Source organism: Varanus komodoensis, unplaced genomic scaffold, assembly GCF_004798865.1.
Source record: "Varanus komodoensis strain SLA01 unplaced genomic scaffold, ASM479886v1 scaffold1, whole genome shotgun sequence".
In the NCBI taxonomy this organism is placed as follows: domain Eukaryota; kingdom Metazoa; phylum Chordata; class Lepidosauria; order Squamata; family Varanidae; genus Varanus; species Varanus komodoensis.
In genome coordinates this window covers 44,667,093-44,739,181 of record NW_025335268.1, presented here as the reverse complement: position 1 = coordinate 44,739,181, position 72,089 = coordinate 44,667,093, and the positions used below count along the sequence as shown (strand labels likewise).

Here is a 72,089-nt window from a genome sequence, read left to right as displayed (position 1 = left end):
GGTTCCAAGGAGAGCAACAAAGATGATCAGCGGACTGGAGACAGCCCCGTGCAAGCAGACTAAAGGAACTGGGCATGTTTAGCCTTGAGAAGACTGAGTGGAAAGATGATGGCCCTCATAAAGGACTTGAAAGGGTGTTGCAAAGAGGAAGGCGTTTCAGGAATCCAGATTCCAGCTATATCAGGAAAAACTTCCTGCCTGTTGAACAATATGACAATAGAGCCATTACTGAGCGAGCTTGTGGACTCTCCAACACTGGAGGCATTCAGGATGCATCTGGACAGCTATTGGAGAGGGACTGCAGTCTACCAGCTTGGAATCCTTAGCCAAGAGCATTAACATCCTTTGGAAGTGTATCACAGTGTCTTCAGAGAAAATAATAATAATGGACAAGTTTCCTCAAAAGTCAGTTTGCTTATGACTATTCATTTCCTCCTCCTGAACTACACCGTGGGAGAATGAAAACCCAAAGCACACATTACTTAGCAGTTATATCTCCCGAGCTTATTGTTTGCACTAATGAGAGGTGGGGAACTCCAGGCCTGTGGATCACATCCAGCTCTTTGTGATACCAGCTCCATCCCTTTGGGGTTTTCCAGAAAGCCACACTTCCTTTCCGAGGACCCATCCCTCTTACCAATTGTTTGTTAATGGGTGACTTTCACCCAGCTTTTTCGATTCTGGTTGAAATGCTTTTCCTAAGGCTTTGCTACTGGCAGTAAAGGCTTTGAGTGAAAATCTGCTGGTAGTTTGGACCTGCCCCTTTTGCCTTCAGTCACCAGTGGAATTCAGCCCCTCTAAAACTGAATTTGGCTCCCAGCCCCTGCTCTAGAGGGAGGGCAACTGGGCTTTAACTTTTCCCGGCTCTCTACTGCCACCCTGAATTGGTTTGGCCTCCCAAGCCCACAATATGTATTGCTGAATACTGGTGCATTCACTGGAACAGATCCCTAGTTGTCAAAATAGCTCACGGGTGGCCTCATGCCTCCATTGGGACCACACTGTGTACAGAGAAGAAGGCTAACACACCCCTCTGCCCTGGCCAACACAAACACACTCCAGGGTCCCTATCTAGATTTGGTTGCCTGCACTTAGTCTAGAATAAAAAAAGGAACCAAGATGAAATTGATTAGCTTTGGCATTAACATGCAATTTGATTCTGATTGTGTGGCCTTGTGGAACAGTGGCCCTTGCAATGTTTTGGCTTCCACCGCCCACCAGAGTTACCTAACATAGTCAGGAGAGACAGATGACTTGAACAGCTGGAAGGACAGAGGTTGCCCTAGAATGACTTGGAGGGCCACCCTTGCCCTGAAGAACAGGGGTGGGCAATTAATTTTCCTATGGGGCCACATGAGAAACTTTGACAGTTGTTAAGGGCCGGAGCAATACACTTACAGCTCTGCTCAATATATATCTCTACAAAAACAGTAAATGAAACATTGCAATGATACAATGAAAATGTGGAGCACAGAACAACATTATTTAATGAATATTCACAAAAACATTAACATTACACGAAAAGCAATAAATTCAATTCAATTTTACTTATATAGCGCAAATTTACAACATATGTAATCTCCCAGCGCTTAACATAGTAAGGTACAGACCTTATGAATTAGAACAGAGAAACAGAAAACTCAACAATCCAAGTTGCCTTTGGATTCCCTATAAATGCATCCAACTTTGTTTGTTTGCATTACCTCAGTTCTTTTTTGTTGTTCAGTGAGAGAAATCTAGTCTGTTTTGGACTTGAATGACGATATATATTTGCATTGACTTTTAATTTGCCAGTGACCTCATGCGGGCCAGTCAGGGTCAGCCATCGGGCGGATGTGGCCCGTGGGCCATACAATGCCCAGGTCTGCATTAGAATTACCTGCTACTCCGTAGGTTCTATGGGGCAGAAGGGAATGTTGCTGTAAAAGGGGTTCCCCAGAGGTGGGACATTCTCAGCCTTAGAGCGTCCTTGAAATCTGGGATGAATGACAGCAATATCAGGTTGGAACACAGAAAATTACAGCGGCATCACTTAAATGAGAGCTGTTTCACACAGCAAACAGGGTGACAGAGACTTTTTTGGTTATAGAATTGCAGGTCTTTAATGTTGCATTGCTTCTACTGAAAATATACACCAAGCCCACAAAAGTAACGAGATGGCAAGTATTCCAAACTGTGTTACTGAGATAAAAATAAGCAGCCAAACGACAGCTAATTCAATGCTATCTATGGAAACAAATATAAAGCCACAAAGCCTCTTGAATTGAGGAATTAAGAACAGCAATTATATTATGGAACAATAGCAGATGGATGATAAAGTTAAACGGGAAGGGAAATTAAATATTGGCATTTTGACATTTGCAGATCCCAAGCCAATATTGGGCTGTAATCCAAAACCCATGCTGCAACAGCATGTTCACTTTCCCTGTGCAATTAATTACCTTGCTTCTCAATATTACTTTTAATTCAGCAGGTATATTATCATTGGCTTTTGTGTCAGTTTTGAAAATCAAGTAACTCCACGTAGCATGAAAATATGAATTCTATGAGAATGTCTCACTTTGGAGACTGGCAGTGCCACACTGGCAGTGTGGCTTCTAAGAACCCTCCAAACCATTGGATTATGGGCATCCAGTGAAGAAATGTGGAAGCAAAGGTAGCCTTGGTTCTCCTATTGCCTCCAAAACACTGAGGCAGCCGATTCTTCACATCTAAGAGTGAGGAGGAGCTGCAGAGGCACTGGCAGGATTCCTTGCAAGCTGGTGCATCCTCACATCTCCCTGCCTCCTGGAATGCCTTCCTTAGTTGCACTTAATAGCTTCAGAGCCACAATGGCATAGGAAGAACTCCGCCAGTTTTAAAGGTAGAGGGATGGTGCTCCATACTGTAGTGTTGCTCCAAGAATAGAGCTGTGGCTTCAGTTTTTCCTATGGCCACTTAGACAGTGTTTGGAGGCCATGGGATTTCACCCTAAGCTGAGATAAGATAAAAAAGATAAAAAAGATCTGATTGAATGGATATGTTTTGCTTCAGAAGGAAGGAGGCTGCACACTGAAACATTGCAGGTTTGATTCTTCCACAAAGATGTGTTAATTTTTCCTCTAGACCAGACCTGGGCATTGTACGGTCCACAGGCCACATCCGGTCCGATGGCTGACCCTGACTGGCCCGCATGAGGTCACTGGCAAATTAAAAGTCAATGCAAATATATATCATTGTAATATAGGTGCAAGCAATACAGCTGCACTGCTTTTATTTTGAAGGATCTGCTAAATTGAATTTATTGCTTTTCATGTAATGTTAATGTTTTTGTGAATAATCATTAAATAGTGTTGTTCTGTGCTCCACACTTTCATTGTATCATTGTAATGTTTCATTTACTGTTTTTGTAGAGATATATTTTGAGCAGAGCTGTAAGTGTATTGGTTCAGCCCTTAACAACTGTCAAGGTTTCTCATGTGGCCCCATAGGAAAATTAATTGTCCACCCCTGCTCTAGAGCTTCAGCTGCCTCTTGCATGTATGACCAAAGATATCTCCTAACTTTCCTTACATTGTAAGATGACATAGATCTGTCCCCAGCCTTGTACAGAAATCTTGCTTGACTACGAAGCTATTGAGCTTGGTCATGGACAAATCAAGTTCAGAGCCTTGGTTAGCTGTGAAGCTCTCTGTGTAGTTTTGGTCAAGTCATAAGATGACCAGAAATAAAAAGGATACGATTCCTGTGTTTTCAATAGACACTGATATAGATTATTATGCAAATAATAGCTACTAAAATTCCATGTTCTGCATAAGGATTAAAGATCTGTCCTGTTGTGATCTTAATGAGTCACTTTTCTAGTCTCACTCCCCCCACATGGTTGTTGTGAGGAAAAACACCACTTTGAGCTTAGAAGAAGCAGGATAAAAAAGAGTGATGGAATTTGTAATAAACGAGAGGTGAGCCAGCATGCAGACCTATCTGCACTAGGGGGAAAAAAACATAAGATCCTCTTCCAAAAGAGGAATTGCTGCTTAGAGCTGCTATCTTGAGAAAACAAAAACAAATCTCTCTCTCTCTCTTTTAAACTACTCCTCTGTTTATCTTGTTATGAAGTTAAGTGATGAGGAAGTCTCACCTGCTGAATTCCTGTGTCTGACCTTCTAAATTTCTGTCAGGATTCTGTTGAAACTACTGGTGCAGAGGTTATTTAAAAAAGAGAGATGATTTTATTTCTCAGCTAGTTTTGACCTTTTAAAAAATATTCTGACTGTGTGAAGAGAGGGAAGAGCTGCAAAGATACGGCTAACAACTGTGTAGAAGTATCAGTCAGCAAGTAGCAAAGTGTGATAAAATGCTTACTCTAATTGAAGGGTCCTTTGAATTTGTAATGTATTTAATTAAAGCAATTCCCTTCTTCCTGATCTTCCGGCCATTGATCTAGTAACATTTTCCTCTCTACTGTACCCAGAAAGCATTAATTGAAAGATACATTTAGAAGATGAAGCCACACAAATGCTGGTGAAAATACTCTAATTAGATATGCAAATAACATTCTGAGATTCGGTCCAAATAATATTGCACATTGCCAGATGGACTAAACTGGAAGCACACAAGAGTTTGGAAGGAAATGGCATTGAGAGACATTTAAAAAATCCCAGTCAGATATGCAAAGGGATTTTTTAAGTGAAAGAATGTAGAATGCAATTAAGTTTGGATGGAAGAGGTCCAGTGGGTAATTTAAGCCATCACTCAACAGTATTACACTGTCAGTCAGAAGAACAAGCAGGAAAAACACCCATCTCTTTAAATTTTTTGAGTACAGAAGCTTAAAAAAGCAAATTAGTATCTTTTAAATATTATGTTCAGGACTAAGGAAAAAAGTTGCTATTGATAGCAGAAGATAGCAGAGGTGGGAGGCCTGTTTGTTTAGTTCCTACAATGTGTCAAAGGTGAACACAAAATGTGATTGCAGAATTAGGACTGGTTAAGAGAAAGTGGACAAGTTGGATGAATCCCCTCATTGGCTTGAGTGGTGAAATATTAAGCTCGGTTAGGGAGGCGGCTTGAATTGTGAAATATTATGTGAATTATTATGTTAGGGGGCCACTTATCATACACACACACCCGCCATAGGAAATGCAGCATCACAAAAAAGAGAACATTGATATACACAAAATTTGCATTTGCTAATTTTTGTTGACTAATGTCACTTTGAAATGGCCATTATAATTTAAATAGAAAGACACTACTGGTGCTGTTGTTGGGCCACTCTAAAGACCTTATCATATCATTAACCTGGACTGGGAGTGAACAGCCTTCAAGGGAAGGATGCCTTCAGTCCTCTGTTGTTGTGGTTGTTAGTCGCGAAGTCATGTCTGACCCATCACGACCCCATGGACAACATTCCTCCAGGCCTAGAGTCCACTCAAGCTCACACCAACTGCTTCAGTGACTCCATCCAGCCACCTCATCCTCTGCCATCCCCTTCTTCTTTTCCTGTCAATTGTTCCCAGCATTAGGCTCTTCTCCAGGGAGTCCTTCCTTCTCATTAGGTGGCCAAAGTATTTAAGTTTCATCTTCAGGATCTGGCCTTCTAGAGAGCAGTCTGGGTTGATCTCCTCTAGGACTGACCGGTTTGATCGCCTTGCGGTCCAGGGGACTCGCAGGAGTGCTAGGTTTCAAATTCAGGATTGTCTTCGGCAGAGGAGGATACAAGGCCACTCTGCCAGCGGACAAGATTTCTGTGCTATCACTATCTATAGCCCCCCATTCCTCAGAAGCAGCCCCACAGAGCAGGAATAATACTGGGATGTCCACGTGCAAGAGAGAACAGGATTTCTGCCCCTTTAATACTTGTGGAGAAGAGGGGGTTTCAGCAGGTGTAGCTGCCCCCCTCCTAGAATATCCTCATTTCTGAATATCCATGGAATGGGCCGCAGCTGAGTTGTGCTCACGGAGCTTTCCATGGGTATAAGTGGGACTTCAGAGTGGTTGCTCCTCCTTTTGGCAAAGCTCTTCCTGGCCAGTGGAAGGAGACAGTTGCCCTATCCTGTTAACTGATTTTGGAAGGTCTGCAGCAGTCGTGTTTTGGATTGCTCTGCCCATTGATCTAATAGTCGGGAATTAAGTTTAAGGATTAATATTTCTTTTTGGTCATATATTCATCATATTTGCCACATTGTACATTGTAATGTGGATAATTGAAAATGCATGAAATATTTAATAATATGTTTAAAGAAGGATAGAAATAGCAATGAGTAGAATATAAGCAAAAAGAAAAAGAAAGAAAATGAAAATTGGAAATGAAAAGTGAATGAGAAGGGATGTTTAGGTCACTCATTGCATCTATTCTTAATATTAAGTTTGTTGGCATGTCTTGTACTAGTAATGGATTTCACATTTGGGAAAAATATAGCCATTGACACCAGGTACTTTAAATTATTTACCTTTCTATTTTATCAACGAACCCTCTGGAAGAGCTGACTCGGCTAGCAGAAAATTGTTCTTCAGCTTGGCCAAGAGGTGTGACTGATGACTGAGATTCTGTTAGACATGAATTTATAGCTTGGGTATTGCACACTAGTAGATTCTTTTTAGCAACTGTGATTTCAGCCTTATTTCATAAAGCGAAGATGGCAGTTCCCCAAGACAGTTTTGCCATCTATTACAAACATACTGCTTGGGAAAGAAATAGATCAGACACAAAAATATGCACACCACTTTCAGGCTTGGATAGTGGAAACAGCACCAATTTTGGGGGTGCTGGGTGGAGAAAACCTTAGTGGATGGTATCTGATTGTTCTGGTAATATAAGGCAATTAGCAGCATTGGTCTTCCTCACCCTATAGCTCTCTGTACGACCTCAAACCCTCTCCAGAAGGTTAGGGGCCCTCATGATTAGTGGGGTATGGTGTTGTATGAGGCTGAAGTGCTGATGAAGATTGTTAAAATGCGAGAGGCAGAAACCAGCCTACCCAAATTCCTGTGCATGTTGGAAGCACAGTACAGAAATGAGGTCAGAGTCTGATTTTGGTATCCTGTCCACCTGTGATTTACCGAGGTGATAAGAAGGTTGGACTACTGGATTGGGGGAATAACATCAACAAACATGACATACATTGAATCATGGAATAGTAGAGCTGGAAGGGGCCATGAAGACCATCGAGTCCAACCCCCTGCTGTTGCAGGACACCAAGTTACACCATCCCACTCAGATGGCTGTCCAGTTCCTTTTTGAAAGTCTCTATTTTGGGAGAGCCCACCACCTCACTAACAGCTGGTTCCACTGTTGTATTGCTCTTTTTCTGATGTCCAGAGACATGCTTGGTTCTCAGAGGAGAAACTGAACTTCCCCATCTACTTCCAGAGGCCTTGACCTATACTGAAACATCTTTCCTTCTCTGCAAAAAAGCACTACACCTGAGAGCTCCCCAAATACAGTTTCAGAGATCCAGGTGTGTGCAATGGCGTCTTTTCAAATAAAGGTGGGATGCAGCTATAAGCAACAAGTTTGGAAACTTTTGTGCAAGGGAGAATCAGAATCACTGTTTGAAGAGCACTGTCAGCAACTCAGTTGCCCCCATACGCTGACTACAGAAAATCCCATTTCACTGATAAACGATATTGGGAGATGTGTGGGAAGATGTGCAGTTATCAGCAGCATCCTGAAACCTGCAGCGTTGGTCTGTTGCTCTATCATTTTGACTGCTTTGAAATTAGCTTTATTGTTTTTACTGTATTTTATTCTGGAGTGAGAATTAGGGTGGCTAGATTAGGAATGGGGATGTTTTGATTCCACTTCCTCTTCATCCAAGAGCACATTATCTTTGCATGGCCTAGTCACCTTCCCTTAGTTTAATCAGCCTCATATATTCTGCCTGGAATTTTGAAAGCAAAAGATGGTTACAACGGACCTAGTGCAACTGAAGCACTAGCAGCAATTTCTAGGACAGCCACAGGGTGGAGCTGTTCGTCTAGAAATGGTCGTGCTGTCCCCAGTTCTCATTCAAAAGAGATAGGCTACCCTGCCCTCTCTGGTACAGGGAAAGGTTCGCGCATCCGTGTTGTGCTGGGGCTGAACCCAGTTACAAGCTACCGGAAAGCTCTGCTAATGGCAGCATTTAAACTTCCCAAGCCTATGTCTCCTTGCAGTGACTCAGTTGAGCTGCAGTCATTTTTGATATGGAGCTATTTTAGATTGCCCAAGCACCTGTACTTTGAATGTTGAATGAAACCTAATAGAGTGCCCTGAATACATTAAATTAATTAGAGGACTTTTCATTAATCAGGGCATGATAGAAACTGCAGTGAATGAGACAGCTGTCATGAGCTACGGTTTCTCCTTTTGCACATTTGGAGCTACAGACATTTTCTTGCAAAGCATTCTTTATTGACCAAAGCACACAAAAGCCCAGAATGACTCTCTGAGCATGCACGGAGTGGTTTGTTGAACACAATCTAATATTCACCTCCAGGAACTCTCCTTATGGGCATGTCTGGGTCCCATCGCTCTAGGAGAGGCCTTCTGAAAATGAGCACGCCACCTGTCTGCATCCGATCCTCTAATTGGGGTGCCCTCCTCTGCTGATACCATGTCAAGAGCTGTACATGCCTTATGTGTCTCAGAATCTTCCCTGTTCCTAGTCCCCCCCACCGCACCCACAACTGTACATCTTCGTTATTCCCAGAGGCTTCCTGGCAGCTGGGGAGTCCAGCCTTGAGATATATGCCTCTGCTTCTCTCATCCCAACATCTGGAATTGGTCCACATCCCAAGCCCCCCTCTTGTTCATTGTCCTCTGCCTCCGAAGGCCAGCCAGCAGGCCTTGCTAATGTGCCCCCAAAACAGCTCTCCCCTCACTCCCAACAACAGCTGCTGCTCAGCTTATCTTACAAAGTGAGGAGGAAAGGAATGGCTGGGCCCCGCTTCTCCCTTGGCAGAAGCTGTGCTAGGGAATGGCCTCCTAGCGCTGAAGCCCTCCATCTTTAGTTTGAGCCTGGGACCTCTGGGAGCCTGGAACCTGCCCCTCTGCCCTGCTGGCTGCAGACATGGGCTGAAATAAAGGTACAGGGGCCCTGATTCCTCTGTTGCACCTGAGCCCCTGGTTTAGCTGGTGTTTTGCCCCCGTGAGCTTCATCTCCTGCTGCCCATCCCTTGACACTTTCTGCCTGAGGATTTTTCTGAAATCAAATGCCCCCCTCCGCTGGCCATACTCCCCCTTTGTACAAATAGAGGTGTACTTAGGAGAACACACACACAAACACATTTGGGAGGGGCCACTTGGGCATGAACACCACCTGGCCAGTACCTGTTGCTCCAGTAGAAAATAATTTTCCCTGCTGTCCACTCTTCAGCAGGATTAAAGTGCATATTGAACTGAAAGAGCAGGGAATCAATGGTGTACATGCACAAAAATGTATCATAAATACATGTTACTTATACTAATAAATGGATTTAAGGGTATAATATTGCAGCATTTCTGTGGTACGTGTGAGGAATATATGTATTTTTAAAGGTATTTTAGGAGGGTAGTGCACCTCTGGGATGGGTGATTTCTCCACAAAGTAAAACCATCATTCATTAAAAATATTGCATCAGAAAGATAGGTGTGCTGCAGAAATTACAGAGGTGCGGTTGATCTAATGTAGTTCTGGTTGTTTTGATGAGCATAAACTTGCAATGTGCACCCATAATGTGGTTCTTCTCCATAAAATCTAAGACTTTATGACTTGGAGGCATAAATTCATATCTTGGCTACATTCTATCCTGATTATTATAATTCTTAGTGCATTGCGCTACCATCTGCTTATCTATAGAAACTGCAGTCCCACTGAATTTGTTTGTCAGAATCCCAAATCATACAAAGAAATATGAGAATACCTGCATTTTTTTCTACTTGGTTAGTGACAGGATTCTTTTTTTAAACAGGTAGTTGAAACAATTCATCATTCTGAACTGACTTAATGTGTCGCTCCTTGTACTGTCAGAGAATAGCAATGGCAAAATGTCAGGTGGCAGCAAAAACTTTGCAAGTGGATATCAGTGAAAGCTCAAGAATTTCCTAAGAAGCTAATTGCATGACCATAAATGTCAGTTCTAGCAAAATATACAGCACAGTATTTAGTTTAGACATATATTTATCTGCAAGGTACTGCTTTTAGTGCTTGTTAACTGTGCGCAAGTGAGCATATTGGGAGCATCCAGGTTGCTGGCAAGCTTCGGGATGAACAATGCCATGTTGGTGCAAACTGGCATCCTGTCTTGGGAGCCATATAGTTAGGTTGGTGTGTAAAGCAGCTTCTCTTGTGTCTATAGGGAGTTAACAGTGAGCCCTCTGGAAAATCCCTATATGCTTGGCTGTATATCACAGCACTCCAGCAGTGAAATGAAGTCTCTCCCTCCCTCCCTCCCTCTGTGTGTGTGTGTGTGAGAGAGAGAGAGAGACAGAGACAGAGACAGTGAGAGAGAGCCTGCTGGTTCAGATCAAACCCTTCTCATTTCCAGCAATGTGTTCCTACAGTGGCCAATCAGATGACTTCTAGGAATCCACCCCCCACCCCCCAAAAAAAGCTTCCACTTGAAAAAAAAAAAAAAGTAATGGTATTCTGCATGACTTGAGACCTCTCGCAAATGTCATCCTAGCATTGGTTAATATTTGTTCCAACTAAGTAGGCCAACTAAAATTAGTGATGGTATGTGATTTAGGGCTGCTTTAGACCAGATTTCTTCAAAAAGATGATGTCCAGATGTTCTGGACGTCAACTCCCAGCTTTCTCGGTCATTGTCTGCACTGGCTGGGGCTGGAACGAAGTCCAAAATATCTGGCATGTTAGGCTGAAGAGGGCTGTTTTAGACAATCTGTTTATTATGCAGCTTTGTTGTGATTGCAGAAAGGATATCTGAAGGTAATCTACAAGATAACATGGCAATGAAATCTATGCTGCAACAATGTGGTTTTCTTATTTAAATAGGATTAGCAGTTGACATACACTTGCACTATAGAAAAGCAAGATTGGGGGAATCAATCTTATCTTTAGGAGACTGTGAGCCTTGTCTCTGAAGGCACATTGTATGTACTTTGGGTAGGGACAGCATGTATTCAAGTACAAAAGTGTTTTGACTCAAACTTATTTTCAAAAATACCAGAGGAGTCTGGGATCCTAATGAGTGACCCTAAACTTGTTTATTCTGCTTTTTTGGCTTTTCATCTACTGAATAAAGCCCCTGACAGGTTGTCTCACAAGAGAATATGGCTCTTAATAGCAAAAAGGTTACTTTGGCTTACTCAGACTTACTACAAGAAGTTTAGAATACAATATTTCTTTCTGTAATGATAACTGTAATGAACTACTGCACCCCAATGATCATTTGGCATCTTTCTTTTTAGAATGTTCCCTTAAATGACAAACATACTAAGACTGAGATGATATCTTTTATTTAAAACGACCAGAAGTATTTTTTTAGATTGTGTGATAATTGTCAGACACTGTCTTCCAGAGCAAAATGTTTTGAAAAAGAAGATGATTCCACTCTTCTTTCCTGAGTTGCATTTGGTGCTTGTTAGAGGAAAGGAGTAGCAGGTTCTCCAGCAACTTGACTCTTGCCTTCTCAGAAAGACAAGAAACCTTGAAGGCAAGTTCACCTTTTCCCCTGCCCCACCTCAAATCAGGGTAGCTTAAATCTCCACCACAGCCATTCACAATGCCCAAACAGGCAGTGCAGACCACCCGTTCAGTGCTGCAGGCAAGTGCACAACCCTTTTTCTGCTTGCAGCGTGACTCATGCTCTGGATCCTAACACCCAGCAATGTTTGTGCATCACCTTATCTGGGTCAGGCACATATGATTCCTCTCATACAGACACCAAGCACAACTTCAGGTTTCAGGAGGCCAGCATCAAATGTTCTTCTGGTGCCCCCACCTGCAGGCTCCTGGGGGCTTACCTGGGGGCAGCAGCGAGAGTCCACTGATACAGCACTTTGCATCTTACTTTCCCAGCATGCCCCAGAATGCCAGGCAGAGCCTCAGCTGAGGTTCTGTCCTGGGAGATATGTGCTGTCAAGGTACAGCAGGCACTGATCCTGGGTGGTGACCCAAAGAGGCTCCGAACGGGGTTTGCCCCATTGTTCTCTCTTGACAGCTGCCAAAAGGCAAGCTCGCAAGAGCATACAAAGGAGCCAGGGATATTGCTTGCAACAGGAGGGCGGTGGGATCTACAACCCCATCAATCAATCAATCAAGGTGATGCACATTTTGCCCCCCCCCCCCCCGTCAAGAGTCAGGTGCTCAGAAAAGTGCAAAAATGCCTACCACCCCCTTTTTCAGGGTCCCCCTAAAAAGGAGTTTTTGGGTTTTTTTTAATAAGTTTTATTCAAGATTATGACCCTAACTAAAAACAACATCAATCATCAAAAACAACGGACCTGCTGGGTCAGCCCCCACATTTTTTTCCATTTATGATGACTTAAAAACAGATTTAAATCTATATGAAGTTCCGTTTCTCTAGCCAATAATAAAAAGAGTCCCAAGTTTGATAGAAATCAGTATCTTCTTTCTCCTTCAATGACAAAGTCAATCTATCCATTTCTGCACCGTCCAAGATCTTTTTTAAGATCAGTTCGTTGGTGGGTGGTTCTACACTTTCCCAGTGTTGAGCAAATGCAATCTTCACCACAGTAATTACATATAAAATCAAATACATTTCTTGTTTACTACTATCAACAGGTATAGTGCCTAATAAAAAGACTTCAGGTTTAAAAGCTAAGGATTTTTGTAACATTTTCTCAAGCCATTTATGTATTTTAATCCAATACTTTTTCACATTATCGTGAGTCCACCACATATGACAGAAAGTACCAATTTATGTTTACATTTCCAACATCCATTTTACATATTTGAAAACATCTTAGCTAATCTATTTGGCGACAGATACCATCTATAAAACATTTTATACCGGTTTTCTTTATACAAAGTTGCTAATGTTACCAATCCTCCATCATTATCCAGAAGGTCATCATATCTTATGATCCTTTCAAAGTTCAATGCATTTGGATATACAAGAGCTTCCATGAGTGAAAGCCATCTTGGTAATTTATTGTACAATCTTATCTTTAACTTTTCCCACCCTGACATTAATGATTTCCTAATATAGTAACTTAAGAAAGAGCCATGTAACTTAGCCTTTTCATATCACATATAAGCATGCCAAGCCATTTGCAAATCATGCCCTTCAAGATATAAAACCAAAGCCCCCATTCTCTTTAGCCTCCTGAAGTATTTTTAATTTGATCCTTGATTTCTTCATTCTCTAAGTCTTAAGATTTGAAAGTTTAAATCATCAAAAAAATTTTCTATCAATTTTTATGGGAATCGTTTGGAATAAAAACAAAAGCTTTGGTAATATATTCATTTTAGCTAGTGCTATTCTTCCCAGCAAGGGAAATTGCAAATTAGCCCATTTTTCCACATCACTCTTAATATCCTTAAATAGTTTATCATAATTGTCTTCTTTCAGAGTGGTACACTTAACTGTAAGATAAATTCCCAAATACATAACCTTTTTAACAATCTGCAAGTCTACTTGTTCCACCAGAGTTTTTTTCTGTTCCTGTGTGAAATTTTTTACTAACAATAACATGGTAATCATTAATTCCCATAAGTCCTCATTCTTTCCCTTGGGTATATTCTAGAATCTCAAATAATTAAATGCCTTCTCCATCTGTAATACAGCCAATGGATCCCATAATGACTTGTTTGCTTGCTTTGTTAATTGTGTTTCTTTGTCTACTTTCAATTTTATAATATGCTTGTTGTATTTTTTGTGTAATCTGTTCAGTTTTAAGTCAAACATCTACCAGTTGAGTTGATACATCCTTAACAGAGCTATCCAGTTTGTCAAGACGTTCTCATTGTTCATTTGCGAAGTTTTTCTGCACAACTGACATGTTTCTCATTTCTGTTAATACCTCCCTCTGTCCTAAACTTAATTTTGATATAGAATTTTTGATATTCTCTTGGGATGCTTGCATAGCTGTTTGTATCGCCAAAAGAGTCCTTTGTAGATCTTTTTGATATTTTTCGGCATCTGTGGCTTTGGACTGATGAGTTGAACTCTGAGCAGCTGATGTAGATCCCGAAGAGGAGGAAGAGTGTATTTTTTTCATAATAATGGTAGTTTTTTGCCAGTAATTGCCAAGCAGGAACGAAAAAAGAAAGAGAAAAAGAAGAGAGAAAAAAGGGGGGGGGGAGAAAAAAATCTTAAAAAAAAAAAAATTAAAAAAAAAAAAAGAAAAAGAAAAAATAGAGGAAGAAGACTTGTTATAAATCCAATAGCCACAGGATGGCAGCAAAGAGTTATTTTGTCTATGTGACGTCACAAAGGAATGTGAATAGAAAATGTCCGCTCCAGAGATAAGTAAAAAGTTTTTCTATCACTTAATCCACGATAGTTTTTTATACTAATTCTTCACTCTTGGGGAGGTTAGAAAAAAGGAATCTTTCTTTCCAGCCTGATATTTTCTAAAATGCAGTTCCTCTCCCCTAGATTAGCCACTGTTTAAACTCCACGGGGGGGGGGGATTCCTCCCTCCGTCAAGGGGGCTTTTCTTTGTTCATTGTCCGAATTGGTATCTGCTTCAGTTCTTTCACGGGTAATATTGAAAAGGTAGAAATGCTCACCCAGCAGGTCCAATGAACTTCAAGCTTTTATTCTGTGCTATATCCGGTCGTCTTTGGCTTGCAGGGAGCTGATCTTTCCCGAGTTTCTCCCAGAAAATGTGGATCCACTGCCCCACACTGCCCAGAGGAATATTTGGGCTTCTAATCCCTGCCCGACAGAGCTTGGATGAGCCTCTAGCAGCTCACTGTCGAACAAATACCGGCATGATTACGGGAACCCCGGTTCTTCACAGCCATCTCGCCATGACGCCAACTGGAAGTCAAAAAGGAGTTTTGATGGGAAGTGTGGGAGGATTTGGACTGGTTTTTTTAAGACCAGAATTATCTCCTAGTCTAAACCAAGCATGGACGTGACACCCCTCCCTACATTTAAGATGCCAGATGTGTGCCATTCTGAGTACTGTTGGAGGGAGATGCGGATCTTGCCATGCTAAAACAGACCAGCCCATTTGTTTCACGACACACCTCATTTTTTGACAACTGCCAGGAGCAAACAAAGAGGGACAGACCTATGTGGAAATCGTTCGGCCCAATATTCATGGTTGGTATCTGCTGTACCTTGGCAAGGGAATCTTGCCCCGGGGCATTGTTCCAGGTGCAACTACAAAGTTCTGCACTTGGCACAGGTGCAAATCTCTCTGTTATGCAAGTATGCTAAAATGACAACACCAACCATGTTTCTGCACTGTTTGTACACTTTAAAAATGGTTTTCCAGCCACTGACCACACGTGCTGCTGCAGGAAATATTTGTTTCTAAAGGAAAAGCTGAGAGAATGGGCATCAAAACGGCAGGTGGAGTTCAGTGTAAGCAAGTATAAAGCAGAACCTAGCTGCACTCACAAACTGTAGTGGGTTAACCATGAACAACCCATCACTCCTAACTCAACAAACTCTTGAGTCCCCTTCATATTTCTTTGTGAAAACACAGCTACCTTTATAGCTTGGATATCTGAGCACTTATGTATGCAATTCTTCTATTAGTTTCATTTAAATGAATGGCTAGAACACTAAGGGAGTGTCAGTGGCCCCCATGGCAGATCTGGTCTGACCATAATAAGACATAATCAGGGTTCTATGAAGGGATGACTGGATGAGAGAAGGTCTTTTGCTCACTCAGTTACATTGCAAGAGGACCAGCTAAGAAACAAGGTTATGTGCCCTTTAAAAACCAAGAGCTTTGTCCCATGGAGAATAAAGGGAAGGTAGTTTTTGTTTCCTGAAATGCTTTTTTATAGTGATGGAACTGACTTTGATATAAAAGTAAAACTTTAAAAAAGTATAAATATATACTTTTTATACTTGAATACACACACACACACACACACACACACACACACACACTTATAAAAGTATACATACTGCCCTCAGTATTTTTGGTGGGGCTTACAATCTTTGCTTACGTTTTTGAGTAGCAAATGTAATTATCTTTGGGAAATCCCTTAATCAGAGTGGTGTAATATATATCTGCACTTAACACAGTGCCCAGTATAGTTAATCATTCTTAGTTTCCTTTGAACTAACTTACATAGAAGATGAAATGCATTAACCAAAGTCCATGGAATGAAGGCTTTATTTGCATGAGACCGAACAAGCTTTGGACTTATTTGTCATAAACAGCAACCCTTGCTACCATGCTAGGGAGAGTCAAAACCAGTTTGTGATAAGAGACAAGAGTCTGCTGATCAGACAGAGAAAAATGAAAATTGTATGCAGTGAGTTATTTTCTAAGTGAGGCTTAGCCTACCTTTTGGATCTCAGCCAAAGCGAAGGACTGCAACAATCCTCCTTAAAAGCTTTTTCCAAAAGCTGTATGAATGTTGTGCTATCCACATGCCTATAACGAAGACCCCCTGCTGCGAAATGGGATCTGTTACCAGCGCTTTCCTTGGAGGGGGTAGATTGCAAAATATATACGACACAGGGTGTGATATATAGATCAGTGTCAAGAGTTCATGCAAAAATCTCTGTAGTCCAAGGGGCAAAAGCTGCATGGCCCTGAATGTCTGTGTTGCTCCTCTGTTGCAGCTACAGAGAAACTGCACAGTGACTATTGCGTATAGCTAATGAATGTCAAATTAGAGGCAAAATGTGTTCTAGCGGCAGCATGTTCTGTGGTGCATCCAAGCTAATTTATACCATTACTGCACGCAAGACAGTAATGTGTGTGTGCATGTGGGAAAGAGTTAGAGGGAGGGAGAGACTAGGAACATGGCAAGGGATGGTCTGTTCTCATGACCAGTTCAACTTAGAAACATAGAAACAGAGCGAGTAAGAAAGGGTCTCCTGGGCCATCTAGGCTGACCCCCAGCTCCAGCAGGCTCCGCTCATGACATGCCCACCATGTGCATGTCCAGCCTATCTTTGATCTTTAAAGTTCAGGCATTGATTGTTGGGTTCTGAACTAGCTGTGACTGAGCAAGAAAGGGATCGTGGGGTAGTGGAGGACAGCTCAGTGAAAATGTTGGCCCAGTGCTCAGTTGCTGTGAAGAAGGCAAACTCCATGCGAGGCATAATTAGGAATGGAATAGAAAATAGAACTGCCAAGATGTTACTGCCCTTTATGCCAACCTTTGATACAACCACACTTGAAATATTGTGTTCCAGTCTGGTCCCCTTACCTGAAAAAGGGCATTATTGAGTTGTAAAAAGTACAGAGAAGGGCATCAGATGTGATCAGGCGGCTGGAGCAATTCACTTCTGAGGACCATCTCGAACAACTGGGACTGTTTAGCTTAGAAAAAGGGCTAGTAAGGGGAGGAAAGATAGAAGTGTTTAAAATAATGCCCGGTATGAAGAAAGTGAAGAGGAAGACATTTTGCTCCCTCTCCCGTAACACTCAAACCCAGGGTCATCCCATGAAGCTGATTAGTGGAAAGTTTAGGACTGACAAAAGGAAGTACTTTTTCACACAATGTATAGCATATGGAATTTGCCACTGATAGATACAATCACCCTAATCATTGGCCTCAAGTCTCAGACAGCTAACCCCTGTGTGAATTAGAGAATAGTCCCTCCCGAATACCAATATAAGCGAAGATGGCACAGCTGAAGCCAGTTGCAGCCAGCCTGAAGTGGAGCTAGAACTAAATGCCACTGAAGCAATGGGTGGAGCAGAGGGAGGGGAATAGAATGCTCAGTCAGCAATGTAAAAGTTGGAAACCTGCACCATTTGGATGGGTGCTGCACCAAACTTGCTCTTGCTTAATCCCCTTTATTCCAGAGTAAAGCTGCCTCCTCCAGAAGAAGCCGGCTCAACTGGCTTGTTATTGGTCAGGCCACCAGGCAAACTCACGTTCTTATGAGGCTTCCCAGATTTGTGGGTAACGTTGCCATTGGAAGTGGGGATGGACCACCAGATTGGATGCCTTTAAGAGGGGACTGGACAAATTCGTGGAAGCGGAGGCTCTCAGTGGCTGCTAGTCTTGCTGGCTATGGGCCATCTCCTTTACCAGAGGTGGCATGCCTGCATACACCCCTTGCTGGGGAGCTTGGGCAGGAGGGGGTCTTGCATCCATCCTGCTTGAGGGATCCTCTGGGCAGCTGGTCTGCCACTGTGTGTTGGACTAGATGGGCCTTCCATCTAGTGTAATGGTGTAATCCAACATGGCTTTTCTTATGTTCTTGTGTCACATAAGCGTACAGATTTCAATGAGCACAGTTCAAGGTTTGTTATGCTACGAAGAATGGGGAGCAGGGAAAGCCAAGGCAAGTTTCATAGAATCATACAGTTGGAAGGAACCTAGAAGGCTATCAGGACCAACCCCCTGCTCAATGCAAGGCTTAAGTCTCCTGTCCAGATTCTAACCGGACTTGACCCTGCTTAGCTTCCAAGATTAGGCAGGATCAGGCACTTCAGGCTATATGGAAACTAATAGAAAGTCAACTTTCCTAGAGAGATAACTCTAACCTGGTTGTTAGGCAACATTCAGAATTCCCTCTATTACTCAACCAAGTGATTCATTCCACGGAACCCTGCCCCCTAACTATATGGGGAAGGTTAGTTTCACCTTTCTTTCAAGAAGTCTATAGAAGTTTATCTTCAATCCTTAATCAGTAATTCACCTAAAACCCTTCCAAACACAGGTGACACCTTGTACATAGTCCACCTGCCTATCCAGTTCGACCCCTGCCTGAAGCAGGAAATCCAGAGATAAAAAATACCCATGGGAACAGAAAAATATCTTGAGAGGATGTCTTTTAGTGCAAGATAAAGTTTCTTTGTTTTTTGGTTGACTCCTAACTATGTTTTGTTGAGTATCTACAGTAACTGATTAGTTTGATTCCAGTAGCGCATACACATCTTTCCTTCATCATCTTTTCTTTTTCTTTGCTGGGAAGAAATCCGCCTATAGCCGTGACCTGTTTTTTCATTGTTTTGGCTGGCAACAATGCCTCCCACTTGGCTTGCACTGGTGCGCACACGTGCCCCATCCACCAGTTTCACCTGCACTGAGAAAAGCAAACTCCCAGGCATGGTTTTACTGTTTGGTGCTAAACAGTAGTTTGGTTGTCAGCACAGTAATTGCAGTGTGATCTCTCTTATGGTATTTGAATATCTTTCCTGCAGTGTTCCTGAAGTTTGCACAGCTGTAAGATCCAGGGTGTGCCAGGCTGACTAAAGATACCAAGACAAGACTTCATTTAAAACACAGAGATTTCTGAGAAACAAATACAGCTCTCTGTTTTAAAACTGAGAAATGCCTTCACTGCTTCTATCAATTAGAACAGACTTGCAGCTTAGGTCGCAGTCTTTGCATAGCAAAAAGGACTGCGTCAGGCAGCACCTTGCCCTAAATTCTTTGTAGCTGAATTCTGCACTGGTGTCAGGGAAGGGATGGATCCTGGTGGACTACTCCTGTAAGACGAAGCTATCATTGCCTGCCTAAGAAGCCCTTGCATGTTATGTCCTTTCTCAGTTGGAGAAGCTAAAGATGAAGGGGGTGATCAGTCTCTTGCCTACTGCTTCTCTTGAGACAATGCCATATCCCATGTGTAGGGAGATCAGACATGAGGGACAGAAAGCTGAAATGTGCAAGTGTTGGCAGGAATGGGGGACACAATGAGGGGGAGTGAGAATAAGTGTGCTTGAGTATATGCACATATCTGAATGTGTGAATGGTATCTGTGTATCTGCATGTAACACCTGGTCCCAGGACCTGATGTAGCCCCAGGGGCCAAAACTCTTCTGCAACCTGGCCTGTGTAAGTTCAATATGGATAGGTTTCTGCTTCTGCAAGTTGAAGGCTGAAGCTCAGGGAACCAAGTTGAAGCTCAGGAAACCAAGATTTAGGGTGGATGCCAGGAAGTACTTTCTGGTGGTTAGGACCCCTAGGGTATGGAATGGGCTTCCACGGGAGGTGGTTGAAGGCCTAACGGTGAGGGTGTTTAGGGATAGACTGGACATGCACATGGCAGGCATGTCATGAGTGGAGCTGGGGGTCAGACTAGATGGCTCAGGAACCCCCTTCTGACTCCCTGTTTCTGTTTCTAAGGTCTGGAGCTCTGGCACCTGCTCTCTGGATCCTTGCCTAACTTGGTTTGTAAAATCACCCTGACCTGATTATTGGAGTTGATTATGGTGCACCATGTGGTATGGTCCTGATGTTTGGCATGACTCCAGGGCTGCTTAAGTCCAACTGAAGCAGCGAAATAAAAGGTAACCTGCGTGTGCAGACAAAGAAACTAGGCATTCACCGTACAAGTGTACTGATTCCTATAAAAGTGCTGCTTTTTCTGCCAAGTATCTCTGTTCTTCCCACAGAGAAAAAGATGGAATTTGTCTCAGGGGAATCTTGCAGACTTCTCTCTCAACAAGGCTTCAGGGGCACTGGTGAAGGGCAGAGCGCTGAATATGTGAATCAGAACTCCTTTTCTCAAATCCCTAGAGGGACATTCCTTTACAGCATTCCTCCCTTCTTTTCCCAGAACAAATTGAAAGTACGTATTAGCAAAAGTTGACTTTTAGCCACCAGTCTTCAAAATACGCTATATTGGTCTATTGCGGGGGAAATGCTGAGCCCTCAAGAAAACAATGCTCAAATAGGCTTCTCTAGGAATTCCCCCCACTTCTGACCCTTGCACTGGTTCTGTGAACAGATATGAATACTTCACTGTAAACAATAGTTTTACATTTTAAAAGGTAGCTCTGTTGATCTATAGAAAGGTGGTGGGGATGGAGAAGTACATAATTTTGATGAGGGATTTTTGGGAATGTATCAATATGGTTACTGCCTGACAATTTGCGCGTGTTTTAGAGGACAGCACGTTTAGCTGACCAGGAGAGGGAGGCAGAATAGTTTCTATCATTTGAAGTTGGGAATTAATTTGTCATACAACCCAATTTGGCTTTTGATTCTTAACCCAAACACCACCTAATATTAATGTCTAGCTTTGTGAATCCAAAGACGACCATGTTCCCTAGTGCTTCCACTCTCTGCATCACAACACTTAGTGCTGGAGAAAGATTGGCTTTATTTTAAAATTTTGTTTAAACACCCTTTAGCACCGACTTTGACTCTTCAGGAAGCTGTTCTCCTATTCAAAATATATGAAAGGAGTCCTTCTACTTTATAATGTAAGATTAAAAATAACAGTTTTTAGTGACTGAACAAGAGCTGCAGCTAAATCATAATGAAGATATACATAGCATTAAGGTAAAAAATGATAAACGAAGTGTCACCTTTATTTTAGATGTCAAAAGGGTTTTGCAGCTCCCGGTGTTTTCTTTTGTGTGGGAAAGGGTCCAAATGGCTCTTTGAGTGTTAATGGTTGCTGACCCCTGGGCTAGGCCATCCATAGCGAGCCAGGGTGATTGCAGGAGGGGGAACGCTATCTCAGCAGACAAAAACCCAGAGAGAAGCAAACCCAGAGAGAAGCAGTTTCGCTTCTCTTTAGTAAACTGCTGAACTTGTTCATCCATCTCATGTGCTCTCTCTCCATCCAGAGATTGTGCTTACCTCAGTAGAAACATCAGTAAGTCAACTGATCTTGACTGATGAGGGAACATGTCTGATCATGTTCAGGCATACACATTTTCCTTGGTCAGAAGAGAATCTATTCTTGGTTAAGCACACCAACATCCTCACCATGTGAACTTTCAGTATCCTTACTTCACACAAACTTATTCCCGAGTGCTTGTGGGGAGAACTTCCGTCTGGGGGCTGGGTGCGAATGTAGCCAACATATGGTAGTACAACTCTCACATTAAATTGTAGAGGAATAGGCAGCGTAGTATCAGAGGCCCTAACAGGGTGCGTGCGTGCTTGATTTATAGTGTTCTTGGAAAGCTGGTGAGGAAATCTTCTGCCATTTCATTTTTGGTACAGCTCGGAAGGTTTACATGGAAAATGAACTGAGAAAATAGATGAGCACCCAAAACTGGATTCACTTCAAAGTACAATTTTTAAAAACAAACACCAAGCACATTTCTCCATTCTGTGATTTACTGGAGACAAATTTGAGTGTACATCTTGTGTATGTCATACTTTTATAAGGCAGATACAGTTAAGAACAACAAAATATTCAGCTTCACAGATTTAGCTGGAACTCACAGCTGTCCTAATGCTGAATTTCTTGTGCATACAGAGCAAGAATGCCATCTACTGACTTGTTTTGTCTATGGTTTGGCTACAGAACTCACTTACCAAAACACTTTCAGTTACTGAACTGCTCTTTAGGTTACTTACTTGACCCATAAGTTTTTGCATACAGGTTTGTTTTTCTCATTAGCAGTACAATAAGATAATTCATTAGGTTATTTTCTTCTTTTTTGTAGCCTGTATTTTAAACTTTCTTTCAACATCAAATTCCACACGGGGAACAAAACATCCAAGAGCAAAGGTCACTGTTTCCTAAAGAGGAACTCTTTTTCCTGCTGATGGATTTTTTTTAGCAAAAACAAAGTAACTTGACTAAAATACATTATGTCTCCAAAGCAAGATGTTGTTCAAAAAGAGAATGACCAAGCTGTCAGGCCCCAGTAAGCCACGGTGGGTTGTTCTGGGTACCTTGTTATATCTGAAGCCAGAGCATTTTTCAGCATGGTTATTTTCAATGAACAAACTACCCTGAGAACTTGTGGCTTGTAGCTGACTTGTTTTCAAGGTAGCTTGTCATGGCAACAGAACCTGGCAGAGTATTTGTGCATGGAGAATTGGGAACAGCCTGGCAACACCCCAGCCCCAGCTGTTGCTTTCAAGCTGGATAGTACTGTTGCAGTCCTCATTTGCCAGTGTCCTCTAGCCTGTGCTCCAGAAAAATCAGTACGGGAGAACACCAGAGAATATCCCAAACGTACAGTATTTGCAGCCTTAAAAAACCAAAAACAAACAAACACCTGAACAAATAAAACCAACAAAAAGCTTGGGAAGAGGGGTATTGAAAAAGTATGCACTTTCAAAAGTCTGGTGCTATACAATCTGTGTATATTTTCTGATCATTCTCACTGTAACCCACATTTATGTCTGGCAATTAACAACAGAAGATCAGTGAAGTGAGGCCTGAAAGCTCCTGAAAGGAGCTTTTGGGGGAGATATGATTAGCTTGGGAGTAAATGAACCAGCTGAGTTTTTTTTTTTAATGCAGGGCAGAGCTGAAGTGAAATTTAAAAGGGTACTGCTAAGGAGATATTGGTACAATTTTCTGCAAGATCCTGAGGAAGTAAGTTGAGATTGTTGTGAATAAATGTGGTTAGGAAAATATTCCTGTCTGGCAGTCTGGTGGGAGGGACAGGGGAATTTCCTTCAGGAAGTGCCAAAGGGAACAAGGAAACACCCAGGCTGTTGGGAGTAACACAGACTGATGAACAGACAACCCACTTATCTTCAGCATGCCTTGGGGTGATGTTCAAATGCACAGGAGGTCTAACCAGGTATTTTAAAACTTTGTGGCTAACACAGTATTATATATATAATAAAAATAATCATATAAAATAGAACACAAGTGCTTGAGACATTGGGAGAAAGCCTATATAAACATCTATGGAAGGAGTAAAGATTGTGATAATCCACAGTTGGCTAACCATATGGGAATCTCAGGTATTTTGCCACTGACAAAAAATGCACATTTTGAGCATGCAGGTTCTTTGACACTAAGAGAGAACTTTATGAAGCGCTTCCAGTTTGTTCTTGGAAAGATGGTTCAAAACTTTGGACCATCCTATTCTGTTCACTAGTAGCACTTCCCGTTGCTTTTTCTTTTAGCAACTGGGACTACTTCTTCCTCCATACTGGATTCTAGCCAATCAGAGAAAATGTTGTGAATGGTTGTGATGGCATCCCAACATCAAATCACCAATCTGATTTGGAATGGTGATGTCACTGACATCAGGGCAAGCCATTTCATTCCTGTATGATAGGTGCTTCTTACTCTCCATCTGCAGCTCTATTTACTAAGCCCTACTATTGGTACTGCAGGTGGTGCAGTGGTTTAAACCGCTGTGCTGCTGGGCTGGTTGATCAAAAGGTTGCTGGTTCGAATCTGCACAACAGGGTGAGTTCCCGTTGCTCCGTCCCAGCTCCTGCCAACCTTGCATTTCGAAAGCATGCAAATGCAAGTAGATAAAAAGGTACCACTTCGGTGGGCAGGTAACAGTGTTCTGTGCACGTCGGTGTTTAGACATGCGGCCACATGACCACGGAAAGGAGACTGTCTGCGGACAAACGCTGGCTCCCTCAGCTAGGAAACGGAGATGAGCACTGCCCCCTGGAGTCAGGCATGACTGGACTTTAATGTCATGGGGAAACCTTTACCTTTTACTATTGGTAGGATCAGGAATTCCCTCTTTGTGGACCACTCCAAAAAGCAAAACTAGATGGGAATTACTTTGAAAATCAACACTCTTCAGAGCATGCCATGTTGACATAGAAGTTACAGGTTTAATACTTTCTCCATTTGGCACCAGTTCATGCTTGGCTTCTTTTTGCTCACTTGCCATTTTGCTATGCTTCCTTCTTTTTTCTGAGCATTGCAGCACATCTCATCTTAGTATAACTAGATGAGACTAAGAGCAACCCAAGCTGGGAGACAGTACTGAACATAAATAACAACAAATTCTTGTCTGATTAGTGCAGATATATAGGAGGTGGACTGGGCTGACCAGATGCTAGACCATACGATGAACACCAAGAGTCATGGTGCAGTATAAAAAACTGGGCATTTATATGATACAGCTGGCTATGCATAATCTTTTCCTAATTTATGAGGCTGTAGCATCTGGTGTGTTGCTGTCATTCTATCAGGTTTTTTCCAAGTGAGCTGTATCTTTTATCAGATTTTAAAAGTTTGCCCTTCCTGTCAATGAAATAAAAATGCAATTTGGTAGATGCATTACTGCTAATCTATTGCTCATAATACCTTTCAGCAATGGATACTCAAACTAAGCGAAACAAGGAAAGGCTGGTGTAATTAGCTTCCTAGTTCAAATATTCTCCATTTCACAGTGTTGTAGTTCCCAGTCTTTGCAAATACAAAGGAAAGTGGTTTATCTCTAGCACAATACCAGGCACATTTCATCAATTCAGTCAACCAAGCCAAAGCAAAGAATAGCTGAGCCACACTGGATCAGAAATTATCCTTATTACCTACTACCCAGACAGAGGTGTTAAATCAGTCTTCTGTTAGCCAAGAACCCAAGGCAGCTTACTTGTTCCTTCCATTTTATTCCCACAACAACCCTGTGAAGTAGGCTGGGCTGAGTGTCAGTGACTGACCTAAGGTCACCCACTGAGCTTCATGCCCAAGTGGGGGATATAACTCCAATCTCCCGAGTCCCAGCCCAGCACTCTTAACCACTATACCACACTGACTCTCAAATGTCAGGACTCTACACACAGTTGGTAGCTTTGAATGCCCACTAATTCCTCTTATGGCAAAAAGTATAAATTGACACACTTTAGAAAAGAGGAAAGCATTGACACTGCATATTGATCTAGAAATACATGTTGGAAAACAGACTCCCATGAATATATTAGGATGCCTCCATAAGAATGAAATATTTGCCATATAATCTTAACTATTTATCATATTTACTACATAAATTCAAGGAGCTTTCCAAGCGCTACCTAGAAATGCTAGGAACGACTAGGATGTGCTTACCACTGTCTGGTTATAAATGGTATTATAATTTCCTTTCTGCATTTTTCTAGGAAGAAAAGGTGAACTATGCTCTCTCGTCTTTAACATTTTTATTTTTTTTATTTTAAAAGGCATGAAAGACGTTAGAGCACCATGTTCTCCTTGCTCACCCTGAACCTGATGCCCATTACCTGCTCAGCAAGGCAGGAGCAGAAGGAAAGCACCGCTTCCTGGCCCTGCCCAATGTTCCAGCCACTCCTTTCCCATTGGCAATCTCTCCCCTCCCAGGTGCTGGCCTCCTCCAAATCCCTCTGCCTTGCCTTTTTCTCCCTTCTGCCCCTTTGCCTTGCCATTTCCCTCCAGTAATCAGTTAGCTGTTTCTCTTCCCCTTCATTACTTCACAGTTTCTCCTGCTCTGAGCATCTAGACTTCCTCTTTCTCTCACTATTCTCCCAGTGAGAGAAATAGTCCGTAGCTTCCCTTCCCAGTCTATAGCTTCTACCATTTGTTCCTTCTCATCCTTTTATTTCTTCCTCCGGGCCCTTAGCCCAGCTCTTCTTCTCTCCATTCCCAGCGTCTTCCCTTGCACAAACAAAAAGCCTCTTCTTGGAAGAGGGCTCCGATGGAAGCAGAGTAGCTAGGAGCACCAGATGGGTCTTGGAGTAGTTTGGCCTGGACTGAGGCAGGGAAACCTTTTAAGAAAGATGTGTGTGACTAGGATTAGCAAAAGAATCCTGGGTACACCTACTCTTCAGGTAATTCCCATATACTTCCATATAAGCACCCGTATGATTGTAACCTGAAATGGGCATTTTGCTAGGCTTCTGTGCAAACCAATACATGGACTAATTTTGGAGTTCAGACCCCTTCTCTGCTTGTAATCAATTACTTGTTCTTTGACTAGCCAGGTGCCCACAGCAGCCATTACATGACTAGCTACATCCTCTATAGGAGTCAGTGGTGCTCATGGGGCTTTCTCATATACTCAAATGCACCCGTGGGTCCAAAAAGGCTGGGAACTCCTGTAATTGGAGACAGTGACCAACCTAGAGATTTATAAATTTGCCAGCAGACTGTGCATCCCAGTACTGGCTAGCACTCCAAGTTCTGCATAGTACATCTCTCACATGTAGATCCCCACGCGTTTAGCAGATGAAAATGATGGCTCCAAAAGCTAAGAAAATGTTAATATGTTGTTTGTCCCGTCTGCTGATTAATACATCTGAATGCACCAACACTTACTCCCATAAGTTTATATGGTATATAGGACTGTAGCCGCAGTGACTTCTTTGGCATCAGGACATGCAGGTCTACGTTATGTTAAGCTCATTTGAACTCTCATTGGTTTCAGTGCTAAAGAGACCCTGGCAATGTCATTTGTGAAACAATGTACTTTTCACACGTTGATAATGTTCTTTCATAAAATAAATGCATCTCTTAGGCTTCTGGCCTGTCACCTGGACTCTGTAATGAGTAATTCTTCCCCAGAATCTGAACTTTTCCAGTGGGGCTTGTCATACCCAGATACCTTCATGAAGTTTTCTTGTACTGTGGGTTGTTGCATCTCAGCTTCAGAAAGATCCAGAATTGGAAGACTGTTAGAGCTCTCTCCTTGGCCACTAACAGATTTGAAATAATTGACATTGTCTTCAGGGTTTTGTTCATCTTCGAGGATTTCCTCAACTGTTCCTTCTGGGTTACTTAACTCTCCTCCCTTACTTAAAGCTCTTTGACAACCATCAGCATCTTCATCTTTGGCACAAGTGGCCTTAAACTCTTCCACTGATTTGCGTTCTTCACTCTCTGGTGATACTGGTTTATCGACTTCAGTTATAACAGAGATATATTTGCTTTCTGGTTTTGTCTCGAGAGAGACACCCTTCACCACAGCAAGCTTAAAAAGTAAAAGCAAAAAAGAGACAATTAGCTACTGATAACATCCTCTAAGATAGCCCAAAAGTTATTCCTCATCATATTCAAAGTATGACCATGTGGAAGTAGATAAATTTGCTAAATTTTCTATTTTCTCCTTGTTCTTTGACAGCAAGGACCTGTATATTCTACTTTTTTACAGCACTTGATTGCTTAATAAATAGAACGTCCTTTTGGTTCCTGTAAGTATGAGGGGAGGCCTTACTTCAACACCAGTGGTTAAAAATGTGAAGCTGACTTACCCAGCAACTACCTTAAACCAAATTATCATAATGCAGAGGAAATTACCCTCTCTAAGAGAGGTAAAACAGTCATCAACTTGGAATAGGGCCTTCTCTGCCGTGGTGCCCAGACTCTGGAATGTACTGCTCAGAGAGGTACGCCTGGTGCCATGTTTATACTCTTTTCAGCGCCAGGCCAAAACCTTTTTATTTAAACAGTATTTTAAACTCTAATAGTTTTTAAATTTAGTTGCTCTGCTTGTTTTGTTCTGTTATTTATTGAAATTGTTGTTTTAATTGTCTTTTTAAATATTGTAAGCAGTTCTGAGATCTTGTATAATAGGATGGCATACAAAAGCTTTTAAACAAACAAACAAACAAACAAACAAACAATAGTCATGCTAGTCATCCTGCACAAAGTTCTAAAACACAGTAGTGGGATTGGAGTAATCAGTTATTACAAGGCTGAGCTAAACAGTGCAGTAAGCTGCAGATATAAGCATCCAGAGGCAAGAAGAGATTAAAACACTATTAGGGTCCTTCTCAAAATAAATGATAAAAGCATTCCCAAAGGGAAAAAAGGAAGAACACAATAGTTTATTTTTAGTAGTACCATCAGTGATGAATGCATTCTAGTAACTACAATCAGTACGCATTTACAGTTACGGAACACCAGCAGTGTCTAGTTGTAACAGTGTTAACTGCTTATGTTTGCATCAGTACCAGCACGACCAGCACTAGGTTTCAGGAAGTTAAAAGCAAAGTGATTTTCGACTCTGTCCTCTGCTCCCCACCCCAACAATAGGTATGTCCTCCCAGGGTTGAAAAGCTTGCCGGTGGACCCACTGTCAGGAGTGCATGCCTGAACTCGCAAGCAATTTCTCATAATGCTGTATGCGCAACATGTATTGAGGCAATTAAACCAGTGGCCACAGGCGTCCGATGATTCATTCTATCTATCTATTCATTCTATCCTGCCAGAGAGCTCCCACCACTGCCAGCTCAACAAGGAGCACAGCAGCCATCTCATGGGCTTTGCATTTGGGGACAAGTAAAATTGCAGGGGTGCCAGCCACCCAACTGCTCTCCCTCAGCATTCCTGTTCGTGCTAAGCAATTTTTAAAAATGAGGGGGGAGGCTCCACAACAGCAGGGACAGCCCTTTCTAACGCCACAGCATTTGCTTGAGAAAGTCGTGTGAGGCACCAAGCCTGACGAGTGGAGCTGTTGGGGCAGCAGCTACAATCACTTCCTTAGCATGTTTACTGATTCTACATTTGAATATGACTGTATTTAACAAATCTTTTGTGAGCGACTCTGAGAGTCTTCTGGGTGTATAAAGCTTGAAATTAAGTATAAATAAGATTAAACCTGTTAGATAGTAAAGTGTTAGTATGAAAAAGTAGGATCTTACAAAGAACCTACCAGAGATCTTGGAAGCTGAATTTTTCTCTTCTTCAATTTTGTGTAGGCTATTATGAGAACTATTGCCAAAACAATTAAGCAAACGCTGCCAACAACTATAGGTGTAGTCAAACCTACAAAATCAAAAATTATATGCATCAACAGGACGTTATATGGCTACTGTCCTTATTTGATCTATTTTGATTTGTCCTGCATTTCAAAGCACCAAGAATATTTTAAGCAAGTTAACAGGCTCCTCCTTGGCAATACATTTCTAGAACACATTTCTGGAGTTCAGTCTGGATATAAAGTTGCATGCACATGGTGTGAATGAAATTAAGTTTAAGACAGGCGCCATCTATAAAATACCTCTAGCTTGAAATAAACAGGTTTCTCTCAGGAATGAATCCCAGAGGTGGATGGTGGGACATTATGGAAGCTAATGCAGACATCAAAGGTTCATGGCATCCAAATATTTCACCTCCATCAAAGTTGTGCTCTGATGATACTGCAGTCAATCAGGCTGGAAGTAACTGGGCAAAGAACTTGAGATTTAGCTCTGAAAGGCTGATGATGTCATCAAGAAATCATCACATGAATAGCCATGATTTATTGATGCCCAACCTAATTTAAACTGGAGGTGATATGGATAAGGGGCCCTTATTCCTATTGGCCTTTCACCCAATACCCCTCGAGGCTTTGGCTCCTGAACAAGCAGAAGGAAGCTGCGTGAACAAGTGCAAGAAAAAGAAGCCTCACAGAGCAAGTAAGGAGCCAAATTAACAAAACCAAAATACAGACCAGGCTGTCGTAGGTCTGATATACAATTAGGTGGAATTATACTCTCAATCTAAAGTCTTAGTTTTAGTGCTAGCTATTTATTTATTTGATTGATTGATTGATTGGATTTCTATCCCTGCCCATTAGCCAAAAAAGCTCTGTTTTAAGCTGTGTACAGTTACAAAAAAGCAACTATACAGATTTTACATAAAAATTTAACTTAAAGAACATCTCATCCTGAAAAACATATTTAAGAGTCCAGTAAATTATGATCTAATATCCATACTATAATGGTTTTAAGACCAAATTAAAAAGAATGAAATTGGCAAAACACAAAACGTATTAATATGGCTTCCCTCTCAAGGATTGTTAACACTTTCGTCAGTTGCACTATTATCATTATCATCTTCTTCATTATCATAATCATCTAGAGTAAAGATTTCTGTTCAAGGAGGGAAATCTGCTGTATCCCAATTATGAAGCACTCTCTAACTTTCAGAAGATGTATGCTAAACTGGAAGTAAGTTTGAATAAACGTAGTTTCCACATGAGCATGCATAGGCTTACTTTATATAAAAAGTGACTTTGTAAAGCAAGCAAGTTAAATACAGACTCTACAGCCTAGATTAAATGCAAATATATTTCACATTTCTGAGGAAGGACCATTTTCAATTCTTTCTATTAAATTTCAGAAGAATTGCTAGTATGAATGGGGAACTCCATTAAAAAAAAATACAAGGAGTATCTGGCCTCTTGTTGGTTTGCTCTTCTTCCTCTGCCCCACCAATCACCTTTGTGAATGAGCAATAGCCACCAGCAAACTCTTTCTTGTGATCGTTCAAGGGAGCGAGGCAGTCTGCCAATAGAATTAGGCTAAATCACAGGTATGAGATGCCCTAGTATGATCCCCTGCTTTCTGTTTTAATCTACCATTAACTTCTTTACCTGATGATTTAAGAGGAATCTCAATGCAGCTTTCTTCTGATTTCTCACCCTTCAGTAAATACATCATTGAATGACCAACAGCTGAAACACAGTATACGGTATTCCAAGAGGAAATGGTAAGATTTATGGTACATTTTTTGCGGGTGCATCCATCTAGATTAACTTTATGACGCTACAAGAAAGAAGAGTTTATATTTAGAAATTCCTTTAAAACCCACAAAACGATAATTACATAAAATAAACAGAAGGAAACAGAAAGCATTGATATTCTTAATACCAACTTTGATCCTCACAAGATTATCAATGGATGAACAGGACAAGACTTTTTTCCTATACATTTTGTTCTCTCTGAATCATTCTAGTATCCAACTCTCTGTTCGTCATGCAAACAGTTCATACTGTTTATTTAATGATCTATGTTTTACCTTCCTAGTTCTAATTCCAGAAAAGAACAGACACTGGAAGGGTTCTTTTTAGTTACAATTGAAGGACTTTTTTCCCCTGAAATGCATTGTGAGAATGAATATTTTCTTCAGGTACCGGAGAACTTTGTTTCATAATATACAGATGTCTTCCCTTCTTGTTGATTTTTTTATACACTTTCATGGCTAAGGCCCCGCTTTATCAGACACCTGAAACATATCTTGGATTTCCTCTTAAGGTTTCACAAAGAGCTCAAGCTTTTCTTAATTTAAGCATGAATTCCTTTATTATTGACTGGGATTACACAAAATGACAGCTATGGCAGTTGTTCTGTCATACAAACCCAGGCCATTTCTCACAGGGGTGGCTTGTTGTGGTGACTTATTCAGGAGCAACAAGCCACCCTGACAACCCACAGTTTTGTGCTAGAGGTTACTGTACTTATAATAGTTGTCTGAATCCAAGCAACCAGCCCCATCACATGTACCAGGAAGAGGCTAACAAGTCACTGGCAAGAGTGTCAAAACCTCTTGCCAGTTCACTTGGGCCACTGCCAGTGCCAGCCACCTCACAAGTGCCCAAACAGCACATCACAATCACTCATCCTTTTAGCTTGCTGCAGCCTTTGTGACCACTTAACCTCCCCAACCTGCAAAACTGTGACAGTCAGTAGCAATCCCTTCAAAGTGTCCAAGTGGCACACTGCAGAGGCTGTCAAACTTTTTAAAAAATGGCACACATTTTCTTTTGAATTTCTTTTTAGCTGTACTTGTGCGACTGCAGAAGTAAGCAGTTTCCTTAAAGTCTGGAAGTTTGAAGTTTGGCAGAGTCAATGACTGGAGGATACGTGTTGTCAAAATGCAGCAGCCACCAACCCTGGATACCGACCCAAAGAGGAATTCTTAGCTTTCTCTTGGCAGCTGTCGAAAGGCGAACTTTCAAAGAAGAGCAAAGATACAAGTTTTTGCTTGCAAATGGGAGTGGCCAATAGATCGTCCCACTGGGGCAAGATCCTCATCTTTTTCTTTTTTTGCCCTGACTTTACTCCGAAAACTTCATTTTTATGTTTCCCCTCAAGGGAAAAATGCATCCCACCTCCTTTTCCAGAAAAAGAAATTCTGGGTTCCGTTTACAACATGGCTTCGACAGGGCAACAGACCTTTTTGACATGGGCATATGGCTATGTAGGGTTAAGGTTTGCAAACTTCAGTGTCAGGAAGTAGCTGTCTCAGGATCCATGACGAGTCTGATTGTCTGTTGGGCCCACTGTGGATTTTTTTTTTGCAAACAGTCAACCCATTCCCTAAGGTGGGTGTTGATGACCTGTAAACTTGCCCATTGTTTCTCAAGAAAAGGGGAAGCTTCCTTTTTTTTTTCATTTTGTTTATGTCATCACACCACACTGCTATTTGCATCTATTGAAGATTGCCAAATTTCCTTCAGTTCTTTTTTCCTGCTTCAACTGAATTCAATTAATGCTTATTTTATCTTGCGTCAATGGTTGTAATAAGCTTCTTTCCCAGGATTGACTAATTTTCTTCTCTAGGGTTGCAATCCTATGTACAGTTGGGAGTAAGTCTTACTGAACTCAGTGGGGTTAATTTCCCACTTGACTTGCACAAGATTGCACCTTTAACTTTCTATGCAGAGTACTCAAATCTGTCACCCATCTTGCCTTTTCTACCTGCTGATTTAACTGATCCCATCTTGTCCTGCTTCCCTTTTGATCTCACATGCATTTTAAAGTTTTACTTCTGCTTTTAAATGCTTACATCAGGGAAGTCAAATGCAGGAGGTCCAGGGGCCATTTCTGCCCACTGTAGCCCCTGCAAGGGCACCATATAGCCCCATGGCCCATCCTTGGCTTTCATTCTGTTGCTTTTATTCTGTCTTTTCCTCTTACCTTTTATGGTCTTGGTAGCACTCTTTCACTCACTAAGCCTATGGGTTTTTTTTAAATTCCACTTCCATTCCTTTGCAACTGCTATTATATTCCTGTGGAAAACTGCCTCCTGATGAAAGTTTATCATATATTTAAACTGAGACTGGACCTTCATCTTTCCAGATATTTTTCCTCCTTTATCATCTCTTCATCTATTTCCTTATTTTTGTTCCCTAATTCCTCTATCTTAATAATTATAAAATGGCAAGCAGGGCTCATTGTTTTAAAAGAAATCTATGTAAAGCATGCAGGTTATGGGAAGGTTAGGAAGCACCATAAACAACTGTTATTGTAGGATAATAAGTTTTGTTTTGTTTGTTTTTTAAGATGACACCGAAACCTTCAACTGAATTAGAATATATAAAAGACTCAGAGACCTCACTCTTTAATGCATACTGTTTTTAGGCTGTGTATTCCCAGGATGATCAGTTCTAGTTTTTTTTCTGAGAGCGCACTGGATTACCAATTAAAAGTTCCATTCATTGTTCCCGATGAAAAATAAACAAATTATCAAAACAACAATAAAAACGACGAGACATGACACATGGATAAACAAATCCCATGATCAATTTCAAGCATGTCAGTATCATTTTGTGGAGAACTTTCTCAAAATGAACAGTCATGCCAGTCATATAAATGTGTTTCGTAGATTCAACATCTTTATGAATGTTTCCGATCAAGTATTCTTTCATGCTAAAATCTTACATCAAAGTTGAGATACAAGCTCTCACTTGGAAAGAAACTTTCTCCACATTCACCTTCTCCCCAGTAATGTTAATGTGAAAGACAGGCCATCCCCATATCTCCAGGGTTTGAAGAGTATAGCAGGGAAATTGACAATGACAAATCAGTAACTATCCAAGGTAGAGAATGTATGGAAAACCCTTCCAAACCTAGAGGAAAAATGACGATTATTGCATTAAAACAGATTTTAAATTTGGAAGAAAAGGTAGAGTCTTAATTATACCTTTTCTGAGTGTCCACGTTCCCAAAAAAACACATCGTAGGTGAAGTCGCTCAAGTATGAATATACAGATTTCTTGTGAAATGGTGTGCGAGGGTGTTTAAGTTCAACTTGGATATGATTACCATTAAGGCTGCAGTGAAGTTCTGGTGGTCCTATTCGAACTGAAACAGATGAAAACTTCCAATCAGTATTAATGGTTCGGTGTACAATACTGCTGTATAATAAAGAAACTAGCTCCAGTCAATTATCAAATTATAAGACACTGGAAAATTATCAATCGCACTGCATCTTTTCAGGGTAATTGTGGTCTTTTCTGGGACAAATCTGTGGGTAGAAAAGGTAGCCAGGAGCCTTTCATGGGTTACAACATCTAGAATTCAGAGTCCAGTGTAGAAAAGGCATTCTATGACGCCTGGATAACACAAGGATAATATTGTGATGGGTGGCTGGTGCCTGAACCTCCTACCAACAATAAAGAAAATGCAGCAAGAACTAGTCCTCAGCAACTCCCAACTAATGGAATCCAGTCACAGCAGCCTTTCATACAGTTTAAAAGGGCTGTTGAATGCAAAAGGCAGTGACCAGGTTGTTTTGGGGTATGTGTGACCATGATATACCAGTTATGTATCCATTTGGTTGTGAGCACTATGTAAGTTGCTGGTGTTTACCTATAAAAACAGCTTGGAGCCAGGATATCTGAAAGACAGAATACTCCCTATTAACCTGCCCATAGTTTAAGATCTTTGGATGTATGTCTCACTCCCAAGAGAAATTAGGTTGCTGGCAGCACAGGAGAGACCTCCTGTGGAACTTTCTCCTAAAGGAAGTTGGGATCACCTTACTCAGTCTAGTAAAAAAAACTAAAAAGGAGAATTGAACAAAAACTTCCTAACAGCGCAGTCCTATGCATATTTCCTCAGAAGTAAATTCCACTGTGTTGTAAGAACTTTAGTCTAGGTAAATGGATAAAGGATCGCTCTGTATTCCCCCCCCCCCCCCCCGGCCAATGCTCTGCATTGTTTTTAAAACTCTCCCCAACATTCAATTCTTCTGCTGGTGATACTTTTACAGTTTTAAAGTTGTTTATAAGTTATTTTAAGTTTGAAGTGAAAGTTTCCTTGGAGGACCTATTTGAGACAAAAAGCCAGTGTTTCCAAATTAGTTTCCATCAAAAAGTATTTTCAGTTACTACCTACACACCCATTTCTGGCTTTAGTGTTATCAAATTTCTCCAAGCTCCACTTAAGTGTCCCCAATTCAGTGTTGTACAATCTGCTTTGAACAATGCTTAAATGGTGGTTTCCCTGGAGATATCATCTAACACATATTTTGTGTAAGGCTAGGGACAAAGAGAGCCGCCACCATCACTGCAGTCTTGCTAAGACTGCCTAGCCTGACTAAAAAGCCCCGGTGTGCTGCCCAAGTCCCACAGTCCAGACACAAATCAGGAAAGCAGCAGCATGCAACTCGTTCTCCCTCACAAGGAAAGCAAATTAGCCAGGCCTAAAGGAACAGGTGAGGATCTGCGTCCTGTGTCTGAAATGCCTCTCACACTGGAGGACTTGAGTGACTCTAGGGAAGCCTGGCAGGGGAAAGGCAGCAGAACGCATGTTTTTTTGCCCGCCCAGCATCATTTGCATTGTAAGCCGCCTAGGAAGGCCTCGGCAATTAGAGGCAGCCTATAAATACATGTAAATAAATAAAAAATTCCCCAAGTGACTTCAGGAAACACCACTGGTCAGACCAAAGGTAGAGCACAAGGCACTGTTTCTTTGAGACATGTGCTCCTTTCAATGAATTTTGAAACGGAACCCAGAGGGGATTTTAAAAGAAGTCACAGTCCTGACAAAGTGCCCAAGGAACTGCTGGCCATTAGCCCAATTACTTTGGGAGATGGAGACTGACCATTGCCAGAATGACAGTGTCAACCCGTACAATGGAATGAGGTGGTATAACAGACTGTCATTTCAGAAAGCAGCATGTGTGGAACCACACAGATCAGTGTTACGCTTTAACACACTTTACTTGTAGAAGACGTGCACAACTTCTTCTATCCTAGTATATTTCCTTTCTCCCAGACTTGCTAAGATTTGCTGTTTCCACCCACTTACGGGGAAATTTCCCAAAAGAGAATGTTCACATGTTATCCTTCACCCGTGGTCTGAAGTGAAACAAATGGCTCTTAATATCACAAGCTTCATTGCTTCATTCTTCTGTATGCTTCAAGTCAGCCATGCAACAGACAAAATACTAAGTTTTCACACAGAAGGATTATGGCTAAAAATACTTATTTTTCCATGAAGTTCACTGGACTGCCATTTAATATGCCACCGACCCCCTTCTCTTATCTACTTAAATTACCTTACGGGACTGTTGTATCATGAATTCTATAGATATAGCAAAAATATTGCAATGTCTCGCTCCTAAAATGTGGCAAATACTCAAAATATAAAAGCTTACCTATCCATACCATACCAACTTACCATGCCTGTATAGGTAAAATTGGTCCTTAGACTCTTCATATTGTGATTCATGGATTCCAACAAGAGCTTTAACTCGCACCCAAAAAGGGACAGTTCCTTGAATTGTGTGAGTAAGATCACAACAGTGCTGGGATATGTTCACACAGGTATCCACTTTTCTGTACAAGTTCTTGCTGAAATTATACAGAAAAATATTTAAAGTTCATACTGAAAACAGACAATGACAACACTGCAAAGAAGTTTGTTTATTCAGCTCATTCATTATAAGGCAACAGTCAACACTGAGCACAAATTTAAGACAAGATATAGAGTCAAAACTCAAGACATTCTTACCCATACTTATGGACTTCCACAGAAAAAAGCGGCTTTGAGGTTATGTTTGGATAATCCCAGCATACAGAGGTGTTGAAGTTATAGGATTCTACCATAACATTCACTGGTGGAGGCACTAAAAAGATACAAATTATTTATGCTTTGATGCCATAGAATTAAATGGTTTGAAAACAGACCAGAATGTATCTATTTACCACAAGATATCTATTTATATGTACCAAGATGTTATAAATTGAGAGAGATGAAGATGCTAAAAAAGGATTGAAGATAAGAAAAATATAACTTTTTAAATCTATTTTTAAGTATGTGAGCCACGTCCCTGGGCTGTGGGTCAAACTGTGGCTGCCTCGCCAAGTCTGGGGGCAGCTGTTCGGCGGCGGCGGCGGCAGCTTGCCCATAGAAGGCTGCCCCCTGGCTCGGCAAGACTGCCATGACTTGTGGCAGAGGTGTGGGAGCCACGGCCTTCAATGGGCAAACTGCCGCAGCTGCTGAGCGGCTGCCCCCGGGCTCGGCGGGAGCGGAACAAACATTTTTTTAATTTTAAGTAATTTTTTAATTTTAAGTAATTTTAGTTTTAATTAAAGTTTTAATGTGCAGTGTGCATAGGAATCAGTTCATATTTTTTCAAACTATAGTCTGGCCCCCCAAATAGATGGAAGAAATGATGGCCTCATGCACTATCCTACATTCCACATTTAAGGATACACTTACAATGTGGCAGAAGACAACACTTTGTCTTAAAAATTATAACAAATATAATTACTGCAGCTTGCAAATGCAACTGCCCCACAAAATCTCACAAGCCTGCTTGAACCAAGGCAGCACCCACTTGCCAGGCTATTGGCTGCAAAACAAACTGTTCTGAATAAGTGTCTTAGGGCACAATTGGCCCAGGTAAGGCTTAAATCATCCTATGCAGGACAGAGGTTGTCTCTGGGCTCCTCCCATCCTGCAAAACTCTTAGGTGGCCAATTTTGTCTTAAGTGTTGCAGCTGAGAGCATGCGGGAGGGAGGCTGAAACACCATCAGGATATTTTGCATTGTCGCGGTGGCCTTCTCTTCCTCCTGTTTCTCCCTACCCCAAGTGCCTCATTCAGCCTCTTTTGAACTCAATGATAAAGCTGGTGCAGTGCTTTCCATGCTGGATGAGACAGTTTTGTGTGTGTGTGCGTGCGCGTACATGCATTAATGCATGCATGTGCTTCGAGACCTAGCTATGAGGCTGTGTTTTGCAGACCTCATAGATACATCTGCAAAAAATCTTATGGCCACCTAGACTTTGTCTAGCAGCTGCAGGAATGCACTGACCCCTGCTGAAATTAAATTGTGAGGAGTGTCCAAGAAAAACCTATGATTTTCTTCTGTACAGGTTCCTCTATTTTTTATCATTTCAACTGTATTCTCACTGATGTTCTCTACATAACCTTCCACAGTTCTCCACTTGTTCTCCAGTTCCTTTCCACAAAACGTTCTGTACCTCTCTGCAAGCCTTTCCTATATAACCCGAAAGTGTACAAAAGGACAGCTATGACAACACACTCCCACTTCTCCATAAGTAAATACAGTCCATCTCTTCTATGTACTTCTTTAAAAGGAGAACTGTTTACAGTAAAACAAGAAGTTACAAGGCGGGGAGAAGCACTTTCAATCTTTCAATTCTTCTGTTGAGCACTGGGTCATGGCAAGGACTGCATGCAGGGCTTTCTTATCTTTTAATGCCTGTACAGCACTTAGACAATTTTTGCGACTTTATAAGCAATACATAATAGTTTCTTCCTATCCACTTTGCCACTGTGTTTTTCTAATCCAACCACTACCCTAATATTGCTTCTATCCCTGCTTCTGTTTTTAACAAGAAACAAGCATTGGAATTATGGACCTTGTATAAGGGACTGAGGCAGAACATGACAATTTCCATTCACTGGTATGTTTCATGTGAAGAATTTAAAAAAAAAAAATCCAAACAATGTGTAGTAAACAAAGTGACCTTGAGATTGCTCTCCAAATTTCTAATTTCAAGATACACTTTCAACATTCTTTTACATACATGAAAATTTTATTGAAATGTAATTTAAAATATTTCTACTCTGAATTTTGGTCAAATGTTTTCCTTACAATAAACAGTTATGCCCTAAAGAATTAATTTACTTGTTATTTATTTTAAGCATTTTTACCCCACCCTGTAGCTGAAACAACTTCCAGAAGAACAACAGCAAACAAGGCAGGCCCTGGCAGATTTACTATCTAAAACACATGACACAAAAAGAAAAGAGATGAAGAGGAAAGCAAGCAAACTCAAGCACCAGTTTAATGACCAGCTGGAATGGAAATAATTGAAAGAGAGGAAAAGCCAGAAAGGACCTGATCTCTCAACAGAGCCATGTCTTTCTGACATACCTACATACAATGGCCGTACACTTTGACAAGAGTGTTCTACTTTTGTTTTACATTTCATTAATAGCACTCTTCATCTCTCAAAAACATGATTTATAAGGACAACTCGCAACCTAGAATGTTATAGAGCTTGGCCTTAAAGTTAATAGCATATAACTATTCCAAACACATTCTGAATTTGCCTTCAAGTTCTCCCTAAATCACTATCATATAACTAACTAATATCTCTGAATACCAATCCAGTATATAGCCAAAACAGGAGGGAGGTAAGAGCTGGAGTGGCCCAAGGTATGCAGGAGGAGGAAAACATTTTGGGAGGAACTCTGGAACAGCCCAGTAAGGACTGAGAATGTTTAGTGTTTAAAAGAGTGTTGACTGTTTGGGAAGAGGTGGACAGAAAACTGAGAAAGGGAAGACAGTAAATGGAGGAAAGTATCCTAGAAAAGAACATGGCAGATTAGCTACCTGAACAGAAACACTCTGAAATGTAAGATTTTGCGGCAGTTCCTACTTGTCTATATACTACATTTATTGCATTCTAAACTAATTCCAAAGACAAAAACTGGTGGGTCAGGCAGTGTAAAAGAGGAATTGTAAAGACCCACTACAGTTGTACAGAAATAGCAAAATGCCAATTGACACCACCCAACCCTAAAAAAAGATTGCTGAGATTTAAAGATTTAATGAAAAGATTGAAAGTGTTCATTGATTGTTGAGTGCTTAGTTAAACAAAATTGGTTCACAATACACAATTATCAACCTCAAGGCAATAGGACGGCAATTTTAAGATGCATTTGGTTTCATCTCTTTGCCAATTCTGCTCCTCACCCTCTTCACTGCTCTCTGCCATCCTAGCTACTAAAAGGGTAAAGGGAAGGAGGAAGTGGGCTTGTAGTGCTGTGTATGCAAATCACATTCTAACCCATCCACTTCAGCAGAAATGTTTTTGTGCGTTGCTTGACATATAGAAATGAGCATGTGCTGTTCAGAGGGCACAACTTTGCTCCTTGTGACTCAATACCTAGTAGATATAGTGGCTAAAGTGGGCATCAGCATCAAGCATGTATGACTGCACAATACAGATTCAGGGCATCTATAATCTATCATATGTTACAGATCTGCCTATGTTCTCATGTATAACTTAATGGCTACCACTCACTTTTATGAGGAGTACATGAAATGCACACACTTGTGTTGGGAACAAAAGCTGCTTCCTGCCACTCATAACAGGTGGCAAGTCTCGACTCACACAAATCTCAAAAATGGCACACAGATATGCTGTGACTCTCTCTTCATCTCCTTGAAACCTATAAGCACTCTCATTACCAGCATTTAAGGCCAAATGTTTATCTTTTATTTATTTATTTATTTATTTATATTTAATATCTTGCCTAACAAAAGGAAAAATCTCTAACCAGTTCACAAACAGAATTAAATTATCACCATAAATACACTATTAAAATTTTAATTACAACAATACAAATACATTTAGAATCCACTATTAAAAACAATAGAGGGAACAAATACAGCTGGCACGTCAACTGGAGTTAATAATTGGTGCTGAAAGATTTTAGGGTCATCTGGGGTTCCAGTGAAGAAGACAGAACCACAAGCACCCCCAAACTAAAAATTTAACTTCTTCAGCGTGAGTAAAATCTCATATGGAAAAGGCGAACAGCCCAATTCCAGGATCTGGGAACCATCCACCTATTTAGCTAAAGTGTCTTTGTGGAGTCTAGGCTATATGACAACAAATTAAGGTATGGGAATGTGCTACTGGTCTGGAACATAAGGCAGAGTTTACTGAGTGTTTGGAATATAATTCCTTCTATTTTTATGAAATTGGAAGACCTCTCCTAAAAGATGTAAGGAGAATCTGGTGATATGCAACATAATGAAATATGTGCTTGACCATGGTCTTCATATAAAATATGCAAACAGAATGGCAGAAATGAAGACCCCTGGGCTAGCAGTTGAACAAAACTGCTAACAGAGCGCTATAAAAGAGGCACTGTTTTTTGATTAGTTGAAAATTGGAATAAAATCAGTATAAAAGATGAGATGAAACAAGCCACAATGTCTATTAACACAGTCTGATTTTCTGTGGAGATGTCCTGATTGGTAATCAGGTTATTCAGCGGCATATAAATGTAAAAGTAAATAATCCATGTTGAGGCTTGACCTTGCTCTGGTTTAGATTTTAAGTGTAACTGTAACACACTCCTATTTGTGACTACAGTTGGTGTTTTATATTGAATGTTTCCTATTTTAAAGTCTGTTTTATATCACATACCTATATTTAACATTCTATAAATCTGTATATTTTTAGTTTTAAATATATAAAATCTCTTAATGTTTTAATCTTTACGCTTTTAAAATATGAAAATGTACAAACTAAATTACCATTTTCCTTGTTTGTTTCCTAATATAACTGATTTACCTTCCAAAGATCCCCTGTGTTTCAGCTACAAAACCCAGTGCTCATGCCAGACAATTCTGAGAGGTCTGATTCTCTCTGGCTATGGGAGTGCAACACAGAACCTTTCCCTGCAGTTCCTTTCAGGAAGTTGCTCATTCTAGACAAGACATTGTTCAAATTAAGTAAATAGCAACAACAATCCAAGAAGAGTTTTAATTATGTCATACAGCATATTTTTAATCTCGTTAGAAACATCTACAACAGTCCTGCACGTAGTCAGACAACATTAGTTTGTGTACTTCCTTGTATAAGAAAGCACCAAGAACACAGCCCTTTAACTGTTAAGAGAGGAGTGGGGGAAAGTCCTACTACACCATACTCTAACCACCCTGGCTTGGTGGGGTATGCTGGGAGCTGCTAAACTTCTGTCTGTTTAAAAAGGTGGAGGACTGCCATACAAAAAACTATGATATAGTATGTTTCTATGATTTCTATGATATAGTATGATCATAGTATAGTATAGTATAGTATGATATAGTATAGAAACTATGATATAGTTTCTATGATATAGTAAGAAAGAAAAAGCAAACAACTTTTCTTCCAAATCATGACATTTTACAAGTATCAAGACACAAACAGATATGCAGTCAGTCATAATAAAATAACTTGAAACCCTTTGATTGGAAGCACATACTTTCTTACACATGGGAACTAGCTCCCCTCACTGAAGAGAGAAATCAACTTTTAAATACAAAGAAGGACTCCCTAGTGTTTCTGTGGCAAAGAGCTGACCCCAGATGAACATCCAACCCAGGTTCTGGTGAACCCTAACTCATGTCAAACAGTGGAAAGGGGGTGAGAAATGGCAAAAAGACCTTGATGTATGACACTAGGGCACATACATCCAAATTAACCTCACAAGGATAAACTATGCCTCAGTGCTGTTTCTCCAACCCATCAAAATCAGAGTTAAGCCCATTGTCACCACTGAAACAGCTGGAATTCATTTAACCCGTAGAATGACTGGAGTTAATAATCGCCTTTTGTACATAACTGCGTAGAAAAGTGAAGGGGAAAATCAGGTAAAAGCGGTATCAACCAAGACTAGGCATACGGGAACGGAGGGCAAACTAGCTTAAGTCCGAAGAAACAATGCCATGAAGAATTAAGAAGGGAAGTAGGGTGGGGGAGGTGCATGGTTTCGCTGATGTTATCGCTTTAACCCAGACTTTCCCAAACTGGTGCGCTCCAGATGGGTTACCTACAACTTTCAGCCTGGCTGGTCGAGATATGCTGAGAGCTGCAGTATGACGGATCTGAAGGGCACCAGATCGGGTAACCCCAACTGACTCAAATTTACACGACGTCTGCTTTAGGCTCTCCTGCAGCAAAACAAAGGAGGCGAAGGAGAAGCGAGGGAAGGAACGGCGACCGACCAACCGAGCACGGCGCATTCAGCACCAAGCGCGCACGCTCGAGCCAGAGCCAAGCGGCCGAGGCCTCCAGGAGCCTCGGACGAGGTTGCGGCCGCCATCCAGCAAGCCAGCTCCAGCACAGCAGGCAGCGGCCCAACCCCATGGGGCTTCGCTGCCTCCTCGCCCATTCCCCTACCTTCCGGCGCCGCTCCCAGCGCGCCAGGCTCGCCGAAGGGTGCCCACAGCGAGAGCGCGAGAAGGACCCCCACGACACCGACCGAGGGCTCCGCGATCCCCATCTTCTTTCCAGTCGAAGGGGGCAGGGGGCGGAGGGGGGACGCACGAGGCGAGACAAGCCGTGCTTGCCTGCCTGCCGCCTGCCTGCCGCCTACGCTTCCGCCGCCCGGGCCACAGCAGGGAACATTCTCCCCACCAGAGCCCCACCCCGTAAGAGGCGGGTGATCATGCGCGAGTTCGTATTGCGCCTGGGGCTTTCAAGGGGCGAGTCCCCGCTCGCTTGAAACAAAGGTGCCTGAGGGTGGGGCATGCGGGGCTTGTTGCGAGGCGGGGTGCCTGGACGACCAAGCATAGGGGGCGAGCGGCTGGGTCGCTGCAGCATGGCGGGGTTTTAACCCTTTTAGTCGCCGCCATTTGGGCCTGCCTAAAGAGGAGGTGAGATGGACCGAATCCATAAAGGAAGCCACGGAGTTGAATTTAGAACTGCTGAGCAGGCTGTCGTGGAGAGGACATTTTGGAAGGCGCGCATTCAGGGGGTCGCCTTGAGTTGGAGACAGCTTGATGGTACACAACAACAACAGCTCGGGCCTGCAATGTGTATAACAAAACAGCGCTCCACAAAAAATTGAGGGGAAGCAGAAAACTGCTGATGTTTGGGATAGAACCCAGAGCAAATTAGTTCCAGGGCATTGAGCCTAGCCTGCTTGGGGAAAGTATAGCAGGAAAGCCCTGTGCACAAGTGGTCCATTGAGTTACAGCTTCACAAATACCAAAACACAATAAAAACCCATAGTATGGCCTTATTCTTGTCGTCCCGCCCCGCCAGCGCCACTATCCCTAAAATAAAGCATACGAGTCAATCTGTTGTTTGTTGTTTTAGTCATCTGGCACTCCTAGAACTGATTTAGTAACATCTGATTGGACTATCTGCAGGCTATCTCTGTTAGACATAAGAGTGCAGCCAACATGTTGTGCACGTTGCTTCCACATTCACAGAGAAAGTAAGAAGGGGGGGTGTTGTAATGTTTTCTTTATGGTTTGAAAAAGAATATCCTCCAATTTTGCCCATTACTGCTCAGTAATGTCCCTGCTTCTTTCCATTGTCAGAGCTGAACTGGGCAGTACGAAAAGTGTCCAAAACAAGGGTTGAAAACTTGTCTTCCAGATGTGGTTGAGCTCCAGCTCCCATCAGCCCCATGCAGCTTGGTGAGTGGTTAGGGATGATAGGAATTAAAGGCCAGCAAGCAAATATGGGGAGGCATAGGTTCTCTGGCAGACCATTACCCAGCTATCATTAGACTCTCAGCCCAACCTACCTCACAGGGTTGTTGTTGTGGGGATAAGATGGAGGAGGAGATGTAAGCTGCCTTGAGCCCTTTGTAGGAAAAAGGCAGGATATAAATCGAAAAATAAATAAAAATAAACAATATCATTATTATTCCTGTAATATTTAGTTTGTATGTGTAGGACACTTCTACATTCCTTTCTCACATTGGTCAGACTTCTTTCAAAGCTCATTGTTCCCTGTCAAGCAGATAGTGGATTCTTCTTTAAAAAAAGACAAATGTGCTTACATGAGGCTGTTTGAACTGATGAGAAATACATCTTTAGGGTGGGCAATGCTAGCTCTGTGAGTCACATGTAGCCTCTTGACTCCTAGTACAGCCCCTGCTACCCACTCCCATGCCTCTAAAAGAGCGGAACTGACAGTTTGTCTGAGAACTCCATGATGAAAACATACTTAGGACAAATGCAGATCCCCTTCAAGCTACTTTTGTCCTTGGTAAGCCTCTGTGGTGTTTTTCCCCTCTTTCTGTTGCTGTCACAGGTGCAACAGGAGTATATCCTATGTAGCAGTTAGACTGCTCAAAGTTAACCCTCCTCTGATTTAGAGGAGTAAGTTAAGGGTGTTTCTTGTTTTCCTTCTTATTTAATACTTGTCTGGAACCACTGACCATAACAATCAGGAAAAGCCAGGATTAAAGGAGCTAGATGTTAAAATAAACTTCTTTGCAGATGGCATTCCTCTTGTTTGTTTTAGAACCCCCAAATCATTGCCAGAGCTCCTAATCAAAGGGGAGTTTTGAAAGATGTCTGCTTATAAGGCCACCTTAGGTAAAACAGAACTTTCATCTTTCTATTTCTTTTGAGAAGAAACTAGACATGCTGAATGTATCACTGGCTTTGCAACTAAGAAAAACTGCGCATGGATAAGATTCTCACAGGTTTCCAAGGAATTAAATAAACATAGGACACAATTTTAAGTGTCTTAGACAGGAAAAAGGTCTACTAGCAGTATTCTGTCTTTCTCTCTCAGAGAAGCCTCAAGCAGGGTTATTCCCATGCCTGCTATTGGGGGGTCAGAGAACCTCGGTGCTGGGCTTGAAGAATCCTATGCCCCCATGATGTTGGGAGACCATAGAAGTGTGTGTGCCCTATGTGGTTTACTTGGTTTGGGTAGATCACAGCATTTACAATAATCATGCTTCCACAGATTAATGTCTTCTTACAAAATACTCTTAATGCTGCTTCAGAGCTTAATATGAAAGATTGGCAGTATAAATGTGTTTATTTGGGGTAAGAAAAAGACTAGAATTTTCAAAAATGTGAAGAATGAAAAGAGACAGTGAATTCACAGTACCAGATAAAATAATTTGTTTCAAGTAAATTGTTTAAACAGGCTAAAACACTGGTTTGAAACACCACAGAAGGCTAAAATTATATGGGAACAACATTGTTTTAAAGTTATCAGCACATTATTTTTTGTAATTACTTCTATAAATGGGCCGTATCAAATATAATGAATGTATATTATCCTTCTTCCAAGACTTTGAGATAAGGGTATTGTATTCTGAAAAGTCAGCAATTTCCTTTGTTTGAGGAACTCCCACTAAGTTGGGAAAATCAGCTCTTTTTAACACTGGGCTAAAAAAGGATTCTGTCCATACAAATACTGGATCTGAAATGGATATATTAGGAAATTCATGAAACACAAGAAGAAATGAATGATACTCAATACTTTTTTAATATTTTCAAATTAGCTGCTTCCTAAAAAAAAAAAAAAAAAAAAAAAGGATCACGCAAGGGGAAGCAATATTACACCAGTGTCTTTTAGTTGATAGAAGAAATACTATCGAATATAAAGGAAGAATAACCAAAGTACATCAGTAAAAGGAATAAGGATCTTCACTCAGTCCTGTGTACTGGAGTATGGAGTTACCTTTGGAATCAAGATAGCTAAAAAAAATCAAAATTTTAAAATGTGGGTGCAATGGTTTATAGTTCCAGTGTAGATTGCAAAGTTTCATTGGGAGTATTTGGAGATGTGCTTACAACGTAACAGAGTGAGATAACATTCTTCCTGGCAATGCAAGCAGGCTAAGATGCTGGCAAGCATCTTCGGAAAGTGCATTCTAAAGCTGTTCCATACCCTTGGTCACCACCCAAATAAACTCTGCTGTTAGCAGCTAGAGAAGGACCTCTCTCAACAGATTCCCAGAATGTTACTTGCATTTTTTCTTGTTAATCTTTTTACAATAGGGAACTAGCATAATGCATTATAATGCCACAAAACTGTTTATCTGGGCCATGGCAGATTTACATGCATTCTAAAGTTTGTCCCTTAATCATGTCTCACATTGTTGGTAGCTTCATAAGAATTACATATCTAGCAAGTCTCTTACAGTACCTTTCCCTGATTGTATTTCCCCTTTCAGTCTTGAAACCAGTTGGTGATAAACAAACCATTCTGTATTTTTTCCTTCATTTAGTTGTTACCAAGATTTGACTTGTCCTTGTTGGTCAATCTTATTCCCATAACATATAAAATCATTATTTTTCCTTAAGTATTTTCCATATGCTTCAACAAAGGACATCAGAGGAGAGATAGAAACATAAAAACAGAGCGAGTCAGAAGGGGTCTCCAGGGCCATCTAGTCTGACCCCCGGCTCCAGCCGGCTCCGCTCACGACATGCCCACCATGCGCATGTCCAGCCTATCTTTGAACACCCTCACCCATGGGGCCTCAACAACCTCCCTTAGATGCTTGCTGGCATCTAAATGGAACCTTGGCTCCCTGAGCTTTGCTCCGTTGGAGCACATCCTGCCTTCCTCTGCAGGGGAGAACAGGTCTCTACCCATCTCCATGTGACATCCCCTCACATACCTGTATGTCGCCAACATATCCCCTCTGACTCTCCTCTTTTGGAGGATTATTTTTTTTCCTCATGGAATACCAAATTTTTATTAAGCTGTCTCTTAATGCACAATTATTATTTGATATCAAGGCCTTGTATTCCATCTTCAAGATCTCTAACTTCAGTTGCCTATCATTAGCATTTGTAATCCAGTCTACAATCCAAACCAGGCCAGCTGCATATAGCTTTAAATTAGGTACTACAAGGCACCTTCCCTCCTTTTTGTCCTGAAGGATTTTAAGCCTGATCCTTGGCTTTTGGCCATTCCAAATAAAGGTATTTAGTTGTCTTTGCCACTCTTGGAGAGTTTTTCCTTGTATAGCAATTGGTATGTGGAATTGAAAAATCAATATAGGTAGTAAATTTATTTTTATAATGGATATTCTTATTGATCTTATAGCTCGAAAAAAGTTCAATTTTTTCAATTTGCTCTATTATATACTGTGCAGACTGATGTGGATTTAAAATGGTCAAGACTATGTCATTAGCATCACATTTCATTTTATATTCTTCACCTGCTTTTAGGCCTTTATTTTTGGGTCTTGTCTTATCTTTTTTGCTAAACTTTCCAGTACAAGAATAAATAAAAGAGGTGATAAAGGGTATCCTTGGTGTGTTCCCTTCTCCATTTGAAACCTGTCAGCTAATAAGCTATTAATTAAAATCTTAGCATGTTGTTTAGTATAAATTGCTTAAATCCAATTCATAAAGTGTGAGTCACAGTCTAAGTATGGGAGAGTTTTCACTAAAAAGGGCCAGACATGTTATCAAAAGCTTTCTCTGCATCTAAAAAGATAAATGCAGCTTTCTTCTTCTTTTTGACTTATTCAATTGCATCAATCACAAAACATGTGTTATCTTTCATAAATCTTTTTGGGACAAATTCAGTCTGATCTGTATAATCTGTTTTTTCTATACATTTTCTTAGTCTCACTGCCATTATTGAAATAAATAGTTTGTAATCCACATGGGAGCTATATCAATATTGACACACTGAGAGGTGAAAGAGGAAGATTTCAACTAAATGATTGGTGATGGAGCCTTACAGAGTATTAACAAAATCCTAGATCCTGTGAATATTTACTCAGAAGTAAGAGTCAGTTTGATCAGGCTTCATCTCAAGTGAGCATATATGGGACTTTAATTTGTGCTATATCTAGCCTGCTAACTTTAGCAAGTGAATATCAATAGGACTAGTCTGAATAGTAAACACAGTTCTATCTAAGCCTTAATGTAGGAGACAGAAAGTACTGAATACCTTTATTTTTTAAGTTACGCTTTGCCTTAGGTCATGGTCCATCTAGTGATGTTGGAAAAATACACAGCCAATTCAAATAAGTTCCTATTTCTGTGAATCTGCCCTGTGGATTCTGCATGGCAATGGCTTTTCCCAAGTCATAGGGATGTTGCAGACTTGTGGATTCATCAGCACTAATGCAAAATAGCACAAGTAGAATGAAATTCTGGTTTTAAAAAGTAATTCTGTTGGGGTATTTGTACATGAGTTATTTATTGTATGCTTGTGATTCGTCATGGTAGTTTGTGGATTTGTTAACATTATGTTTTTAGCTTCCAAATCATTTGTGCTTTCTGAGCACTTGTTGTTTTAGAGTGGGGAAGTCTGCTATTAATTTGAAAATAGTGGAATGCATTGGAACAAAAAGCATTCACAATCTGGTGTACTGAAGCATCACCTTATGATTGTGTAATCGAACATATAGAAAGATAGAGAAAGGGGGGAAAAACCCCAGGGTAATAAACATGCAAAGAAGCTAATTATAACATGAAGAATCTGAAAGCAGGTTAAAACCTGCATGTAGATAATCCCTCTGTGATGGAGCCAAAGATGCCTGGCAACCTTTGAAGCAGAATGGATTGAACAGAAACTCTACATCCTACTGGATCAACTAAAGTCACAAATATACAGAAGCTACATGGCAGAAAATAGATGATTCAGGCATAGGAGACAACTGTCTCTTTTGAAGATGCTAAAAATATGATTTCCTGTCTGGAATGTACTCTGTATCACAAGTGCAATATGCAGAAACAATATTAGCATCTTTCGATTTAACTTTTCAGAGAAATATCAGAATAGCAATGTACGTGCAATAGTGCACGTTCAATATACAACAGTACATAGTAAGAAATATTTGATTTCTGCATTCATTTAAAGCAAATTCCTTAATTAAAAAAAATTACCACACCACAGGAAACACTTACCTCATAGTGAAAGTATTACAGGGAAGTGTTAACCTGATTTCTTTCACTTTTTAGTGGTTTTAACACTTTATACAAATGCCTACTCAAACACTTTAGGGTACATAACAGTGTTCAAAGCCTTGTGCTTATGTAATAGCAAACATAGATTTTATGAATTACAGTTAAATATGCTGCTTTTAAGAACAGCTTTCCTGCCTTTATGGACTAACTTTTAGATGATTGCATAAAATGTATTACATCTAGCTGTGGATATACTAGACAGAACTTAAACATTTCTGTTCTGGGATAAATATCCACACACTGTATGAACTCATGAATTGTCTTACACCAAGTTTGAGGAATGTGTGGCACTCCAAATTTTGTTGGATAGCAACTCCCATGATCTCTAGCCAGCATAGCCAGTGTTGAGGGATAATGGGACTATCGTTCAACCACACATTCCACTTCCCTATTTTACGTTACAAATCCCACTGAATTCAGTAGTTGTGCATTCACTTCACCGTATTTCTGTCTGCATTTACATTATGTATATGAAACTGATATATAGTTGCTTGCTGGTTTAAAGAATTTCAGTGCCACCTTTTTGTAAAAACTTTCAGGGTAGCTTCTGGGTAAATTACATACATGAAACAGCTTGAAAAGCAAGCCGCCCAAATACCATGGCAATCTGATGGAGTTCCACCAAAACCATTTTACAGTTAACATATTCCGACAGATGCTCATGGTTCGTTGTTTGGTTCAATTTGGGTTGTTTAAGCGTCAAACCACTGAAGTTGTTGCACCATTGTGACTACAGGAATAAAGTAGACTTTGTTTCTTGATTTCCTCATCCATTGTCACTTCTGCTTTTGGGGGCTTGGGGCTGGACTGTGGCACCAAGTCCTAGATGTACCAGTACTTCTGCAACCTGCTGATACAGAATATTGTCATGCACATGCTTTCCGGAAGGATAACAACTGTGTTTTCCCAACAGCTCATCAGTGAAGTCATCTTGTCCCTGTTCTAATAGGCTTTGGGGCCTTAGATAACTGCATCCACAGGTATTGAAGACTGGGAAGGCAGCAGCACTGCAGTGGGCTTACATAGCTAAGGCTGCAATCCTGTACCCAACTGCAGCCTGTTTTGTCCCTCCTGTGCCTCTAGGATTGTGTACCTCAGGATGGGCATTCATGGGACCAGAGACTGGGGTTAATGATAGCAATTGCAACTGCCTCATCAGGTAACGGAAAAATAGCTAACACCATCATTTGCTTGGCCTCCAGTGCCTCTGGAGATGGCTTGTATGTTGGCAGCACTTCCTGGAAGGCTTGCAGATTAGGAAGCAAGCAGTGGCTGCAGCTGCTTCCCTCAGCTAGAACTTCTCTTTGCAGCACAAGAGAAGGCTGCCATCGTGTTCCCAATATTATTGTATTGTATTGTCTATAGGATTTATATCCTGCTTCCCCCCAGTGAACTCACTTACCTAAATCTCTTCCTCCTGTTCTCAGTCTTATCCACACAACAGGATCCCTGTGAGGTAGGTTGGGCTGAGAGGCTGACTGGGCCAAAGTCACCCAGTTGGCTCATGGCTGAGCGGGGACTAGAACCCAGATCATCTGAGTCCCAGTCCCGAGCTCTTAACCACTACACCAAATGGGCTCATATAGCCTTGAGGGAGGAGCCACAGCACATGCTTTGCATGGAGAAGGTTCAATGCTCAGCATCCAGGCAGGGCTGGTAAAGATTTCTGCTTGAATCCTTGGACTGCTGTGCCAGCCAGTGTTGCTGTCATAGCCCTCCCCAGTCTCTTCTTCCCAAGTCTAAACACACCTGATTCCCTCACCCTTTCCCCCATAGGGTTTACTTTCTACTCCCCATTCATCTTTGAACTCCTATTTATTTCTATAAAACCTCCTTAAAGTGTGGTGTCAAGAAAGGGATGCAGTATTTGAGGTGAAGTTTGATCATCCCAAGTAGAGTAGAACTATTACTTTCTTCTCATTTTGAAACTACAGGGGTACCTCAGCTCACGAACGCCTCAGTTCATGACCAAATCGGGCCATGAACAGAAATTTCATAAAAATTTTGCCGCAGGTCGTGAACTCTGCACGGGGTGACAATCACAACGAGATCGCAGTTGTGCTGGTGGGGGGGAGATGACTGCATTCATGCTGGGGGAGGAGATGGCTGCGATTGCGCCCATTTTCCCTCCCCCCAGCACGCATGCGCCTGGGCCCGCCTCCCCCCCAGTGCGCCCGTGATTGCGCCCGTCTCTCCTCAACTCCCCCCATGATCGCTGTGGGGAGGGGGGGAGATGGCCGCGATCTTTGTTGTTCTTTGTCACTTTGCTTCACATTTTTGTGAGTAAAAAAAAATAGTTGCAGAACGGAATAACCTTATTTACATTGACCCTTATGGGGAAATTTGACTTGGCTCATGACCAATTTGGATCACGACCAGAGTCCTGGAACGGATTAAGTTCGAGAGCCAAGGTACCACTGTATACATCTATTGATACAACCTAAAATTGCTTAGGCCTCTTTGCAGCCAAGTATATTCATTTATGTATTTTAGAATATTTATATACTACTTCACATTTTAAAAATCTTGAAGCAGTTGACTTCATCTTACAAAACAAAACATTATGTGTTATTAAAAACATTTAGATGTTAGATCAGTTAACAGTTGGGAGGAGCCAGAGTAAACAGGTAAGCTTGCACGCATGTTCATGGGCAGGGTTGGGAGAGAGACAGATAAGAGAACTATATCAGCTCTGTGCTGGGGGAGAGGTAGAGGGTTGGCAAGATATCTAACTCCTCAGGACAGGATATGGGAGCCCAGTCTTCACAAATTCAGAAGGTGCTGAACCAAAATAAGTATTTGACCAAAAATATTGAAGAGTTCTCTGGTTCTTGTTTTGAATCCAACTCATCACATGACATTGACATATTAGAACAAAGAAGGGCTCTCTCTCTCTCTCTCTCTCTCTCTCTCTCTCTCTCTCTCTCTCTCTCTCTCTCTCTCTCTCTCTCACGCGCACACACACACGCCTTAACCTGGCAATCCCCTGTCTGAATCATCAACATGTCAATTCTAGAATTCTAAAGTAGCGGCAGGAACATTTGTACTCGATGTATTCATTCGTCTTCAACAGATGCAAATATCCAATGATGCAGTGTAGTGGGCTGCTTTTCATGGCTTAAGTCATGCCCTTCTCAGAATATTTCATTTTATACTTCCGCTGCTTGGTCCACCTCTCCACCGGCAAAGACACTTAGCATGCTACCTTTACTGATCAAGCTCAGTCTTCATTAGGATGTTTCAGATCCGCTTTGCTTTAAGGTCTCTCCCTGCCCAGCAAAGCTTGTTACTAATGCTGCAAACCAAGCCAGCTGGTACTTCCCTCTTGTGCATGGGTGCTGCAGTTTTGGCAATTGTGATCTGTGAACTGAGATAGCGATCGGCGTGTATATGATTCTGTCAGGGATTTCTCCCTAAGCTGTATTCTTTTGCATGTGGATGGCCTGGTACAAAGAATGGTCCCAGCACCCTTTCCTGTGTCTACCTACAGATTTCCCTCACTGGATCAAGGCCAAGGTGTTCACAGTTTGGGAGCAGATGTCTGACTATCAGCCCATGAATACTATCGGTTGTCAATGGACTTTGTAAGAGGTTGTCATTACTTTGCAAATCCACTTGGAGTCACTGTAATACAGAGGCAAGCCTGGTCCTGACATTCAGCAGATGGAATTTATTGTGCAACTTGAAGACCTTTCAGAAAGGAAACGGAGGGCAGGGAGGGAGGAAGCACGAGTGCGGTTTCTGTGCTGATCATGATTATTTCAACATCTACAAAACTGTACGCATTCATTTTAGGTTGTGAAATGTTCCATTGAAAATTACATTGCAAAGAACACTTGTGTTTTACTGGTAGTAAAGAAAACAAGCCGCATTAGCTTGTAAGATCCAAGGGGGGAAACTGTAAGGTTATTTATGTTATGTTCTAACACACTTGTCGTGTATTTTCTTGCTGTGCTGATATATTGGTATGCATTGAAATATAGTATTAGTGTACTTTGATCCTGTGATTGATCACTTAGGTTTCCTTGATGGAGCCTGTTGTTTTAGAACTTAACATTTGGTTTTTTTGTGTTAAAAAGGTAATTGTAATAAATACATAAATATATGGTGACCTCACAGACTTCAACTGGCTTACAGCATAGTCTGAAACACAACTATTCAGAAGTCAGAATGAGTTCAAAGGGACTTACCTCCAGGTAAGTGGGTCTGTATAGAAAATACCATAATTCTGTACCTGTATAACTGGGGGCAAACCTTGTAGGACTGCAGTGTGATTACAGCATGACCATTCTTGGTTAATTGTGGCATGTTTTCTCAGATGCATGAATATCTCCATGAGATTTCTTACCTTGTCACAGAGGTGTATCTCTTGATTGAAGTAACAAGATAACAGATACTGAAAATATTTTATTCTTTCCACATTTTCAAAATTTTAAAAATAAAATCTAGAATGGAGCACAAGAAGAAATGAATGATACTTAAATGCTTATTTCTGAATATTTTCAAATTAGCTGCTACAAGACAGGATCAGGCAAGGGGACAGCAACATTACAACACTGACTGTATTAGTTGATAGACCAAAGCTATCTTAGATACATATAAGGGCAGAATGTAAAGGCAGAATAACCAGGGTACATCAACACCTGGAGTAAGGATCTTCAGTCAGTCCTGCTGGAATCAAGGTGGACAAAAAATACAGAATGAAAACCATTTTTTTCTGATATAGTAGTTCTTGTGCAGGGCTTGGTGCCTTGACAAAATATGTAAATATGAGAAACCATTAAATGGGGGAAGGAACTTGGTGGCATGTTCCAGGTACCTTGCCCTTCAAAGCTAAATTATATACCTAGAATTTTATGAGAAGGAATATGCATGTAACTTATCACTTATTGAATACTATTAAACTAATTTATATAATGTCAAACAACCTCTTTCTGTGATGTGAAATGCCCTTCAAAGCCATTTTTATGTACATCCTGCAGGATCTGTATCAATCATCATCAATCTTTATTTTAATTCAGATGTTAAGTTCTTGTGTTTATAAAATTATTCTTAAGCTAGTATAAGAATGAGAAGAATAATTCTTAACAATAGTTGGAAAATATCTATAAAAGCATTGACTGTTCTGTTCTGATGCTAATAAACTGCTAGCTAGAAAGGTGTTTAAATGTAAGCTGAAAAAATGATTTCAGAAACATAATTCAAATAAGCATTTAATACCTATTGAAAAATAAACATTAGACATGGAATATAACAGTTTAAATTCATGAACATGACCTTGTTAGCACGTGTGTGTATCTGTGTGTGTGAGAGAAAGATAATGTAAATTTGTTCCTGAGCTGGACACTAGGCTTTGATATATGGATACATTAAAAAAATAAATCACAGAAACACATGTTTCCATATTGCTATAACTTTATATGTGTTTTCAATAGCCAAAATAATGTATACTAAATTTGACATTTCTGTGAGAATTAAAGGAACAGTACTTTATTGCTAGCAATTTATAACTTTTCCTTGGAAAAAGTAAAGGATTGAATGGGTATAATTTTAAACCTGAGGTACAGTTGTATCAATTTACAGTCAAAAAATAATTGGGCATTTATTAATTGTTGACTTTACTTTTAACACTTAAATTCTATGGAATCACTTAAATATGGCAGAATGTATAATGAGGTGTTATAATGCAGATTTCTGGGCAGAATTTTCAAAATGACTCTGGAAAGATGGAGTCTGAAAGACTCATCACATACTGCATTTTTAGAAGTGCCCCTAAGACTTTAAGGACACTCAGATAAAGGGTCTTATAACTCCTAGTTGTGAGTTATATGACTTTTTTCTGCCTTAGTATGCATAGATTTGTGCCCTAAATGAAAATTTAAAATAAACAGTCCAAATAGGACAACTGTAAGTTTGAAAACACCCATATTGTACAGACAAGCCTTGGCTTCCTGCTGAAAATATATTGGTATCATTTTGATTGCTGCTTAATACATGAAATGGACATCAGGCCATGTACCTATGAATAGGCCCGATGTGTTTGACTAGATCTCATTTCTGAGTAAATACATTTATAAGACTGTACTGTAAATTTCTCCATACTTTCCCTTGATGTTTTCCAGAGGGAGTTTAAACATATAACACTACTTTTCTTTAGTTCATATATGTCATGAATGTATATATTTCTTGTCAGTTAGAACATTTGTGTTTTGCTTTCCAATGAAATGATGCCTAAAGCAGGTAACAATATATTGGAATATATTGGCCCCACACCAGTCCCTTGGGCTCTGGCTGATTCTCTGGCTGATGGATGGACCCAGAATGCACTTCCTTTCATGTCCACAGTCTCAGGCTATTGACAGAGCTTCAGATGTTCTTCCGGACAGGGAAGAGAGTAGCAAGCTTCCTGCCCCTGGTGGTTTTGTGGTCAGGCTGGTCTTCCCCTATGATGGGAAGGGCTTCTCTACAAAAGCATGTATTGTGCTCTTGTGAATCCCCTCTCACAGTATCTTGGGGTTGCTTTATGCAATGTCATCCTTCTCCAGGGCCTCTCACATATTTTCCAAGCATTTCCATGGTGATTTTTAGATTCTGGAATTCTGCAGAAACAGTGCTAGAAGAATCTTATGTATTTATGCAATTCTACTTACTGCAGCAGCAGCTAGTGGTTGTGTGATGGAACATACAAAAAGACAGGGAAAGAAAATCTAGAAAAAAGACACACATGAAGAAACTGAACTTGCTCTGGTAAAGAATCCAAAAGTGGAAGCCTCTGCAAAGTGGCAGGTTAAAAGTCTCATGCAGAAAAGCCATAAGGGCCTCTTATGAGAGAAATAACATCCAGAAATATGGGGGCAACCTATAGAGAAGGACTGGAACAGGGCTTCTTCCAGACAAGACTTTTAATGTGCAAGCACCATGCCTTGTTCGTGCAGTTTTATGCAGGTTTCAGTCATTGTGAGGTTAAAAATTTCAAGTATTTTTCAGCTGCTCCATCAGTTTCTCTATTTTATTCTATTGTGGACAATCCCTTAAGCAAAAAAAGCAGCAATCTTTTTGAGTAGGAAAATGTGTGACTGAAGCACAGTGAAGGAGGTTTACACATTGGGGGTTCTCCCACTTTCTCTAGCATTTGCTGCAGGTCTCTACTTTCAGAGTCAAGGAAGAAGAAGGGAAAATCAAATCTAGGCACATTTTTAAAAAATCTAGGTTGTGGGCCTGACTGGATCAGATTGTCCAGTTAGATCTGATCACGCAATTGACATTCTCAGGTTAAATCAATGGGACCTAGGTATAGTCCAGTTTATGTCCATGTTCACTGAAAAGTCAGTGTGGCTTTATGCTGCAGGTCCTGTTTAACACCTCCTAAGTATGCTATGTCAGAATAACACAAATATCAAGTGGAGAAAATCAAGTTTTCTCTCCAAGTTACGAAACTGACTTGGTTACTTTATGAAACAGGCTAGATCGGAATGTTTGGTAAAAACTGGTTGGGAATTACTGACTGGATTCTCATGACACTCTAAGCCACCAGGAGCCTTCATGTGTAGTCAGAACCCGGATGGCAGACTAAGTCATAGTTCATAGAAAGACTATAGCACCCCTTGGCAGGCATAGAGGAGGGATGGTGTTACTCTAGCCCATGTCCTGAGCAGTACTTTTCTTGCTGTCATCAGCTTTGCCGCCTCATAGCAGGAATGTGGTAGGAAGCTTCCAGGCTCTTCCATATGCTGCTTACCAGTCCTTGTTTGGGGGTTTGGGAGGTGGCAGATGGCCCCTTCGTGCCTACCACTGCCAAAAGGGAGTGGAGAAAGCCAAGTCAAGTGGCCCCTGGCTGCCTACCATGTTCTCCCTGTTCACAGCCTGATTCACCAACTTCTCATGAATCAGGGTGGGGATAGATGGGGCAGGTGGAAAGGGACCACTTGACTTAGTCTCTGTGAGAGAAGACAAAACCTGGAGGTTCCCAGCATCAGCAGGAGCACAAGCTTCCTGGCTCCTCTCAGTGCTCATGCAGTGGTCCCTGATGGGAGGATAAGGGAGGAAGAGGGGGAGGAGATACCCCAGGACCCCCACTGTGCCTCATTGTTAACTGGGCACAGCTGGAGACCCCAGATAACTTTCAGCCCATCCTGGGATTGTCTGAACTGGCCCATTGTTAAAACTCAATATGGCCATTACTGGATAAAATTCATGGGAATTATAGACCAAGTTTGAACATGTTTACACAGAAGTAAGCTTAACTGCAATCATCTTGCTCTTTGTTGAAGGCATTCCTTGGTAAAACATTGTAATTTCCCCACTTCATTTCCATTGTATGAAAAACAATCAAATACATACACACCAAACAGAGTGCTGTAAAGGGCTGAGGAACACACATATTGAGAGAAGGATGCATGTGGGAATCAATAAGTGATGGAAAAGGGGAAAGGGCAACACTGTCCACATGGTTCTGTCATGTCCAACATGTGCATGGGACATGGTATGCCCAGAACAAAAACTGCTCTGGACCTATGAAGTGTGGCCAAACAATTGCAATTCTACTTGTAAGGCTGAAGCACAGAATGTTTTGATTGGCAGCAACATCATCTGCCTCTCCTCTGAGGATTCCCTGTTTGATCCAAGTGTAGTTGCAATCCTCAGAACATCTGGCTGGCAGATTTTCCAGTTGCAATATATTGTTGCAAGCTGTCCCATGTAATACAAAATATTTTGGGGTGACTTGGTATTGAATGGGAAGTAAGGCTCATTTAGAAAAGATCTGATCTTGATGAAGTAGAAGACTGCTTGAATTGGTCGTGCCATGGAATTGATCATGCTATGGGTCGACACCACTGTCTGTACTTTGGATTCTCCTTTGGGATGTGGCTTGACATGATGGGAGTCTGTATTTCAAAAGCGACTGTTGTATCACTGACAGTATTTGGTAGCATTAGGAGTCCTCCATCTGGGAGCAGCAGAAAGAACAGATGATACCCAGAGTGGCCCCATTATCTACTGATTGACTGTGAAGCCTGAAGGAGTGAGAAAAAAGCTAGAAGCTCTTAGGGTCCCTGACATGTTAGACCTCTCCAGCCAGGCTGCAGAAAATTGGGAAGTTTTGAATAGCAGTTTGATTGGTTCATGGAAACTGGTGGAGGCAAGAACCCCAAGGCCATTCACAAAACATGACATTAAGATGGCAGCCACATGCCCATTTCCCCAGAAAGGAGCCCATTCATCTCAAAGGGACTTACTCCCGAGGAGATATGTATAGGATTAAACAGCAAGCAGATATATAAAATATATTACTTTGATAACAAAGGCAGATAAACTGGCACAAAAATTTAGGAGGCTGTTACTGGGGGAACAGCTATCTATTTAGACGTAAAGCTTAATTTATCAGGCAAACATCCGGCATTCCTGCTGCTAAATCTGAGAAATCTTGTTTAGACACTGATGTAATTGAACACATTTTTGTTGCAAGACAGCCTAAGCAACTTTCCTGTTTCATTGCCTCATATGGGAAGAGTATGCAGTCATGAGACAGAACTATGGACTCAGTGTTCATGCTGAGCTGTCCCATGGTCAGTTGGTGACATTTTAAGTGAGGGCTGGGGGCAGGAGGGGAAAGCAAAAGCAAGCTAATTCATTCTCTGTCTCCACTTCCATGCTTGCTCTGTCCAGGCTCCTTTCAGCCTTATTCATGAGCTGATCAGTGGGAGAAGAGAGGAGGGAAAACTTATTTGCATTATATCTTTCCATTTAAAAGCTATAAATTATAGCAAACTATAAATGTTCCTCCTTAGTAAATGTAACTGCGCATAAAAATCTGTGTTTGCATCTGTGTCCCTACTGATATTTTACACTGGCTCAATAAATGTGATAATATTAAAAGTCCTGGATTCTAATAACATGTAATAGAATGACCAGTCTTTTGTTTCCAGCCTTCTCCTTGATGTATTGTTGTCCCTTGGCATGGGATCAGTGCAGGCCTTAAATTAGCAGGAAAGAATTTTGAATATTTGTATGAGTTTGGGGATGTCATGAGAAATTGAACAGCAAAAAGCTCTGTTGGAGCTCCGCAAGAGGAATCAGGCTGAGAAACTTAGCCAACCTGAACAGGCTGTGACCTAATTCTGCTCATGACTTTCCAGCAGTGGTGGAGAAAGCCCACGGTGACATGGCCTCTTCTCCATCAGTACCTTGCCCACGCTGACCACCAAGGCTAGTTGTTCTAGTTGTTTCCTGCTATGCGACATGGAAAACATTCTCCCCATCTCATCGGAATGAATGGATTCTTTCTTTTCTATGGGGTGAGGAAAAGAAAACATTGGTGGCAAAATCGGAAGCTGCTCCACCAAAGATGATCCATGAGGAGGGAGGCTTGCAGTCCCTACCCACCAGTTTCACCCCTGAGCTTCTTTGTTCTTTTCTGCCTAGGAATTAAAGCCATCAGCCCCTGGTGGGTAGGGAAAGTGCCCTGCAAGGGCAGAATGGAAAGGTGGGGCAAGAAAGACTTGCACTTGGTTCTTTTGCAGCAGTCAGGTGGCTTTGAAGCAGCCCCCCCCCCCATGTAAAGGAACAACCTTCCTGGCTGGGAAGTATAAAGAGAAATGGAACCTTCAGGCAATACATGGATGGGTTTCAGCATCCAAAGGGTACTTGCAAAGGGTTGTGCTTTGAGTCAAGCAGCCCACTGCCTGAGCATCCCTATGGGACTTATAAATGCTGTGCTAAACCTCTGAAGTACAGAATGCATTATAGGTAGCCATTGTGTGCATTCAGCAAAATGGCAGCAATTATGCACATTAACTACATGAATTTTTTGTATTTTAACTGTCCAATATAAGAAATCCCAATCTGATTAGTTTATGCACATATTCCATTGGTTTGGTGATGCATATGCTAACAACAAACATAGATATACATGTAGATCTAGATATATTCAAACCACAAAGGGCTGGGGCTGAGCGCAGTGATGCAACACATGTATCCTTGGCATCACCAGGCAAGACTGGGAAAGACAAACAAACATCTGATGCTGTCTTTATTGTATTAGGCCATTTGTCTGTGTAGCCCACTATTGTCAACATTGACTGGCAGCAGCTCTCAGGCAGGAATTTTGCCAGCCCTACTAGGAAGTTCCAGGCATTGAACTTGGGACCTTCTCCATACAAAGCAGGTGTTCTGCGACTTTGTTGCAGCCCTTCCACATATGTGTACCCTTGGAAAGTTGCTGCCAGTCATTGTAGCTAGCCTTCCCCAAGCTGGTGGCCTCCAGAACTGTTGGGCTACAACTCCTAGCATTCCCAGCCAATGTGGTCAGAGGCTGGGGTACACTAGACTTGAGATAGATGGTGCAGTGAGATCACCCACTATAAGGCAAGTTCTTAGAGCTCTTAATCAAGCCAGGCTAAAACGGTGCTGCTGCAACTGATGGGGATAGACGGTTGGTCTATTGGCCAGCTAGCAGAGCTCAGTCCTGGCCTGAAAAACAAGTTGAGTTCATGAAAGTCATTGATTCCCATTCTTTTTGTTGCTAGTTGCTTGGTTTTTTTAAGGATCTTCTAGGTTTATAAATCTTTCTGTTGAGAGAAGAGTTCTAACTTTTAATGTCCATGCTTTTGCATGCATGAGCATATTTTCTATAATCTAATTCTTCCCTTAAATCAAAGCATCTTTTTTTAAAAATCTAGAATGTGTTTCAGATTAGAACATCTTTCCTATTATACAGAAGATGAGAAACAGCCATGTTTGGGAAAAGGTTAGATTGAAATGTTTGCAATTGTCCCTATTTATAGGAGTACCCAGAGTATAATCCAGAACAAACCAGCAAAACTGTGCATCAAATAATTTGTGGATGCAGGATATCTATAACATGAATGATTTCAGAAAGGGTTTTTTTTAAATTGCTGTTTTATAATGTTGCAAAGGCTGCTCAGCCTAAGTTATCTGTGAGGAAATTCGGAAAGCGATGGCAAAATGGCTGTCTGTGGGATGTACCAGCAACTTTCTGCGAAATGCTTGCCACAATACTCAAGCTCTCTCCTCTTTTTTTCCACAACCTCAGGTCTTCCCTTCTAAGGATAAATTTTAAATGCATGAATGTAGGCCTGTGTGCCCCCCCTCAAAGCTCTTTTCCTGGAAGGAAGGCAATATTTGGCTGAATAGTAACAATTGTATGAGAATTCCTAGGACAACAGAACTTTGTGCATCAGAGCATGAAATGAAATTTCAAGGGTCAGACAGGACAAGCATTTTATTCTGCTATTGGTGTTTTTCATGCCTCTTCAAAATAAGGGGTCATTTCCTACAACTTAGTGAGTTTAGGTGCCTATATTTTCATAACATGTTTGAACTATTAATACAGCTTTCTTTGCTCTCATCTACTTCCAGAATAAGGCCTATCTCACACTGCAGTGGTATGGTTAGTGCTAAAAATTGTTGTTATTTTAGCAGTAGTAGCTTTTAGTATAGAAATCATTCTGTACTGATGCCAGGATCACATCACATCAATTTTCCATAGTGGTCTATCCCAGTCATATGGATCAAACAGTCCCTGGACTGGGAAAGCAGGGAGAACACTTGTCCTGGCAAAGACAGTTTCTGTTAGTTTCTGTAATAGAGGCATATTGATGTAGGGGAAAATTCAGAAACATAGTCTGTACCCATTCCCCCAAAAAGGAGAGGCAGAGTGCCACCCTAGTTTCCAAAAGGGCCACATATTGGGCTCTCAACACCGCCAGGAAGAAACTAAAAAAAAAAAAACATTGGGAAATGGTGGTGATTTAAAAAAGGTCTGTTCTGATAGTTAAAAATTCAGGCTGCAGGAGACAATGTTGGGCAAGAAGCCCAAAATGAAAATCAAAGATTTGATCTATGAGATATAGTCTGCATTGGTAAGTGGATATATAGGTTTCCACTACACAAGGCATTGTACTTGGAATTCCTTAGTTGCAGTGGTTTGTGGGTTCTTTATATGAAATCATTGTCATCCTCCAGGACTTTTCTTGTGTTTTTCAAGCATTTCCACTACCCTTTTTAGAGGGAGGAGGGTGTGGTATTATCTGAAAATGGAAAAGTGAAAAGAATAAAAAACTCAGATATTTTTGCAGTTCTGCTGTACCACAGTGTTATCTCATGGTTGTGTAAAGGAACATATTGAAAAGCAGAGAAAGAAAGCCTTGGGGTCAGGGAGACTTGTGTAAAAGAGCCAGTCTTAATTCTGCAAAGAATCTGGAAGCAGATTCTGGCAAAGCGGTCAGTTAAAAGCCTCATGTTAGCAAGTCCTCACACTGCTTTATACAGATAGGATTATAACTCACATGAATATCGGGTCTGCTTTAGAGAAACAAAAGTTATTTATTGTTGAACTGGTATTCTATTTTAGTGTGGTAGGTATCTTGTAGTTGGAGGAAGGGGTGTGCTTGCTGGTTATAATTTTTTAAAAAAATGAAAAAAAAAAGATTTTGTGAAAGATTTTATGTACCTTGGCTCAGTCATCAATTCAAAGGGAGATTGCAGCCAAGAAATCAGAAGACTGAGACTAGGAAGGGCACCAGTGAGGGATCTGGAAAAGATCAAGTGTAAGGATGTCTCACTGGAGAGCAAGGCCAAGAGAATCCACATGATTGTATTTCTAATCACTATGTATGGTATGAATGTTGGACACTGATGAAAGTTGACAGGAGGAAAATTGGTGCATTTAAAACATGGTACTGGAGAAGAGCTTTGCAAATTTCCTGGACCAACAGAAAGATGAACAAGGGGGTCCTAGATCAAATCAAGCTGGAACTTGCCTTGAAAGTAGAAATGATGAACTGAAACTGTCTTGCTTCTCACATTATGAGAAGGCAAGCCTCACTGGAGAAGACAATAATGCTAGGTTGGAGGAGAAGGAAGAAGCAGCAGCAGATGATGACGACAACGATGACAACGAGAACAACGATGACGATAACAACGACAACGATGACCAACTGTGAGATAGATCAGTTCCAAAAAGGAAGCCCAGCCTTGAGTTTACAAAAAATGAGCAGAGCTGTCAAGGATTGGAGATTTTGGAGGGCATTCGTTCATGGGATCACTATAAATCAGGGATGCCCTGATGGCAAGTAACAGCAACAATAATATATTATCCTTAAGTAAAATAAGAATAAAACAGACTTGCTGGCCTTAATGAATGGGTGGAAATATGACAACCTTTGGATAAGGTTGAGAGCCAGTGTGGTACAGTGGTTAAGAGCCTGGGACTGGGTTCTAGTCCCCGCTCAGCCATGGAGCCAACTGGGTGACTTTGGGCCAGTCACAGACTCTCAGCCCAACCTACCTCACGGGGTTGTTGTTGTGGGGATAAGATGGAGGAGGAGATGTAAGCTGTCTTGAGCCTTTTGTAGGAAAAAGGCAGGATATAAATACATAAATAAATAAATGGCCCAAACTATTTTCCAGAAATGAATTTCAAACTCATATTTGTTCTCTTCCTTCTCTCTTCCTTTCTCTTTTACAGCTTTCCTCCTAGTTTCCTGTTTAAATCTAACTGTAGTTTACCATGACATCCAAACTGGCAAATTATGGTTAGTGCTTGCTTCCAGATCAAAAGCAGAAGTTTAACTGAGATCATGGCTTCGGTTTCTGGTTTGGCAGAGAAGTGCTAACCATCATTCATTGATCTTGGTATCACAGTAAACCATGGTTTGTGCTAAACAGGGATTTATGAAAAGGGAGATGCACAAAGGAAGGGAAGTGTGGGACAGATGAAATGTATGAGTCCATTACTCAATTCTGATCCTTCAAAATGTGATTTAGAGCATGAGTAGGCAGACCAGGAGTCAAACTGAAATAGCTTCCCTTCCCTTCCCTTCCCTTCCCTTCCCTTCCCTTCCCTTCCCTTCCCTTCCCTTCCCTTCCCTTCCCAGGAGTCTTGACTCCACTGTCAGGGTGGTTCATGCTACCTGTGGGCCATGGTGGGAGCGGGGGGTGGGGAATCTGATGTAATGTGATTGGTCCACCTGTCTGGCCTGGCACAGCCTCACTGAGTCTATGAATTCCCCCCACACCCAGGATGGTTTGGCTCTGAGTCACTAATCTCACTTGTTAACCTACACTTTCCACTTCTCCCTCCTCTTTTGCCCCACTTATCCCTCATTCCGCATCTGTACTGTCTGGTGAGGAATGCTGTATTGTGAGCCAGCTGGACCCACCTGCACGTCAGGGTGCAGGCTTGCAAGGGAGCCAGCTGTCTGAGCACGAGGAGCCCCAGTGAGGAAGCATCTCATCCCCAGTGGCAAAGCATCGGCACACAAGCGGGTTAAGCAACTGTGCAAGTTTGGCAACAAGGCAAGGAAACCCAGGGAGTAAACGGCCTTCCCTTCCCTCAGTCAGTATCTGTAAACTGTAAACTAGTAATGGTAAAGCCCCCAGCTCATCCAAGTGAAAACTTAGTTTTCCAAGGAAACAAACCCAATGATACAAATTAAATCCAGTTATGAATGTGAGGGCCACATGACACTGAGTGCCACGTGTATGACTATCTGGCAGCTAGACTATCTGGCAGCTAGGCTGTGTGCTCAGTGTATTCATCTCCTGGCTCTCAGGGAACATGTTTGCTCCCTTGAAGCCAAGGTTGCTGCCTGAAGAAGCAAGAGGAGCAGAGAAGTTGGTGGATAAGACCTTCGAGGACCAAATTGCAGTGTCCTAGTTCCTGGGTGACAGCTCGTGTCATGCTGTCATGGAAGATGGAGGTCTTGGGAAAGGAGGGCATCATTCTGAGGAAGAGGGAAATAACCCCTAGAAAACACCCATTTCTTGGAAGATGATCAGTTATCCTCTCATACTGAGGCAGGGGGCCTGCGGTACTGGGAAATTTGATCATTAGATACAGAAACAGCTGGATTTCTGATGGACGTGTAGACTGCATGGTAAACTTCCTGCTTCATGGGGATGTTGTAGATATCATACATCTTCTAGATGGTTTTGTAGATAGTGCTGGGATGGAGCCAGTGGAGGTAGTCCATGTGGATACCAGTGACAAGAGGAAATGTAGCCCTCAGAGCCTAGCAGCCAAATTAAGTTTTCTAAGCAGAAGGTTGAAATCCAGAGCCACCAAGATGGCTTCTCTGAAATGCTACTTGTTCCACATGCAGGACCAGCAGGAGTCTCAATGTGCAAATGAAATGGTGGGATAGGAAGGAGGGCTTCAGATTTGTTAGGCACTGGAGAAAATTTTGGGACAAGAGGGATGGACTTCACTTGAATCAAAGCTGGACCAGACTGTTGGCGCATAACAAAAATGGTGGTAGAATACTCTGGGGAAAAGCCATGGAATGCTGGGAAGCATCACATTTGGGTCAAATCATCCCTAGGGTATGAAGAAGGAAATGTGTCTGATTGCTCATATGTAGACTGGGAGGAAATAGGCCATGAGAATGTGGTTATATCAGTCAAAGAGGTCTAGATGCCAAAACTGAAGTTGCACGTGCCAGAGACATCTGGAGTAGGAGGCAGTGTACAAATCTTTCTATACAATCCCCAGAAGCCTCATTAGAAGAGCTGAAGAGCCTTGTTTTAAAGCAGAACTTAAATACAATGGCATCATAGAAACCTAGTATAATGCAGAGAATGATGGGATAGTGTCATCTACAAATATAAACTCTACAAGAAGCACAGGGAAGAACATACTGGAGGAGATGTTATGTGCATTAAACAGGATGTCAAGTCCATCATATCTAAACATCGAAAAGGTGCAGACTTCTCCACATAAGCATTGTGGATCTAGAACTAATTTAGTCCTGGGAACATGTTATCATCCCCCAAAACAGAATGCTCAAGTTGAACTTGAAATGGAAAATGAAATCAGGGAGGCCTCAACATGATGATCAGTAACTGATTAAAGAATGGAAAGCAGAGAGAGGGAAATATGATGATTTTTCCCAGTGCAGGGATGTAAACAGTGGGGTCCCACACCCAAGCTGCTGCATTCTGCACTACCTCCAGCTCCTGGAGCAGCCTTGAGAGCAGTCCTAAAGTGTGTGGCAGTAACTGAAGTTACTAGCACCTGCACCAGTGTAGCCAAGCTCTCTCTATTCAGGAGAGACCATCTCTGAAGAACCAGTAAAGACACTCCATGGCCACATGAGATTCCAGCAGCAGTGATGGATCTAGGAGTACCCCAGACTACAAATCTCATCTTTCCAGGAAGTGCCTCTACCATTGTCTTAGATCTATCAAACAGATTGCAGGAATAAAGGTGAAATAATGGGGCAGGTTTGTTTGAAAAAAAAAAAAAAAAGACGCTTTGACTAAAAGCTTGGGATGCAGATCTCATGCCTTAGCTGCTCCTGAGCGGAGAGAGAGTACAGGCGTGGCCCGGACAGCCTTTGATTAAAATATGAAGCAGCAGCAGCTCTTTGCCAGCTCTTTCCTGATCAAGGGGGAGAGACCGACCCCTATAGATGTTCATGAGAAGCGCCACTCGCTCGGCAGGGAGAATGCAACGGGCCGAACCCGCAGTTCACATCTCCTTTGTTCATGGCATCCAGCCTCTGGCCTTGGGAACTGACTGACGGCAGTTTGCAAATGTATGTGCGTCGCTGGGAGCCTGCCGTTTCCTTTGTCCCGGCTGCGTCGGGGGTCTAATAGGGAAGCCGGAGCGTGTCATCCCTGACCGCCAGAGCTTCCAAGCAGTAACATGATGGGCAACCTTTCAGACAATATCCAACATGAACATTCAAGGCTTGATCTATTCTTTTTCTAGACACTGGGAGTGACTGATTCCACAGGCCAATTTCCAGGCATTACTTACTGCTGGGGGGAGCCAAGGGGACTGAAGACTGCTGTTGCGCTTTAAAGAGAAAACCCGTGGAACATAAAAGGGATGACATTTAAGAAGGTCCTGGAAAAATGAGTCGGGATGTACTGATGTGGATATAAATGGAGAATTAGTTTAGGCTTTTTAATCTGCTTGACTCTATAGAGAGGTAGTCCCCAAACTGGTGCCTCCAGGTGTGTTGGAGTGCAACCTGAAGCATTCCACAGCTAACTGAGAATTCTGGTCCAACACATCTTCAGAACAGCAAATTGGAAAAAACTGCTAAACATAATGACGTTTCGAATGTAGCCTGCAGGGTGGATCATACCTGTATTTTGCAGTCCAACTGCAATTCTGAACCAAATACATGGAGTGTTTCTGTTATTGCCTCATTCCCAATATACACATGAATATACATGTGTATATTCATGTACTGAACTAGACTATTGTGCAGCAAAACTACTGTCTACTCACAGGGAAAAAAAAGATTTGTCTTCACATAATCAGAGACCAAGTAAACAAGCTTCCTTCTGTTGTTGAAAAAACTGAGAGGGCTTGCCACCCTTTTTGATAGTAAGAGGTATCCATCTAGTGAGAGATGATCTTCAGGAAAGCCTATCCCAAGATACGGTAACAGCAGTATGTGCCAGCTTCAGCGGTCTGAGTCAGAGATAGTTATGTATGTGTAATTACAAGTCATGGATGGCCAGGGATGGGTGAGAATCTAGTTTGGTGCTCACTTGTGTTTTAATAAGAATATACTGAATTCACAAATTTCACCAGGCAAGACTTAAAAATTCAATTAGGAGAAATCAAAACTGATGATCAGCCAGAGGTCTTGTAGTGTTTAGGTCTTAAAAGTCTTGGGTTGCATTCCTGTGAATTCAACCAGGTTTGTTGTGCTGAGTAAGGGTTGCCACCCATTTTTTTCTGAGAGGCTCCTCTTCTGAGGGCAGACTGGTTGACAAGGCCCTCTGCATGCTTGGAATAGCCACATCTGTTGAATCTGGCTGGTGCAGAGAGATGATGAACTGACAGATTCTTTCATCCATCACACATATCCCTCCACCACACAACAGATGTGCATAGGCAGACAAAGAAGGACATGCATTCAACATAAGGGACTTTCCTCTGAGTGCCAACTGAAAGGGAGGCTTGGAGAGCAACAAGAGGGGCAGCTTTCTCAGTGGTGGCCCCCTTTTCCGTGCCAGGGCAAGACCGTCTTTTATGCTAAGGCATTTCAAGATAAACATGGATATTCAGAAGCTTGAGGGGATGACCCATCCCAAATGTTTTGCAGCTATATTCTTCATCATACATGGTTTTAGTTGCTTTTAATTTGTTTTTACGTTTTTATTTTGTTACATTTGTGTGGTAGTGCATATTATACTTGTAAGCAGGTATAAATGATGCTTGTTAGGGCAAAGATTCCCAAATTAAGCATAAGCTGTCAGGTTTCCAACAAGCAGTGATTAACCAAGAAAGAGATTTTGGGATTGTGATGGGCAGCTTGCTCAAAATGTTTACCTAGTGCACAGCTGCTGTGAAAAAAATGAGGAAATTTCCATATTGGCATAACTAGGAAAGGAATTGAAAATAAAACTGCCAGCATCATATTATCCTTATACAAACCTATGGTACAACTGCACTTAGAATATTATGCACAGTTCTGGTCACTGCACCTGAATGGGGATATCGCAGAGTCGGAAAAAATACAGAAATTGGCAAGTAAAATGAACAAAGGGGCTAAAGTGACTGTCCTATGAGGAAATATTGCAAATCTGGGATTATTTAGCCCAGAAAAAATATGAGTAAGGCAAGACATGAAGGAGGTGTAAAAATTAAGCATGATGTGGAGAAAGTGGTGAGTGGGACATTTTTTGTCACTTACAGTACTTGAATCTGGAGTCAGCCCTTGAAACTGATGTGTGAGAGATTCAGGACCAATAAAAGCAAGTAGTTCTTCACACAGCACATAGTTAAACTATGCAATTCATGAGATGTAGTGATGGACACCAAATGGGGTGGCTGTAAAAAGGAATTGGACAAATACGTGGAGGAGAAGGCTAGCAATGGTTACTCATCCAGATAGCTATATATTGCTCCCAGTCTCAGAGGAAGATTGCCTTTGTATACCATCAGTTGCTGGGGAACATGGGTGGAAGGGTGCTGTTACACTCATGTCCTGCTTGCGGGTTTCTTATGAGCAGCTGGAGGGCCACTGTATATCCAGAATACTGGATAAAGTGGGCCCTTTGTCTGGTCCAGTGTGGCCCTTTTCATCTTCCATGTACCCTGAAATGCCTTACTCTGCCTAATCTTGGAAGTTAAGCAGGGTCAGGCCTGGCCAGAATTGGGATGGGTGATTGGAGTTTATGATTTGGTGATTATTATTGTAAACTGCCTAGTATAAAAAAGAATAATAAAAATAGAATAATAATAATCTTCTCTCCTTCTCTTAATATAGTAGATGGTAATAGTATCTCACCACCATCACAAAATTAACGTATACATAGTTACAATGTGTTTTCTGAATATCATTTTAATATGCTATACATATATACATGCACTAGCCATTATTTATTTTAATGGAATTTAACACACACACACACACACACACACACACACACACACACACATGCTCATTCATTCCCTGGAAATGGGTTAGGAGGCAGGTTTTTTTTTTTTTTTTTTGGTAAAGGAACAACAACAACAACAACAACAACAACATAGAAGAGGTTCCACTCTTTCTTTGCTGATAGGACTTTGAGCTTGTAGGATTAAGCAAAGGCCTGCTTGACTTTAAAGATGAACAGAGTAAATGTTCTGTTAAACTCCATGAGTTAATGTAGAAACATCAGTGATATTTATAGGGTCTGGAAGGGCACATAGTTCTGCTCACTATTTCCTAAATTAATGATTGGGAAAATGACAGAAACAGTACAAACAGAGACTGATCATCCTGTTTGCAACTTCCTTGAAAACAGATGCAGTTTTGTGTCTCTGGCTATAAGTACCACCAGGTGACGGGAAAGGCAGACGTTTCAGAGTGCTACAGTTACAGCTTCCTTTCCCTCATGCCAGTGGTGGAGCATTTGATTTGTAAATCTGGTTGGCAGGCATGGGCTGAGCTGAAAAAAGGCCCAACGGAAGCAATTTCCCCTGTGGAAGTAAATCTATTGGCATGGATTGACAAATTGGCCTTTATACTTTTTAAAAACATCATATAAGTTTACAGTGTTTGACTTCACCAGGAATGAAAAAGTACAATTGCTAGATCAAAATGCCAGACAAAAGGGACACTCTCCTGTTCGTTATTTTATGTTTTAGTTGAAGAAATAAAGTGGTGAAATGCCTACACATAATATTTTTTCTATTTTTATTTTGGAGGTGATTTTTATACAGATACCGGGGTAGAATTATTCTCCCAAAATGACTCTAAAGAGCAATCTGATGCTTTTGATGAAGCACTCCGAGAACAGAGCACTCCACTTCATCCTTGACCACACCCACCTCTCTCTACTCCCCATCCCACCCTGCAGCAGTACAAACCATGTTCAAGACTACATCACCCAGAATGCCTTGCTCTGATAGTCCAAGAACCTGTGTCAAAAAGCCCTACTTCATATGGTACATGATATACTGTGCAAAATCTTCTGGAGATCTTACAAAAGGTGTGGCATCTTCAAACCTCTAGTCTTATGCACAAACTTTTTGTATCACATTGTAGTACATTGTAGTACATTGACACAGGTTCTTGGGCTATGAGGAAGAAACTTTTATGGCAAGGTATTTCGGCTTCTGCCAGCTGCATTTCGGCTGTGAAATTGTCAGTGGCTGGCAGGCAGCCATCAGGGCTTCCCAGAGAGACTACCCCACTGCTGGTCTGATTCTGAGAAGATTTCGGAAAGAGGAATTGCCTAGGCCCAGACGACATGCTAACTCTCACTCTGAGCTGAGTGGGTTGTTGATGTACTGTGGCCTGTTGTTCAAATGTGGATTGTGTGAACCCAGCTGTGCTAACAAGGCATGACTTGTTAAATATGCACAGCTCATGAAGGGAAGCCATGATTGGTTGTTAGTTTGTGAACTGTGGGTTGTTCACCGTGGTTTGTACTCATGGCTGGTTGTCGGAACCCTGTCACTGGGTGGGTGGCTCTGTGGGGGGCCTTGTAGCAGAGGGCTGCAGCTTCTGG

The 72,089-nt window shown here is 41.5% G+C and overlaps 1 protein-coding gene across 1 annotated transcript; it reads right to left on the bottom strand.

Annotated features, from left to right (window-relative positions):
* Nucleotides 1–24,516: 24,516 nt before the first annotated feature.
* Nucleotides 24,517–43,796, bottom strand: IFNGR1 (interferon gamma receptor 1). The gene is made up of 7 exons (XM_044423816.1): nucleotides 43,588–43,796; nucleotides 37,164–37,278; nucleotides 36,831–37,003; nucleotides 34,348–34,508; nucleotides 31,016–31,187; nucleotides 29,312–29,424; nucleotides 24,517–27,628 (listed from the first exon to the last, which is right to left on the bottom strand). The coding sequence occupies exons 1-7, from the start codon at nucleotides 43,688–43,690 to the stop codon at nucleotides 27,188–27,190; spliced, it is 1,278 nt and encodes a 425-aa protein (XP_044279751.1). The 5' UTR covers nucleotides 43,691–43,796; the 3' UTR covers nucleotides 24,517–27,187.
* Between the last annotated feature and the right edge of the window lie 28,293 nt (nucleotides 43,797–72,089).

Bases quoted from the DNA above. Each gene is read 5' to 3' on its own strand.
- IFNGR1 (XM_044423816.1), bottom strand. From the start codon at position 43,690: ATGGGGATCGCGGAGCCCTCGGTCGGTGTCGTGGGGGTCCTTCTCGCG. The intron at 37,279-43,587 runs GTAGGGGAATGG...GTATCTTTTTAG, and splicing joins GCTGGGAGCGGCGCCGGAAG to TGCCTCCACCAGTGAATGTT. The intron at 34,509-36,830 runs GTAAGTTGGTAT...CATCTGTTTCAG, and splicing joins ATTTTACCTATACAGGCATG to TTCGAATAGGACCACCAGAA.